Here is a 61,580-nt window from a genome sequence, read left to right as displayed (position 1 = left end):
ATTGATTGATGGAAATATTTAAAATTCAAGGGTACACTGGGAACAGCTGTACTTTTTAAATTAATTATGCTATTAAATTGCAAATATAATTTGTAACTTCAGAAGCTAATTTCTAAGATAAACTGTTCATTGAGTGACAACTGTTCAATATGGTAACAAAATTGCACCGAAGCGGTACTGGTGTTGCCTCAAAAGACCGTTTGGAAACTCTTGAAGACCATGACAAGGCAACTGATCCCTCTTCTTCTGTGCACATGTAGAGGTTAACACTGAAACCATCTACGAATCCTTACAGCCAATATGAAACTGAAAATATAAAGAAAATTACCGCATTAACACGTTCCCAACACAACAACTTATGGATAAGGAGTGGGAAGGTGGGTAAATAGCATAAATTTAAACCCAAAAACTATGATTTAAAAATTGTTTAAATAAAATCATTATTACCCTGAATCCTTAGATAGAAAGAAAGACGTATAGGGGAAGTAACTGAAGCAATACAGGGGAGTTAACTCCGACAGCCAAATGTAGGGATAAACAACTGATTTACAACCCAAAAATTCATTATAACACGATTTGTGATTAGATAAATCAGTTTAATTTCAAGCATTAAATTTTATTATACAAAAGGCGATGTCTGTGACTCATATGATGTATGTGCCGTTGCCGTAGTCAACATTGATACACGATATGATTTAATGCTTTATTGAAATCATCGTCAATAAATATGAAATCTAAATAACGGACCCTACGGTATTGTCTTATGATTGGCATTTACATCCGCTACATTAAGCTATGTTAAGTCAGACAGGTTTGATATATATGTTTATACATGCTTAGTGGCTCTGTTGTCTAATTTGATTTATTTGATTTAAACATATTTAATTTTCAAACATACAAATGGGATCAGACACAAGTTTAAAAATTATAATCCATCTTCCCCTGTAAAACATAAATTATTTAATATAAATATGACCGCAAATTAAAAAAAAATGATGAAAAATGTCAAAAGTTACTGTACACGCATGTCAGTAAAAATGTGTGTTCTTATGCACTAGTCGCCATCCTTTTTTATTTTAAGTTTCATTTGCGATTGTGATTTAACCCAGATTTCACCTAGATCTGTATGGTGGGTATCGTCGAGTTGGCCTAGATCTGTATGGTGGATATCGTCGAGTTGGCCTAGATCTGTATGGTGGATATCGTCGAGTTGGCCTAGATCTGTATGGTGGATATCGTCGAGTTGGCCTAGATCTGTATGGTGGATATCGTCGAGTTGGCTTAGATCTATATGGCGGGTTTCGTCGAGTTGGCCTATATATGTATGGCGGGTATCGTCGAGTTGGCCTAGATATGTATGGCGGGTATCGTCGTCGAGTTGGCCTAGATCTAAATGGCGAGTATCGTCCATTTGGCCTAGATCTGTATGTTGGGTACGCCCAGTTGGCCTAGATTTGTATGGTGGGTATCGTCGAGTTGGCCTAGATCTGTATGGTGGGTATCGTTTAGTTGGCCTAGATCTGTATGGTGGATATCGTCGAGTTGGCCTAGATCTGTATGGTGGGTATCGTCGAGTTGGCCTAGATCTATATGGTGGATATCGTCGAGTTGGCCTAGATCTGTATGGTGGATATCGTCGAGTTGGCCTAGATCTGTATGGTGGGTATCGTCGAGTTGACCTAGATCTGTATGGTGGATATCGTCGAGTTGGCCTAGATTTGTATGGTGGATATCGTCGAGTTGGCCTAGATCTGTATGGTGGATATCGTCGAGTTGGCCTAGATCTGTATGGTGGATATCGTCGAGTTGGCCTAGATCTATATGGCGGGTTTCGTCGAGTTGGCCTAGATCTGTATGGTGGATATCGTCGAGTTGGCCTAGATCTATATGGCGGGTTTCGTCGAGTTGGCCTAGATCTGTATGGCGGGTATCGTCGAGTTGGCCTAGATATGTATGGCGGGATTCGTCGAGTTGGCCTAGATATGTATAGTGGGTATCATCGAGTTGGCCTAGATCTGTATGGCGGGTATCGTCGTCGAGTTGGCCTAGATCTGTATGGTGGATATCGTCGATTTGGCCTAGATCTGTATGGGAGTTATCGTCGAGTTGGCCTAGATCTGTATGGCGAGTATCGTCGTCGAGTTGGCCTAGATCTGTATGGGGGTTATCGTCGAGTTGGCCTAGATCTGTATGGGAGTTATCGTCGAGTTGGCCTAGATCTGTATCATATTAGACATTTCATAAACCTATTATGTGATTTATGAATTGATCGAGTCTTCCACGTTAACAACTGTTGTAGCATAAATGGGGGTTTGTATGAAGAATCATCGTTCGGAAGGGTCAGTTCTCGGTCAAATATGTGCTCCCCAAGAAATGTTTTCAATATGTAACTAAGACTAATATAGGGGTAAGGACATTTCTTGTTAAAATTACAAACAATTCTAAGTATTGATTAAGATAAAATATCAATTTAATGTATACATCAAAAACATCATAAGTTACATCATAATGTGTCTTAAGATCACTTTGTAGCGCATTTAAATAAAAATGTCCATGTGTCCATCTAATCTCTGACATGCTATGCGATTGCTACATATTGTTGGCCTCGTGATACAAACGCTATGTGTAAGAGTGTAAAATGAACTCTTGATTTTTTTTTTACAGACATAATCTTTATTGGGATCGTGTCATTAATGTAGTCACCAACTAAAACAACTCTTTATGACTTATCTACCTTTGTCATATTCAGTCATGATATAAAAATGACATCCTCGTGTTAAAGGCCAGTATTTCTATCTCCGCATATACGGAGTATAGATTTCCCTGCGTCAATTTTACCTTTTTGTTGCGTTGAGGGTCCACGCAGTTAATGTATCAGCGGCGAGATAGCGGATGCCCTGTAAGATTTCTTTAAGTGCGCATGACTAACGTTATCTGGAAGTATTCGCAGCCCGGAAGTAGTTGAATGTAAAGTGCAGAAGAATCTTAGAAGATACAGCACTCAGCACTGTCTGCAGATATCAAAGGTATGTTTACAAGCTATGCATGTACGTACGTAATTAATAATATTATTTTTCATTGTTTTGACCAAGCAAAATAAGACACCTTAACTGATGGAAGGTCATTAGGTCAAAGTTCAAGGTGAAAATTTCTATTTATGAAGCACTTCATATTTTGTTATGACATTGAAAGTGGTTCATGTATCAGTTTGCATTAACATATGCTATCCTTTTGTATTTGTCAATTAAAAAAAAAGTTTAATTTATATCATGCAGTTTGCGTCTTTTGTAATGTACTATATGGTAGCTATATAGCTGAAAATCTACAGATGATATACAATGTACATGAACATGCGATAACTTGGCTGCGTTGATGCATGTATGTATTATGTGCTACCATAACAAGTTCCGACACTTTACACTCTTGGATGGCACAGAAGGTAAAAATCCATCTTTCGCTCTCATTCTTGCTATGCATGACCGAAGATCAACATTAAAGATTGTTACTATCAGCATTAATGGTAACATTAGCATTGATACAAAGTACATGTTATGACGACATAACTCCTTGCAGAGTTTCTTCCACAAGAAATAAAGTATTATCTGAAAGTTTGAATATGAACATTAGGCCTATACATATACTACATGCAAAACTACATTTCATTCATTTTAATCAACATTACAATATAAACCATCACAACATCCTCAATCGGAGACATATTAGACAACTAGTAGATAGTCTTTTCAAAACAACTACCATTGGTCCACGTATTGCTTACCTTTTTTTAAAGGAAAGGAAACTTGTTTCATAATTATTAGGTCAGATAGATGATCCCAGACCACGCGTACGAATCTTATTGTAGAGATGTAAGTTAATAAACTGTGGATTTTCAAATCAAACTTTATTTCATGTTGAATAATGAGAAACTGTTTGTCAATAATTAATTACCTTTAAACTACAATACTATCGTTATTTGTCTTTGCGAGTCAACTTGCTGTAACAAAGGAGCTTGTGTAATTTCCACCATGTTAACACACAATAATGTAATGACTGATGCCTATCTCAGCAGTACCCAGTACAGCGAGGATCTCTTAGACATTTAAAGATGCATACTGGTTTGACAGATGTCTTCTTATTTACCTTAAATCGTTATCAGCTGTCTTGCAGCATTATCTTTCAGAATTATTTGAAACAATGGTTTCAGATATTAAAGACGCAGAGATTTAGGTCAATGATAATAAGTGGTCCTCTCGAATCCTAATCTACAAAAACCCTTATTTTGTTTTTGGTATAGCCCTCTAATATCACTCTTCTTCGGTAGTAATTGGCTTCATACAGCTTGAATTCCATATGGACAAATCCTGATATTAAATTTAAATGTAGAGAGACTGTGTTGCATTAAAAAATATTGTTTTGATATTTGCTCAAATAGCGGTATGAAGAAATAAATGTGCTTTATTATTTGTAATGTTATGTAATGTGGACAGGCTATATAAGGTAGTCTATTACGCTACAACACGGCCTACCGGGCTGTGTATTCTCACGGGAGGCAGATTCAATCAGGGAACTTAAAAACCAGTCTATGTTGCCTAGTTGTCGGTATAATTACAGCTAACCGTGAGTAGAGAAACTCCACACATGACTGCGGGTATTAATCGGATATTACACCTGTAATATACTGCTCCCAGTGCTATTGTACAACACATAATGTTTAAATCATCTCGTAAATAATTCAATTATATTGTAAATAGACGGAATACAAACCACTTCAAACTCGATATTGATCCCCTCAATAAGATATTGTGGAGAAGTTGATTGAGGAAATCATTCAGCTTTTGTTTGTTATTTAATGAAATAAAAATATCCATCAGATGAATTAGCGACCGTCATGCTTACATGATATATCGATGTCAAAACTCGATATAGATTCACTACAGAAGATCGATTGAAAGATCTCAGAGAGTACAGAAAATTATCCATCACTTCATTGTTTTGAATCATTTTAATATACTCAACTACAGAGGTGTTACAAACATCGAGTTGGTATTCTGGTAGTATTCATCTATCATGGAGGTTTATCATTATATAATTAATTTCTCTAACCTTGTGGTTATAATGATGTAGAAGAATAGTTACATTTTAAACTAAATTAAGCTAAATAAGAAATGGAGATTCAAGCTTGTTTTATACATCTAACGATAATACAAAGGATGATGTTTCATTACAAGTAAGATGAATTCAAAATACAATAGTCACGTTTCTTATTATTTTTCAATATGACAAAACAAATAAATATTTTGTTTTCAAAAACTTTGCACTAAATGTTGCTCAAGATTTCAGGTTTTTCATATAATACCTACCAACAATACCACAATTCCTCTACACATAACTAATTGCTCTTTTTGCATTATTTCCCATATATTTTAAAACTTTAATGTTCAGCCGTATCGAAATTTGGTACATTAGCATTAAACTACTGATTGAGAAATCTACTGAACTTCAAACTAGTTCTTACTGGGACCCGGAAAAAGTCAGAAATCATTTTTTCTCCTTTCTGGTCATTTCTAAAAAAAATATATAATAATAATGATATTGAATGTTTGGAGTTTTAACATACAGACGCACATGCAAACATAAGTCCAGGTTCATCCAATGCATTTTGTAGGAATATTTATACGAGCAATCAACATTTGACCTCAGGGCTATCCATCTTCTTATGTACGTTTCGTTACATCTTTACTAGTGTAAATTAATAAAGTATTTCTACAATAATGATACATATAACTTTTGTTTATACCTAATCGGAACAGAGCTTTCTATTTACCACATAGAAATCCGCCGATTTCTCAGTTCAGATGCAAATGAAGCCAATGTAGACTAAGTGGTTATTTTGCTGCACTTCTGCAATATATGTTGCAGTTTTTGATAAAATGCTTATTTGACTTCATCAATGCAAGGCTTACCAGGTACAAACAATTATATCTGAGAAAGATTGGGAATTGCGTAGACGGGTTCCCTCTCTTAGTTATCCTCCCGACGAAGAGGATAACAAGTTTAATTTTTTTTAAATAACTTTAGGCAAACAATGTCCAGTGTGCTTAGGACAATGTCACTATTACGCATAAGTTGAAGTAGGAAGTCCTACTAAAGATGGTTACTCGCTACCTATCCTCTGTGTAGCGTACGCAAGGGAGGTCGTTGAGGTGGGTAGCAGTCTAGGGAATTGTGTTGAGGAGCCCATGACGTCGTCATGTTTTCAAACGTGAATTTTTGACTCATTATTTTCTCTCTCTCTTTTTATCCGTCGTAAAAAATGAACTCAAAAAGAGCAATGGATGGTTTCTAGTTGAATGTAACATATAGTTCACTCGCATAACAGACAATACTCGGGAAACCATTCAGCATCCTCTACGTATCGAATGAATCTTATGGTGGAGTTTATATATTCACTGAGTATCAGGGCGACAAGTAGGAAGTATGTTATGATTTTAGATCACTTACAGAACAATGGCATACCATACAGTGTATTGTACTGTATTTCTGTGTAGGCGTCGGCTTTTGTTAGTCCTGTTGTAGAATATCGATGACCTGTTACATTCAACACGTTAACTGTTGGACTATTTTAGAACAAGCACTGATACTTTCACCTCACAGATTGAAATTAATTGACCATTCACATCAATATTTGTTTCCCTAATGGTGTGTTGAAAGGGGCGCTATGTATCATCCGTCCACTCCCCACAGTACCATGATGCTGTGTAGTTTTCTATCATTATTTGATCAAAAGATTTTTTTATTTTATTTATTTTTTTGTTTGTTTTTATTTTTATTTTTTTTGTAAACGTTACGTCACAGTGTCTACTCTGATGCTGGACAAACAGAAAAACCCGGTCAATTCTTTATGCTAGATAAAGTGTTAGCAAATACCTTCAAGTTGTTTTCGTTTCGGAACAATTAAAACGTCCATTCTAGTGGCATTACGTGCCTGTAATGATTCTGCAAGTACCAGAGTCATTCAACTTACCAATCATGTTACATGGTGCATCCTACTCGTACTTATTTGTAGTGAGCATTTCCAGATAAATCAAAAGGCTGTAGTCTCGTGAAAGCATATTGGCATGAATAAATTACTGGGGATGCTTGTCAGTCAGCATTTTAATGATATAGGGGGAAATAGTTTATGCATGCACGTGCATGTTTAATCTGTATATTTCATCATAGTATTTTCGTCGTTATTCACATTTGACAAAGTAGGTCTGGTAACATTATTATGTCAAATAGATGTTACTGTACACTAATACCCCATAAACTCATTATGCATATCAATTACCTACTTAAATGTTATTGGTTAATATCGACTCTACGATTTATTTAAGCTCTATTTTAAGGCATTAGTGTTTTGCGTGTATATAACAATGTTCTAACACAGGCTTAAATTTCAATTAGATAAAGACATTGTTAGATTATTTAAATCAGCCCATAAATAAGTAATTATTTATCAGTGCTTGCGGCTTTTTTCCCGCATATTTAGGAAAGTTTATATCGGAGTTCGATAATTTTATTTGATCTGACGTCAACAGATATGTGTTGACTTGCAGACGAATACGCGTGGTGCACGTCGATTAAATATATGCTAAGTACGACATCAGATACTTGTACTGTAAAATTCTTGCAGCCATCCATTTGTTTTATGCCAACATTTCACATTATTATTCCGTGTAGATGATGAATTTTCTCCCAAAATATTCGAAAAGCTCACCAGTATTCATAGCCGATAACTTATATGAAATCAGCAATATTAATGTTTGCACAAATACTCGGATATTGATCTTGACAAAAACCTATAGCTTTGCAAGCTTGTAAACTTATTCGATTAGTATGTATTTCCTGAAAACAATTTATATCAAAAATAGTTATTTTTAAAGATAATTCCGGGACAAATATGGATCATATGCCACATTACTCTAAATAAGACATCAACTGACACGGAAATCAACCTCGTCAATCATTCACAATTCTACAATAGAAATAACCTATTGATGGCCGTGTTGCACGACACAGTGTGTCGACTAACTAAAGATATGTACGCGCATCATAGAAGTTAAAGTGACTCCCAGAAATATGTGGCAAGTGGTTTGAATGTCAAAAACAAAACATAATGCGGCTTCCTTATAGCTCTCTTAGACTGACTGAAATACCCGCCGACCGAAGGTTACGACGTCCCAACGAGATTGGCTCGTGCGGTTGAAGGACCGGTTCACAACTTCACAAAAATAATCCTAAAGTGTCCTAGACAGTAATCGACGTCTGATTGAGTCAGCAACAACATCCAAAAGTGCTTTCTATGTAATGATGGCGACCTTTACTCCTCTCCGACTTGATACACGACTGTTTAGACGGACCTCCGCGTATTTTCAGTCTTCGTGATGAACGTCATGCGGACAATTGCATTATCGAACTCGACATATTCGGTGGTGGCAATATGAGTGTGTGGTTGAGACTTGTATTGGTCGCAGAACACCATTAGTCGTACCTGAAAGCAGTTTGTTTTGGCGTTGTTCATAGCCTGTTGTCTTTTGGCAGCCAGTAAAGCGAAATATTTCAAAACGACAAGTGTCATCTGGCCAGGCGTGGGATGGGGACAAGTACGATGTCGACACGTTATCGTAGTCCCACTAGCTACAGTCCCGATCTCTCGCACAGGGAACATTTAGAAAAGTGACAAAAAAGTCATATTAAACAACCAGCATGGTTTCTTGCATCACAGAAATAGCACCAAATGACATATTCGTTATTGAAGGCAATGTCATTTCAAATGACTAGTTCCTTTTCGTTCTTTGTCCTCTTGCCGAAGAGAATATCACTTGCTCTCATTTCTTATCAAACATAAGATATTCGTACCTTCAATTAAGTATGTTAATCAAACGGAACTTCTTAATGAAATATCACTGAATATCGGGAGTTAGCATTTCTTCAGTGTGTCAGTATACAATGGGCACATAGGTAAATAACACTTCAATGCATAAATAATGCGTGAATAAAAGACACAGTAAATGGGGTATAATGAATATCTTAGACCAATCAGTGATGTTGCACACTTACAGCATGTTGAAATATAAATGGGGGTGTAACCGTACCACATTGTTGCATGTGGAACAGCAAATTGTTTTTATATGAAGTTACTATCATCCTAAGAATTTTTACGTGAGTAACATATTCATGAAAATGTAGATGGGTGTTACTTGTATTCATAGTACTCCATTTCTGTCCATGCCGGTGGTCTGCGATAATTCAATGAGTATGGAATCGACTGCTGTTCGGTTTAGATCCAACGTATATAGTCTCGTTTCATAGACCTGCTGTGCCGTTGGCCCCTAAGCAAATCATCTTGCCCACTTGCTATGGAAAGCATGTGTCGCGACTTCCGTATGATGTTGTGTAGCCATCATCTTCTGCAAGATGACCCCGCCTCAAAACGGCCCTTGCTTTCGAAAGTGTGGTACAGCCAACAAAGAAAAAACCTGGCTATAAAGATGAAATAGCTTGATGAAACGCTGACTTTTATTACCATTTGATAACACCGAAGAACAGCCAGTCCTCTCCCTACAGGTGGGGAGTAATGGTCGTAAAAGGCGAATAAATTTGGAATCTGATCTTTTCTCTGCTTTCTAAACAACTTTCTTCCTAATGCTTGACTCTTGACAATGCATCCAACTATAGTTGAGCATTCATCTGTGGTGCATGCACCGTCCTTAAATGAATAATACAAAACTAAAGCCAGACCTAGTTATTGCCCTTGTATCTTTATAGATAAATTATCTTTCTAATATAGCTATGATAGATTAATTTAGAAATAAAATGGTTGCCCCATTCTGAGTCCCTAAGTGGAGTTTCATTTTTATTATGTGTATGGTCTCAACAAACAAATAAATCAACTCACATTTGAATATTTCTTCAATACGTTTAGCTCTATAAATACCACATATGTTAGGGTTAATGTCAGAGTAACTTGGAACATACTCGAGGCTAGACTCATCATGCATAAGGAACGTTTCCAGTTACCAGGATATTCATCGACATAAATAACAGACATGTACATACTGTCATCAAATAGAAGGCCATATCTACCCATTTACTGAAGGAAAAATAACAACACAAGATTCATTTTGAGATGTTGACCTAACCCGGATTTGACCTAGATTTTTATGGCTTGGTTCGTCGTGACCTAGATTTGTATGGCGGGTGTCGTCGTGACCTATATTTGTATGGCAGGTGTCGGTGATGAAACAGAAGACGCTTTCCCTTCCGTAACCACTGGTCCTTTTCTCTCCTTGTACCTATTCAGGGGTTTCCATCTATAGTTTTCTTTGTTGTTGTTTTTTGTTCTCGTTTTATTGGTTTTGAGTAAAGAATTGTTTGTTGTTTTCCAACAATTTGAGTGTTTCTAATGGCTCCCTCTGGATAGTTTGTATGTAGGTCACTGTTTCGATACCCTATATCTTGATTCTCGGTAGGTAGGTCAATTGTTCGATACCCTATATCTCGATGCTCTGTAGGTAGGAAAATATTTAGACACTCTATATCTGTAGGTAGGTAAATATTTCGATACTCTATATCTGTAGGTAGGTAAATATTTCGACACTCTATATCTGTAGGTAAGTAAATATTTCGATACTCTATATCATCTGTAGGTAGGTAAATACTTCGACACTCTATATCTGTAGGTAGGTAAATATTTCGACACTCTATATCTGTAGGTAGGTAAATATTTCGACACTCTATATCTGTAGGTAGGTAAATATTTCGACACTCTATATCTGTAGGTAGGTAAATATTTCGACACTCTATATCTGTAGGTAGGTAAATATTTCGATACTCTATATCTGTAGGTAGGTAAATATTTCGATACTCTATATCTGTAGGAAGGTAAATATTTCGATACTTTATATCTGTAGGTAGGTAAATATTTCGACACTCTATATCTGTAGATAGGTAAATATTTCGATACTCTATATCTGTAGGTAGGTCAATATTTGGTACTGCGTATCTGGATACTATGTATGTTGGTCGTGTGTCGATACAATATATCTGGATAATGTGTTGGTAAGTCGTGACTCGATATGCTATATTTGGACACTGTGTAGGTAGGTCAATGTTTCGGAACGCCAGCGGAGTAGTATTTATGTTAACTTCTGAAAGGAAAAGTGAATTCCTCCAAACACATTGACAATGAAGAGAACAAAATGGACCTACTTCTCTTCCACTTCGACATTTGTCGCGCTGAGGGATGCTATCCTTCGTTATGTTTTCCTTTTTGTCTTGGCAGTATATCCTTTCTGTGGTGTTGATTTCTCCTGTCGGCTTTCCCCGACCACATGTTCTCTAATAGCCTGGCTGTAGCGAGGACGATAAGCACAACCAAATAAATAGAGTCCAGTTTAAATGTCTGTGTGGGGTACTTAGTTACTATACTACTCACTAATGTCTACAGTTTAAATGTCTGTGTGGAGTACTTAGCTACTATACTACTACTAACTAATGTCTCCAGTTTAACTGTCTGTGTGAAGTACTTAGTTACTATACTACTACTAACGAATGTGACCAGTTTAACTGTCTGTGTGGAGTACTTAGTTACTATACTGCTACTAACTAATGTCTCCAGTTTAACTGTCTGTGTGGAGTACTTAGTTACTATACTACTACTAACTAATGTCTCCAGTTTAACTGTCTGTGTGGAGTACTTAGTTACTATACTACTACTAACTAATGTCTCCAGTTTAACTGTCTATGTGGAGTACTTAGTTACTATACTACTACTAACTAATGTCTCCAGTTTAACTGTCTGTGTGAAGTACTTAGTTACTATACTACTACTAACTAATGTCTCCAGTTTAACTGTCTGTGTGGGGTACTTAGTTACTATACTACTACTAACTAATGTCTCCAGTTTAACTGTCTGTGTGAAGTACTTAGTTACTATACTACTACTAACTAATGTATCCAGTTTAACTGTCTGTGTGGGGTACTTAGTTACTATACTACTACTAACTAATGTCACCAGTTTAACTGTCTGTGTGGAGTACTTAGTTACTATACTACTACTAACTAATGTCTCCAGTTTAACTGTCTGTGTGGAGTACTTTGTTACTATACTACTACTAACTAATGTCTCCAGTTTAACTGTCTGTGTGGAGTACTTTGTTACTATACTACTACTAACTAATGTCTCCAGTTTAACTGTCTGTGTGGAGTACTTAGTTACTATACTACTACTAACTAATGTCTCCAGTTTAACTGTCTGTGTGGGGTACTTAGTTACTATACTACTACTAACTAATGTCTACAGTTTAACTGTCTGTGTGGGGTACTTAGTTACTATACTACTAACTAATGTCTCCAGTTTAACTGTCTGTGTGGAGTACTTAGTTACTATACTACTACTAACTAATGTCTCCAGTTTAACTGTCTGTGTGGGGTACTTAATTACTATACTACTACTAACTAATGTGACCAGTTTAACTGTCTGTGTGGGGTACTTAGTTACTATACTACTACTAACTAATGTCTCCAGTTTAACTGTCTGTGTGGGGTACTTAGTTACTATACTACTACTAACTAATGTCTCCAGTTTAACTGTCTGTGTGGGGTACTTAGTTATTATACTACTAACTAATGTGACCAGTTTAACTGTCTGTGTGGGGTACTTAGTTACTATACTACTACTAACTAATGTCTCCAGTTTAACTGTCTGTGTGTGGGGTACTTAGTTACTATACTACTACTAACTAATGTGACCAGTTTAACTGTCTGTGTGGAGTACTTTGTTACTATACTACTACTAACTAATGTCTCCAGTTTAACTGTCTGTGTGGGGTACTTAGTTATTATACTACTACTAACTAATGTCTACAGTTTAACTGTCTGTGTGGGGTACTTAGTTACTATACTACTACTAACTAATGTCTCCAGTTTAACTGTCTGTGTGGAGTACTTAGTTACTATACTACTACTAACTAATGTCTCCAGTTTAACTGTCTGTGTGGAGTACTTAGTTACTATACTACTACTAACTAATGTCTCCAGTTTAACTGTCTGTGTGGAGTACTTAGTTACTATACTACTACTAACTAATGTCTCCAGTTTAACTGTGTGTGGAGTACTTAGTTACTATACTACTACTAACTAATGTCTCCAGTTTAACTGTGTGTGGAGTACTTAGTTACTATACTACTACTAACTAATGTCTCCAGTTTAACTGTCTGTGTGGGGTACTTAGTTACTATACTACTACTAACTAATGTGACCAGTTTAACTGTCTGTGTGGAGAACTTAGTTACTATACTACTACTAACTAATGTCTCCAGTTTAACTGTCTGTGTGGGGTACTTAGTTACTATACTACTACTAACTAATGTCTCCAGTTTAACTGTCTGTGTGGAGTACTTAGTTACTATACTACTGCTAACTAATGTCTCCAGTTTAACTGTCTGTGTGGAGTACTTAGTTACTATACTACTACTAACTAATGTTTCCAGTTTAACTGTCTGTGTGGAGTACTTAGTTACTATACTACTGCTAACTAATGTCTCCAGTTTAACTGTCTGTGTGGGGTACTTAGTTACTATACTACTACTAACTAATGTCTCCAGTTTAACTGTCTGTGTGGAGTACTTAGTTACTATACTACTACTAACTAATGTCTCCAGTTTAACTGTCTGTGTGGGGTACTTAGTTACTATACTACTACTAACTAATGTCTCCAGTTTAACTGTCTGTGTGGAGTACTTAGTTACTATACTACTACTAACTAATGTCTCCAGTTTAACTGTCTGTGTGGAGTACTTAGTTACTATACTACTAACTAATGTCTCCAGTTTAACTGTCTGTGTGGGGTACTTAGTTACTATACTACTACTAACTAATGTCTCCAGTTTAACTGTCTGTGTGGGGTACTTAGTTACTATACTACTACTAACTAATGTCTCCAGTTTAACTGTCTGTGTGGAGTACTTAGTTACTATTTTACTACTAACTTATGTCTCCAGTTTAACTGTCTGTGTGGGGTACTTAGTTACTATACTACTACTAACTAATGTCTCCAGTTTAACTGTCTGTGTGGAGTACTTAGTTACTATACTACTACTAACTAATGTCTCCAGTTTAACTGTCTGTGAGGGGTACTTAGTTACTATACTACTAACTAATGTCTCCAGTTTTACTGTCTGTGTGGGGTACTTAGTTACTATAATACTACTAACTAATGTCTCCAGTTTAACTGTCTGTGTGGGGTACTTAGTTACTATAATACTACTAACTAATGTCTCCAGTTTAACTGTCTGTGTGGGGTACTTAGTTACCATACTACTACTAACTAATGTCTCCAGTTTAACTGTCTGTGTGGGGTACTTAGTTACTATACTACTACTAACTAATGTCTCCAGTTTAACTGTCTGTGTGGAGTACTTAGTTACTATACTACTACTAACTAATGTCTCCAGTTTAACTGTTGTGTGGAGTACTTAGTTACTATACTACTACTAACTAATGTCTCCAGTTTAACTGTCTGTGTGGGGTACTTAGTTACTATACTACTACTAACTAATGTCTCCAGTTTAACTGTCTGTGTGAGGTACTAAGTTACTATACTACTACTATATAATGTCACCAGTTTAACTGTCTGTGTGGAGTACTTAGTTACTATACTACTACTAACTAATGTCTCCAGTTTAACTGTCTGTGTGGGGTACTTAGTTACTATACTACTACTAACTAATGTCTCCAGTTTAACTGTCTGTGTGGGGTACTTAGTTACTATACTACTACTAACTAATGTCTCCAGTTTAACTGTCTGTGTGGAGTACTTAGTTACTATACTACTACTAACTAATGTCTCCAGTTTAACTGTCTGTGAGGGATACTTAGTTACTATACTACTACTAACTAATGTCTCCAGTTTAACTGTCTGTGTGGGGTACTTAGTTACTATAATACTACTAACTTATGTCTCCAGTTTAACTGTCTGTGTGGGGTACTTAGTTACTATACTACTACTAACTAATGTCTCCAGTTTAACTGTCTGTGTGGGGTACTTAGTTACTATACTACTACTAACTAATGTCTCCAGTTTACTGTCTGTGTGGGGTACTTAGTTACTATACTACTACTAACTAATGTCTCCAGTTTAACTGTCTGTGTGGAGTACTTAGTTACTATACTACTACTAACTAATGTCTCCAGTTTAACTGTCTGTGTGGGGTACTTAGTTACTATACTACTACTAACTAATGTCACCAGTTTAACTGTCTGTGCGGGGTACTTAGTTACTATACTACTACTAACTAATGTCTCCAGTTTAACTGTCTTGTGGGGTACTTAGTTACTATACTACTACTAACTAATGTCTCCAGTTTAACTGTCTGTGTGGGGTACTTAGTTACTATACTAATACTAACTAATGTCTCCAGTTTAACTGTCTGTGTGGGGCACTTACTATACTACTACCAACTAATGTCACCAGTTTAACTGTCTGTGTGGGGTACTTAGTTACTATACTACTACTAACTAATGTCTCCAGTTTAACTGTCTGTGTGGAGTACTTAGTTACTATACTATTACTAACTAATGTCTCCAGTTTAACTGTCTGTGTGGGGTACTTAGTTACTATACTACTACTAACTAATGTCTCCAGTTTAACTGTCTGTGTGGAGAACTTAGTTACTATACTACTACTAACTAATGTCACCAGTTTAACTGTCTGTGTGGAGTACTTAGTTACTATACTACTACTAACTAATGTCTCCAGTTTAACTGTCTGTGTGGGGTACTTAGTTACTATACTACTACTAACTAATGTCTCCAGTTTAACTGTCTGTGTGGAGTACTTAGTTACTATACTATTACGAACTAATGTCTCCGACTGCTTGACTTATGGTCGTGCCCTGTGAGTGCGTGTATGTATTATTTCGGAAGATGTTTTGTATTTATGAGATATAGGGTTGTTTCGTTAGATATGCCGAGATAATTATCTGTTAATGCTAGCGGATAATTAGTCGGGGTCGTGCAGTTCAAAATGGCGTAAAATGAGGTTTATTGTTGATGTGCGATATCTGCTTTAATAATTTATAATCGCTGATAGCGACTCATTAAAAAATCATAATGAACTTATTCGCCTGAAGTTATCACACCATAATCAAATACACTAGTATGGTTTTATTACTGGAGAAACTTGCGTTTTCGAAAACCTTAAAGGAATGATACATTGACTAAAATAGAATGACATCGATAACGGGGATGTCTGTGATCCACAAAGTCTGATATACATTATAGGGATGTCTGTGATCCACAAAGTCTGATATACATTATAGGGATGTCTGTGATCCACAAAGTCTGATATACATTATAGGGATGTCTGTGATCCACAATAGGTGATATATATTATAGGGATATCTGTGATCCACAAACTCTGATATAGATTATAGGGATGTCTGTGATCCACAAAGTTTGATATACATTATAGGGATGTCTGTGATCCACAAAGTTTGATATAGTTTATAGGGATGTCTGTGATCCACAAAGTCTGATATAAATTATATGGATGTCTGTGATCCACAAAGTTTGATATAAATTATATGGATGTCTGTGATCCACAAAGTCTGATATATATTATAGAGATTTGTGTGACCCACAAAGTCTGATAAACATTATAGGGATGTCTGTGATCCACAAAGAGTGGTACAGATTATAGGGATGTATGTGATCCACAAAGTCTGATATATATTATAGGGATGTCTGTGATCCACAAAGTCGCATATACATTATAGGGATGTCTGTGATCCACAAAGTCTGATATACATTATAGGGATGTCTGTGATCCACAAAGTCTGATATACATTATAGGGATGTCTGTGATCCACAAAGTCTGATATATATTATAGGGATGTCTGTGATCCACAAAGTCTGATATACATTATAGGGATGTCTGTGATCCACAAAGTCTGATATACATTATAGGGATGTCTGTGATCCACAAAGTGTGATATACATTATAGAGATGTCTGTGATCCACAAAGTGTGATATACATTATAGGGATGTCTGTGATCCACAAAGTCTGATATACATTATAGGGATGTATGTGATCCACAAAGTCTGATATACATTATATGGATGTCTGTGATCCACAAAGTGTGATATACATTATAGGGATGTCTGTGATCCACAAAGTGTGATATACATTATAGGGATGTCTGTGATCCACAAAGTGTGATATACATTATAGGGATGTATGTGATCCACAAAGAGTGATATAGAATATATGGATGTCTGTGATCCACAAAGTTTGATATATATTATGGGGATGTCTGTGATCCACAAAGTCTGATATACATTATAGGGATGTCTGTGATCCACAAAGTTTGATATAGATTATAGGGATGTCTGTGATCCACAAAGTGTGATATACATTATAGGGATGTATGTGATCCACAAAGAGAGATATAGATTATAGGGATGTCTGTGATCTACAAAGTCTGATACAGATTATAGGGATGTCTGTGATCCACAAAGAGTGCTATAGGTTATAGGGATGTCTGTGATCCACAAAGTCTGATATAGATTATATGGATGTCTGTGATCCACAAAGTTTGATATAAATTATATGGATGTCTGTGATCCACAAAGTCTGATATATATTATAGAGATTTGTGTGACCCACAAAGTCTGATAAACATTATAGGGATGTCTGTGATCCACAAAGTGTGATATACATTATAGGGATGTCTGTGATCCACAAAGTGTGATATACATTATAGGGATGTATGTGATCCACAAAGAGTGATATAGAATATATGGATGTCTGTGATCCACAAAGTTTGATATATATTATGGGGATGTCTGTGATCCACAAAGTGTGATATACATTATAGGGATGTATGTGATCCACAAAGTCTGATATACATTATAGGGATGTCTGTGATCCACAAAGTTTGATATAGATTATAGGGATGTCTGTGATCCACAAAGTGTGATATACATTATAGGGATGTATGTGATCCACAAAGAGAGATATAGATTATAGGGATGTCTGTGATCTACAAAGTCTGATACAGATTATAGGGATGTCTGTGATCCACAAAGAGTGCTATAGGTTATAGGGATGTCTGTGATCCACAAAGTCTGATATACATTATATGGATGTCTGTGATCCACAAAGTTTGATATAGATTATAGGGATGTCTGTGATCCACAAAGTTTGATATACATTATAGGGATGTCTGTGATCCACAATGAGTGATACAGATTATAAGGATATCTGTGATCCACAAAGTCTGATATAGATTATAGAGATGTCTGTGATCCTCAAAGAGTGGTTTACATTATATGGATGTCTGTGATCCACAAAGAGTGGTTTACATTATAGGGATGTCTGTGATCCACAAAGTCTGATATATATTATAGGGATGTCTGTGATCCACAATGAGTGATACAGATTATATGGATGTCTGTGATCCACAAAGTCTTATAAAGATAATAAAGATGTCTGTGATCCACAAAGTCTGATATATAGATGATAGAGATGTCTGTGATCTACAATGAGTGATATATATTATGGGTATAGCTGTGATCCATAAAACGATCCCATTTGAAAATATAATATTTTTTCTATATGAGGTATCACGTGTCTGATGCTCGTTAATAATCCTGACATTTCCGTTTTCACCACCCTGGTTCTCATTCTGTGAACAGGACATCACATATGTAACCTATTTACTTAATGTTGAACAATTAAATGTATTCCTTATATTTACATAATGAGTATTTCATTTGTGAAAGCACCCAATGATAAGGGTTTTTTTCATGTTTTACCTGGGATTGACGTAGGGTAGAGAACAGTCGTTTTCGCGGGAAAGTGTCAGACAGTTCTGGGTACAGCCCTAGCAACCGTCATAACAATAACACAAACGAAATGTAGTTCACTCAATTTCCGGAGTGATTTTTATGTTTTGAATATTATGAAAACCGTAACAGCATGGAATTTATTAAGAAATTACATGGACCGCGTATATTTAAAAGAATATGAGAAAAATAACAATAAAAAACCGACGGCGGAGAATACATACTAGCTGTGGTAAAGCGGCCCCGACATTACTACTCACTGTGATATGAGGCTAATGTTGTTATAAAAAATGAATACAATTTTCGCCAACGCTTTAAAGTATACTGAATGTAGATATATGACCAGTGTCACTGACCAATCAGAAAACCTTCTGGTTTAATTTCCCATATAATCTTCAATGAATGCTTTGATTTCAAAACAAATTTTGCTTAAACGTACTACATTAATTGGATATTGCATTAAACGGGGAAATAACATGTAGGATCCACACATCAGCGAGTATTCCATACAATAGTCCGACCTGACAGAAAACTATGCATAAGACTACGTATGCTTACAAATGATGTACAGAGAGACAGCACTAAAGTCGACTAACACACACCATAGGTCGCATGGTTTAATTGACAAGACACACAATGTCCATATACGTTTCTCAGAAGAAGGCAAAGTCAAAATTAGATCATTCGTTCACCGGAAACGGAAGTCTGGGGGAAATGTGGTTGGGTGTGTTTGGTCGATCAATTCCAATGGCTGACATTGTAAATATGCATACCTAATACAAACGACTACCGGCTCCACTAAATACATATAGGGTTCCCTCGGGTCAGGGCCAGATAATTTGGCATATCGCGCATCAAAATCTATGCAGGAAAATAAATATAGAATAATTGAAATCCCCCGTCCACCTCCAACCAATCGCTAATCACTCCCACATCTATATTTATCCTCACCACAAAACCGCACTCCTCGTACTTCCCCAAACTCCGGATTGCTGACACAATTCTGTAATCCTGTTGTACAAATGTTTACTATCAAAACTGGATTTGAAATATAGATACAGCAATATAGCTGCACATGACTCAGTGAGAAGTAAAATGTGCTTTCTAATTGGAGAAATAGAAAATAATAAAACTATATCTGCTCCATCCGTGGCGTTATTTGGGCGTTTTATTTTTATCCTTTCAGCAATTTGTCAATTGTTAAAGCGAGGAACGTTAAAAGTTTTAAAAATAGAACAAACTTGGCATTTGTTTGATATTTAGCCTTAAGGACTGGTTAGCCCGTTGGCAGTTTACTGGTACTGGTAAGCGGCCATACTACTGTGTCCAGGCTAGGTGTCCTGGCACTTTCAGTTATCCTGGTATAATGTCTCATTGACTGGAAATAGAGATGGGTTGTAGCGTTCACATTCTTGAATATTGGACGAAGAAAGGTTTATGCCAGGTTCTGGATCACGTGACCTCTATAGTATATAGGGTCAAAGGGATGCAATTCAATATGATGACGTGGATCTGTGGAGTGTGACAGAAGTACACCATAACCATGTTTAATATCACCGCTAGGTTAAAAACACTGCTTTAGATGTTTGATAAGGCCCCGTGACTCATATACTGTAAACAATGGCACTAAGCAAGTACATATTTAATATGGCTATATCTTGCAGATTGTTATTTTTAATTGAGGCCCACGCATACTTATGCACGTGGGTAATCATAGTCAAGCCCAAGCAAATATCTCCGTTACTATGTGTTCAATAGCAATAGTATTCCATATCAAATATTCCATACACCATCTCGATCAGTTGTATTCATGTATTCCAATATTATTTGTTTATGTAGAATTACCTAGAAGAACACTCTCGAACTGAAATCGTAAATCTCATTTCTAACTGCTACTCTTGATTCTTGGTTCGCCAAATTAAATTTGTGTTTTGTAACCGAACTACATCTCCTTAACGAACCTCGCTCAGCCAAAAATCCCTCTCTTAGCATATTTTGTTTTTTATTAATCTCAGCTGTCGATTACAGAAAATAAAATGCTTCAATAACTATACCCTATTAGTTTCCCATTGGATGAAACAGCCATTCGGATGACTGAAGCACTTTAGGCGCCATCTGTACAGCATTCCACAATGGTGGTCGATGACTTCCGGAAACACCGCACAGCACATAGAAACCTTTCTAATACAGTTGCTTTTCACCATTAGGAAAAAGTTAACATAAATACTTTATTAACATACTGTCGGGCTGAGTTAAGTGTTGTCGTAACGATTTCCTAGAAAGGATAGCGATGTGTTTATACAATACTGGTATTCGTTTAATTAAATGTATATTACTCCGTGGGAGTGACTGTGTCGTAGTTTAATCAAACATCAGTCTAACTCGGACAGCCTCGTGATAATCACTGCCATGAAATGTATGTCGTATAAAGGGTGTATTGCTACTTCATAAAACTGTTCAGATCCGACGGTATTGAAAGCGTCCACAACGATAAAATGATTCCGGTCGAATTCAATCGAGGCCAACATAAAGATCAATAACCTATAAGATGGTTCGATCGTCAAGGGCTTTAAACGTACCCTAAAACAACTGAATTGCTGATATTTGTTTCTGAGAGTGTATAATAACCGATATCAAATAAATCTATAGAACCGGAAGTTTAAACAGTCTCAAATATGATCGTTTTTGTTAAGATGTAACGCAGTCATCCTCAAATCATAAATATTCATTTTGAAGATATATTTTAAAGAAGTATTACTTCAAAACGTCATGTAGATATTTAGTGTAGGGAGGAAACTCCACCGCTATATATTTAACAATTAAACGTTTGTTAGAGTTATTTATTGGTAATATAAAATGTAATCTTGGTGACAGATTAATAGAATGGCGCCCGTTAGGGCGTCATGAATATTTATCTGTTACCCAGACTGCATTTATATTGACAATAAATGCAATCTAGCAAGTGTTTAATTCTTATATTTACATTTACTTATGTAAAACTCTAATAGTTTTTTCTTAAATGAATACGTTCTTTATTTTCATTCATTTCCCTATATGTTCATTCAAAAGAATAGCATTTTGAAATCAACTTCCTTCCTGTAATTGAATTGCAACCAATTTGACGCACGGTGCAAAGCTTTACCGTAATGATGAAAAACAAAGCACCAAAATGACGTTATAATAACGTAATTGTTCGCAATCGTTATCAATGCTGCGTTTGATTCATTCGTAGCGCATGGCGAAGCATTTCCATGACATTAATCAAAAGAACGTAACAATCACGTCATGTGATCTTGACTGCAGCCCAGATTAACATTGAGGCAATGGGAGACTGTGGTGCCAACTGTATATGTATATAAAAAAACAGAGGTTGATGTTAGATCATCATGATGACAGTAAAATTTAAAAACGTGGATTGAACGGTTTAATCATGTTTCTCCCAAAACTGAAAATCCAGGTAAAAACATTTTGGGAGTAACAGGATTTGTTTACACTGGGGTCTAAGTATTAAGTAAACACAGAAGGTCATTAGCTCTCTCATTTATTTATTGCAAAATCCAGGTTAATCCAGGAAAATACGGTAGATAGGTGATAGCAGTACAAAAATGTCAATTTAATGTTATACTTTGAGATGTAAAATTATATATTAAATTTCATTGACATAATCATATACAGTGTATATGTGATATATATTTCAAATATATTCTACACTTTAAAAAGTTAAAAATAATGTATATATATATAACACATATATGTACTTTTTACTGATAATATGATACTTGTACAATGGATAACTAATAAGCACTATTATCTCCAAAATACAATATAAGAAGCACCACATATACATTCATACATACATTACAAAAACCAATAGTTTACTTTCTCTGTATAATATTTGTACCGTATTACAAAAGATGAATTAATATTAAGGATGTTACATTGTTAACAGAACTATATGTGTAACTACATATATGTAGTATGTTTTCCCTCCATATGTCATACATGCGTTGGTCGGTCGCCATAGTTGATGTAGTCGATGTCGTCGTTGCGTAGAAGGGTTTTCAGTTGGGTTCAAACGGTTGTTTAGTTGTCGGTTTCTGCGTCTCTTGGGCATTGGCAGTCCTCCGGCAGCAAGCTGAAGTCGGGTGATGTCGTTTGTAGCCTGGATTTCTTTGAGTACATGGATGAAGATGTAAATGTTTGGGTGTGCGTGTGAGATCCCTTCTTCAGTTTGCCGTGCCATCTTCCAGGTTGTTGGTCGTTCTGGGTCCATCGTTGTCGAAGTGGTTCCACACTGGTCTGTCGCCTTCAACCCATTGAGTAGTGATATAGTCAGTGAAAGCAGTGGTGTCTACGGGTAGGTCGACGTCATCCAGGTCTTCCAACGCTTTGAACCAGTGTCTTCAACATGATGCAGGGGAAGGAGTGAAAGTATGGCAGCACGGCGGACTAGTCTGTGGACGTCTTCGTTGTCTTTGTAGGGGATCTGGAGTCCAAGTTGTTGCGTCTTTCACCAAATACACTGAGTAAAGTGAAAGAAACAACCCGGGGAAGGCGGCTTTGACTGCATTCTGGGCAGCAGATTTAAAGTCAAGACAAATAGTGGTCGGGTTAAGTTCTGGTAATTGTTGCTCTTCGATTACGGTTCTCGACTTCTCAAAAGTCCGGTGTAGATGGACTGTGTCTTCCAGGTAGGAGTGCGTAAACAAGTGGGTACATCTGGTCGTCTATGATGGCATGGATGGTGTATAGTTGCTTAACAAGCTTTTGGCAAGTGTAGAATGTCCCATCGCAGTAAAGTGTGTCGGCTGCTGTCAAGGCTATGAAGTTGCTGGTAGTGGCAAAGGCTAGCATGCGTTGGTTGCCTGTGTTGTCATCAAAGAGGAGGAATTGGTCACTATTATTGGTTCGAGTCCATTCACCTTCCAAAATGATGTCTGCCAAGGATGTCGGTAGCTTTGGTAGTAGTTTGCTTCTGCAGTGGTAAAATGATGTCTTTCAGGTTGCGTAGGTGGGAAACTGCTCAAGTATTGGTCTGTACTTGATCGTTAGCCATACTGAAAATGATGAATTTTCTGGTGATAGACTGTTATATATACTTTTTTAAGCTTGGGTGTTCTGTGCATGGCATGTAGCTTGGGTGTTCAACTCGCACATCTACCCATGAGTTCACCTCACAAGTAATTTTCTTCATTAGCTTTAATTAGTTACAACAAAATGAGGTTGAACAAATATCTTAATTAATACAGACAACATCTCTCCTGAAGATGAACATAGCCTAATTTGTGACATCTCTCCTGAAGTTGATAATTTGTAATTACTTTAAATAATTTATCATCTTATTAAATTGCACGTTTTATTTTTAAATTCAACCATCTGTGAATATATGGATAAGTCTAAAAGAAGTCAATTATAATCACTTCTATAAATTAATCATAAATCAGGCACATAATTTTTTTTTCTATTTACTTATCTTATTAAATTGCACGTTTTTCTTCTTAAATTCAAACCATCTGTGAATATATAGATAATTCTAAATGAAGTCAATTTTAATCACTTTTATTAATTTATCATAAATTATATACATAATTTCTTATTTTATTTTATTTTTTTATTTTTTTTTATTAAATTGCAAGTTATTAAGTTATTAAAGTGAATAGATGGATAAATCTATTATTTTTATTTATTTGGCAGCTGATACATTCTGTTATAGAAACCTTAATTTACCTGTACAGGTAACAGGAACGTTGATTTACCTGTACCGATAGCAGTTAACTTAACTGTTAAAACAACACTCCTCCTATATTGATTTTGGGAGATCCAGAATATATTTTTCAGTTTTTGGAGAATCAGGATGACACCGACTGAACGGGTAGGAAGCCAAAATACCATTTTTAACCTACAACGGCGAATAGTTCCTCTCATTATGTTACTACCTGTTGATCCTGTGACAATAAACCTTGACTTTATGCTGATCTTGTGTAATCAACGCCAGGACTGCGATTTTTCTTCAACAGAAATACATCTGCTCAAGTTGATCTTAAAGCTAAAGAGAATGTTTCCAAAACTTGAAATCCGGAAACTATCAGCATCATTGTACTGAAACTATGAAAATTCAATGTAAAGGGGAGTAACTCGATTAGCGCAGCATTCCCTCTGGACGTAAAACCTTATTGAAGAAAAAAACTGTATTCAGTAAACTTATACAAATAAAACAGCTTCTTAAATATTTGGCAAATTCATTCGTTGAATGGTAATCCTCATTTAAATAATACATATTAACTATTGTTTTGCTTTATTTTACATTTAGATGTTGGGTATATTAAGTGTATAGAAACAAATGTTTACAAAATCTTCAATATATGAGTATTAAAAATGTCATTATGATTCAAAAATATGACAAAAGGTTGAGTTGTTTCAGAAGTTATAAAATAATTAATTTAAACCTGAATTAACCTGATAAACTTGAATTAATAATCTACAATACATTTTATATTAAAAGCAAAGAAAACGGATGCAGAAATAAACTATCAAACTGGTATCAACATGTTTATTTGCAACAGAGATTCAATCTAGTAGTACCACTTCAATACTGATATAGGTGGTTTGAAATAGAAGAAGGAAATTGGTAATAGATGAGAAAAGTAACATGAGTTTTGTCCAATAATCTATAAAATTAAAACTTAAGTTAGAACAAATTTGATAAAAGTGCACAATTCTGCTATGTACTGCTTCAATCTAATACAAGATACCAATAGCATGTGACGACAAGAGATGATTACAAACCATCTCAATTATCTACTGTACGAGACGGTGTACGGATAATTGATATAAAGTAATGATTGAATCACCAATACATATTACCTAATAAATGCGATATATGGTAAATATATATTGCGGGGGGAAAACAACAACATTTTGGCAGTTAATGTATATGTCAAGTTTGTAGAAATTGTGGTCCTGTGCGAAAATATTTTGTGATACTTTCCACAATTTTAAATAAAGAAATACTGTAGCGCCGTCTATATAACCCAAAACTTAGCAGCTCATATTCCTCCAACTTTCCTCAAAGCGTCCTCGAGGAGGTTCATATCCCCTGTAACATACAAGGAGGTGACACGATCACACGTCATTAGAATTAGTTTTGACATATGTCTCCTATATTGTTCGAATTAACTTGAAGACAAACAATGATATCTCGTTTAGTTACATTACTTCTATAAGGACCAAGTACATGTAATACAAATACAGATGTAAATAAAATCATTTTCATCCTCTGTTCAATGACCTTACTACCTTTACTAGTTCCATTTAAAAGGTCCATATGTGACTGAAATATCGATGTAAATAAAGAAAAAATAGTTTTTAGTCACTACATTACATACATAAGTAGTCAACATGTATATTTTATCATTTTACAATGTACTGTTTACCATTGTAACATCAGAAAATCGAAAAGGCACCGAGGAAAAAAATCAGAGGCCAGGATGCTTTTTATTTTTAATTTTCATTTTTGCACCTGTGAACCAATTAAGTGGTGTCATAGTTGTGATCTATATGCTTTAATTTCATATTGTTTCTTTTTTATTATTTATTTTTGTATTAAAACAATTCTGTTAACAAAATATGAGTTTAGCTTATGTCATAAGATAGAGAGGCTCCAATGGTCTTCACCCAGCTACTGACCAGCTTTGAGCTAATTATAGTTATCTCAGTGCATGGGGTCTTCCTTGGAGGTAGAGCACTGCTAAACCAATCAAATGTGGTTTTAAAAAAAATGCCCCAATCCACTATGTTCGCTGTCCAGCTGGGATTCTGACAGCGCACCGCTATCTTGTATTCGTAAGAATGCGTCTGCACGTATTTTTTTTATCTGTGACATTCTGTTAACATTTTGTGAATGTAAAACCCTCCCTTTTTTCCACTATTTAACTTTTGGACTTGAGCCAGACTGATACTAGTCACCGATAAGCACAGTACCACTTTGTACCTATGTATGTCATGTCGTGCCATTGTGTTACTACTTGTACCACATCCTACCAGGTTGTGAGAATGATTTCCACACATGAACTGTCAGCAAGCGGTTGTTTACGACATATATGGCATACCTCACTTTACAATAAATACTACCACCGTACCTTTGATTGTCCGTGTCAAGTTCAGAAGCTGGTTCTTGTTGTCGATGACCTCCATGCTCTGGGTATAGGGGTTGTACCGGACAGTGAAGGGTCGGGGGATCGTGTCCGCGTATGCTCTGAATGTATAAACATATCACGTGATAAATCCTATGGGACAAACAATGATGGTGTCGCCAGCAGTCATTATACACTAAGAGTGTGCAGCATTAGATGCCGACTAGCATTCGCAAAACACAAGTAAGATCATTCGAATTGAATCAGATAAAAGAATGCACAATGATTGTATTCCAGATGTTAACGAAAAACAACAAACTAGAGGGAAACCCAGACAGATATTAAAATGAGGTGGGTTATATACACTTGCCTGATCTTGTCTTTGGCGTCTTCGAAACTGTCGGCGATGAAGTATACTGGCTGGAACTCAGTAATAGGGTAAGGTTGTTCTGCCGTCTTAGTTGGTTCGAACTCCTTAAGTACGGGCTTATCAGACAAACAATACTAAAAGAAGATAATAAAGTGGTTGGTAAAATCAATATTCATGTTTAAAACGGTAGCATTTTACGGACTATTAGTACAATGAAAATGAAAAACGGTTGGTTTGTGGTAGCTAAATACGTATCCAATGTGTAGAAAAATTATAACTGATAATTAAATTTGCGAAAAAGTGCAATTTGCATGGCAGATTTATATTGCCGATTCAATCGAGGGAACACTAAACCTACGCGTATGCAGAAAGGAAGTGTGACTATTTACAGCTCAAATATTCCATGGAGATATGAACAGGGGTTTGAATTAAAAATAAAAACAAAAGAAAGAAAAAATATATAAGAAATCTGGGGTTTTTTTTACGAACTGTCCTTATCCACTAACATAGCATTGTGATTGGCTTATGCCAGTTTCAAAATTTCATGAGCACATTAACTCAACGCATGCTAAACGTCCAAACCTTCTCCCAGACAGTGCCAGTGGAATAATGTTATCTAACGTTGTTATTAACACTGTATATATATATACATTTGTATTCAACACAGAATAATTACGATGGGAACTTCAAATCTTTAACCTTCGGGTCAACAACTCAAAATGCATAACTATGATAAATTGTGTTATTGATTAGGTTTATAGCAAAATGATGCAAATGATGAACGGAGACAATTTTATGCAGGGCCTCGAACACAATCTGTGGCGCCTAATCACCTGGCCAGAATGACCCGCAGCTTACACCACTCCACCACATCTAATATAGTAGTGGTGTACGCTTATGGTGCCTCTTGCTAGGCTCGATATCTCAAAAAACAAACCTGAAGTTCACCGAAAGACGACAGAAGACCAGCTCCGAACGCCCTTAACTCGCCCTCTTGTCGGCATAGTCCGAATTCCAACGTAAACCAGTAGCACTGTAACATACAGGACCTCAATTGGAAACAGGTTACGATTTAGGGCACTGACACATCATAATATACACATGTAGGACCTCTATTGGAAACAGGTTACCAGGACACTGATACGGGAGCGTTGCGATTAAATGACCAGTGAATTCACGTGAATGTGTTTTGGGAGGCTATAATGTTGTCTGCCTCTCATTGTGCTGACAACGGGCAAGCTAGTCGTACTCCTCCAGAAATGCTGAACGTTATGCATGTGTTGGCAATGGGACAGAACCCAAAGCCACCTTACATCAGGACAACGCTATACTAAACACCAAGCGTGAGGCAATGTCAACAGGGACATTTGGAAGAAGAACGATGTTTCGAAAAAGGAAATAAAATCTATCCCAAATTAAATCGCCTTCTACGATCATGCTAGGAGAACCGGTTACAATTTACGCCATACCTGCAGGGCGGTTAGCATAGAAATATTTCTTTATATAATAATACATTTGGCAAATAATTAAGAAATCTTACTGACTTTATCACTTTTGATGGCATGTAACGCATTTCGTTAATAATTTTCTTCGATCCATATCATAATATTGAAACTGGCAACAAATGGAACGGTCATTATTTTGGAAACAATTGATCGTGGCTTTGAATAAAATACAACTTAACCATATCCACTAACTAATATTTAATCTGTCATTGGGTTAGGAAAACATTGTGTCAGAAGATGAACAATGTTACACGTACCGTGCTGAGTTTCTGGATATACTCGTCCGGGGCTCCAAGACTAGCTAGGCCGATTTCCTGCGAGAATTGTGCGAAGGCCGGATCCGCAAGGATGGGCACGTGACCGATCAACTCGTGACACACATCTCTGAAACAGCAAATATAGACAAAATCAGGATATCAGATTCATTATAAAATGGGGAATGTATTGAAAACTGTCTTCTTTGCCCTGCCTTGTGTTATGACGATATATTGCACTGCGAATATGCCGTTCTAAAGGAAATTAAAGTCCTTGTATCCTTGAAATCAATATTCAGTTAAAGGGGTGTTTCATTGGTTATATGCACTTTATTTTTAAGACTTGTGCAACGAACACTGCGGAGTTATTTGAAATTATAGCGAGATATCTCGAATTGGTAAGCGAGCTGATGGTAATAATGGTAATGGATTATGAAGACCAATTAGATGCAAAGTAGCCTGTAATTCCCGTGAAGTGTGCTTTGTACTATAATGGATTGTTTAAAGACAAACTGCTGAACAGCCCATTTAAATAGCGTTGTATTTCGGATGAACTTACGGCTCAGGAGTGTACATAGGTTTCGAACTATGGCGGATGTATTGTGTTGCATGGATCACTCGGAAGGCCAGTCCTGAAAGGAAATCACGCGGAGATAATAAGCCAGCAACTGGTCGTATGATGAAACCAGAACGGTCTGAAAAAGAAAGAAAGACAAATCCTGGTAAAACAGCATTTTTATGTGATGTGTAATTTGATATTTCTAAACCCTTATTTAACCATCATATAATGGATTATAGCATTAAATCATATGATATTTTCGTTATACCATCAGTTGTAAAACAAGGTTGCCTGTGTTGACAAATGGATAATCCCGATTTTTCTCCCCAAAACCGGTTTGAACTTTCTTTTGGATACGTAACTCCTCAACATCTAAGCTAACAGGGTAATGTAGTCCACAAGGACATGCACAACATAATGCAGACTTTAATGGTAACAATGACTGCAGTCAAAAATAATTAACTCTTCAGTACTCTTTAGTAGGAGCAAGCCGTGGAGAATAGTACCCTGTTTGGCAGATGGCTACATATTTGTCTTATTAAAACATCCGTTTGAGTATATCAAATATGTTCTTCATTGAACATTTTTAAGCCGGTTTTTTAATGTGGAATGTTTAGCACTAAAAACAGCGATGTTAATGTGAGACAATACGAGGTCAATTGTTTATGTGAGACAATACAAGGCCAGTTGTTTATGTGAGACAATACGAGGTCAATTGTTTATGTGAGACAATACAAGGCCAGTTATTTGTGTGAGATAAGGATAGGCCAACTGTTCATATAACATAATGTTTGGCTTTTTATGTAGGATAATGTAGGCGCCAGTTATTAATGTGAGATGCGTGTTATCACCTTTCACGAACTTGGAGACGTCCTCGAGCTGTGGGATATTATCCCGACGGTATCCGCAGTTCTCTTCCAGGAGTGGGAATATATGGTTGAACTCCCGACAGGCATGTGTTGGGTAAAGTGCAGTCAGCTTATCGTATATAGTAGTCCTAGAATATAGACCATAGTTTATAAAAAGCTCGCCATATAACTTATCGTGTATGTGTAAATAATGAGGTTACCATAAGTGGAGTAATTTCGACCCGAGTTAAACCACCTCAGAAAAGCTATATCAGAGATATTTTATACAACTCTTCAACTTAAAGGTTATTCTATATGGTGTGTTCATACACAGCTACATTTCAGTAGTGTAAGATTTTTTTTAAAGTTTACTGCCGTAAAAATATTCAAATAATAAATAAGTAAAGTACATCTGTATATCATCATTTTATCCTCGTAATCACTCCTGAAATTTTATCATGACAGTGAATATGTTATTGTATATTATGACCCTCTAACAGATTGCCCGAGACAAAATACATATCTAAATTGATTGGATTCAGAATAATAGAGCATTTTGTTACCCGCATTAAATACTGTTCATATCCGTTACTGGGGTATATATAGACAGATCAACATGTAACATCTGGTGGAAATCTGCCCTGGCTTGCGGATTCATGATACCTATCCCCTATCAAACTCTAGTCAGAACTAAATTATATATATACTCTTTTTTAACCGATAGTTTCTTCTAGATCATATGACAATGACGTAGCAGAACAACATCTGCAGTTTCTAAATGGATATTGCTGGGATAGATATAGTCTTTTTCAGAAAATAGGACAAGAACTTGAGTAAGATGCAGGAGCCTACCATGTTTTGATTTCCTCTTGTGTATATGTTACTCGTGGTATGGTATCCCCACTGAAATACAAATGTTCCCTGTGAGTAAAATATTACATGTACGATCTGGTAGGTTTAGAATGTCTGGTATGTATCGAGTATTGAATCAACGTTTCTATATACAAATAAGAACTGAACCTGTATTGAAGATGGGAAATATATTCATATATACAAATCTCTACTTGAAATAGATGCATGATTTATAAATACACGTTTGGTAAGCGCCTTGTATGTTATTGTGTAAATTATTAGGTATACATACTGTTTGTAATGGAAGGCTATGTCAGCGAACTCTTTCCTCCTCGCTCTGTAAACACTGTCCGTAAATCCCTAAATAACAAGGACTAATGATTAATAACAGTTCTCTTCCCTGATATAATTACTAGTAACTAATCTTTACCTGTACCAATTAGATCAAATCATTACGATACATTCGAAGTAGAACCATGTCATCTCTCTGATTATGACTTTCTTGATAAAGATGTGTAACAACATATCTATGAATAGACAACAGCATAGTACCGCACTACCGATATCAGTATATCAAGTCTCTCTTACCGGGTGATCCGAGTCCAGCTCCGAACCGTAACTAAGGATCTGGGTGGGAAATCTGTCTAGTTCGCTAATTTTTCTTGGAAACCAAGGGACTGAATAAAATCAAAAGATGGTTAACAAAAATATATAATTCGGGTTTTAGTTTTGGACTTTCCATCGAGACTGGAATTAATGTTTAAGTGCGATATTGTTTAATGGGTATGCCTACTTTACCATAAGTAACTGTTGCAGAAAGACTCCAAGAGCGTTGACGAGAGTATGACTAAACATTAACTTCAGGGGCATTTTACAATAAAGCTTGTGAAAACGACTAGACACGCGACATGAAACACACCTGATCCTAGCCCCTCGACATCCTGTGTAAGGATCTTTAATGTGGTTGTATGTACGCGTAGTTCGTCAACCATTGCGTTAAATGGTGCCTGTTGATGGGAATCGCAGTTTACGAGGAAGTCATAGCTGTCTTTATCTTTCTCGGAATGACGAGACTCGATGTGGGACAGGTTCACCTTGTGTTTCTTATAAAACATAATTAATGCATAGTTAACAGTTTAAAAAGCTGATATTTGTATAAGTGAAAATAGTTATTAGGATATAGTTCAAACAGTTTCAACAATTGGAAATTAACTGTACTTTTTTTTAAGGCCAGAAATCCGCTAACCCCTCGTATACGACTGGTGACAGGAATCTGACCTGACAGCGTGCTAGGTACTTTCTCTCTTCCGAACATAACCTATTCCCTAATAAGAAAGAAATTGTTTGACATTGGCATTGACATATTGAGATATTTATGTAAAGCCTAATATTTAGCCTTGAAATCTTTAACCTTGTTATTTCCAGTGCTAATGCTTTGATTTCGAGTTTGGCTTCATTCTAGAGACATTAAGTCAAGTGAATAACAAACCGAACCACGTACCTTGAAGACAGCGAGACAACCAGCCAGAGCCCCGATCTCCTCCCCGGTCGAGAAGACGAGACTGGCGGCATTTGTATCAGTCTTCTCCTCAATACTTTCATGGCTAGTCTTCAGATTTTCTTCTTCCTGCATATTGAAATACCAATCGTCATGCAATCATCCGCATCAAGATATATATCGCCATATTTTGTATTATTCATTTAACGTTAATGTTTTAGCCTATCGTCAGAGGTCGGGGTATTCAAACTTGAAATGTATGTTCCCCTTTTCCTTTAATTGTGCCCATCTGATTTTGAGTCTGATCAGGAAAATTCAATTTAAACGCTTTTTCGTAAGTAGCACAAAAAAGATAAGTTTCAAACCTGAAATGTATGTTTCGCTAAGTCCTTGTTGTGTCCATTTACTTTTAAAGCTGGCCTGGAAACTAAAATGGTTGACAAGCAAGCATCTTAGAGTTAAACAGTTAGAGTTTGCCATTTTTATTTCTTGAGCACTGGGGGATACCTCTCAAACAGTTAGGTTACCCCTTTCTCACTATTTGCGACCATCTAATTTTGTTCCAGTCGGGGAAAAAATGGCCATCTAGGATTTTGTTATCGATCGATAGATTACTATCTAAATATTAAGATTTGAAATGTAAACAAAAAGAAATTCCAGAGGAATTATGTGCCCACATTAGTATGTTCTTTATATGTTATATATATTACTACATTTCTGTTATTTTCTCTCATCTATTGGTTTTAATTTTTGTTTCTTTCATAACTATAAAGAGAGGAAAAACACTGACATGCCATGCCATGCAATTTATGTAAAGATCCATCGTGTTTATCGATATAATAGCCATGATCAATTTCACACTCTTTTAACGTGATCATGAGAAGTTGTTGATTGAATTTTATTTCTTAATTGTAAAATAATTAACAAATCAATTAAAAAGTGAACATGCATTGTAAAAATTGTAAAATAATTAACGAATCAATTTAAAAGTGAACATGCATTGTAAATATTGTAAAATAATTAACAAATTAATTAAAAAGTGAACATGCATTGTAAAAATTGTAAAATAATTGACAAATCAATTAAAAAGTGAAAATGCACAACAAGGGACCTTCACGCAAAACTCGAAAGATCAACGATATACTGAAGAAAGTGATACCAAAGTTCAAATTATAAATCGAAGTAGGAAATAAAAGAAAAACGAACAAAGCTACGCTGACATTTAGCTGGGGATATCATTTTAATTACCATGGAATATATCGTTTAAGTTATCAAGATATGGAAGCTGGAAGTCCTCAACCACAAAACATAACTTGTTGAAGTAGTGTATTGGTTAGAGGTATTCCGGTCCTACATCATAATTAATTAAAAGTATGTTTAATTTTGTGCGAATAACGAATTTCTAGAATGACTGTTTTGTCAGATATGTAAATAAATGTTCAAAGGATATACATGTATACTGACCTTACAGCCGTTGTCGATTTTTCCTTCTTTTGTCGGAGAAACTCCCGTATCCATGTTGGCCTGTCAAGTATAAACGAGTAAATGTTTACAATAACATTCTATCATAATTTCACTGCATAGGTACAGGCAGAGAAGCGTTCTGATTCGTCAATAGAGAGACGCAATCACTTACTATTAGCTTTTTTAAAGATTGTATCACATGACATTTGACAAACAATGAAAAGTTTGGGGTTTTTTTTTTTTTTTCATTTCTCGACATCCAAGAGGTAAGAAAAGGCCGTAATCCTTTAAATGAGAAAGCTTTGCTCACTTTTGATCTCGAGCAAGTCGACACCAAGAATCGTATCGTAAATAGATGATCTATAAACATGTATAGTCGCCTATCTATTTGTGGGATTAAAAAAAAAACATAAAACATAAATTATTTTTGAATGTTTGTTGTTTTCGCTCGAGATTTTGGATCACAACCCATCTGGCACTCAGTGTAATTTCGAATTTATTAAACTCGTTAAATAATTTATATGCCACAATTATTTTAACTAGTTTAACTATATGGCCCTTTAAGGTCTTCCTTACTTAAAATCACGCCTTACATCATATTGTATCATCAGTGTATTCTGGATGGGTGCTCGTATTTGGTTGGTGAAATGTGACATACTTTGTCACATGAGACCATACTTTACCCCGATGTTCCCCACTTGTCACACCAATCTATCTCCGGAGCTTTGCCACGTGATTCTGCACTACAGCATACATACAATGTAATGCGGGCTGACAAATGATTTATCATTCAAAAAGGCTAGGCCATGACTTTTTTGTCATTTCAAACATTATTTTTTCACTATGTAGTCAATTTCACAAATGCTGAGAGGACAAAAGCATAAGCTATGCTTATGAATCACTGTAATACAGAAGATACAGATTATTTGGATGAATTTAGTTATCAATATCGCAGTTTTTACATTTTAAGGAAGAAAATTTTAACAATGATGTCAGCAAAGTAACCTTTCTGTTTGTTATGTTTTTGATGATCCAAACAATGTAGATTGGTTTCACGAACACATTTACGATATTATAGATGAACATGGTCCTATCAAAGAAAGGCGTATCAGACTAAGAAAATTGCGTTATATGATTGGTAATTTCAGGCGTGCTAGATGTAGAAAAAGGTATGTAAACCACTGAAAACTGGGAATGGTTCAGAAAACAAAGAAATTTAGTAAATGAATTGAAGAAACAATCTATTTTGGAATACTCTAGATGTAGATGTAGTGAAGGCCAAGAGAGTAAAGATCTTTGGCCAATTATCAAAATATTTTCATCAAAAACAAGTGGTCAAAAGAGACAATTACATCATAGTGTGTGATCATTACAGAGTCTTGGCTTATCAAAGCAAAGTCTGTAAAATATTTAGTACTCATTTTAGTTCTATGGCTGAAAACATAGGACGAAACCTGGAAAACATTAATCTTGATACCTATGAAAGTGTTGTGAATATTGAAAATTATGTTCATGATTCTAGGGTCTCATTTTCACCTGTCATACATAATGATGTCTCCAAAGGAAGAAAGCCACAGGGGTACAATTCTTAAATCTTGTATTAAATTCATTAGTCAAATTCTTTCGGATCTCTTTCGATTTCAAAAATGTACCATTCCAGATTGTTTAAAAAATTATCCTTTAGATAAATGATTATAAACCATTCAGCATACTTCGTAGTATTTCCAAATGTTTGGAAGAATTCTGCATGATCAGCTGTCTACATTTTTAAAGACACTTTTCATCCCTTTTTAGCTCCCTATAGGACCGGCTTTGAGTGCCAAACCTCTTTGCTACGCATGCTTGGGGACAGGCGACAGGCCTTAGATCGTCAAAACCAGGTTGGGGCAATTCATTTTTAGGTTATTTCGGTAGTAATATTCATACCTCTATAGGGACCAACCAACCAATTGTTTTTCCATAGACTTTAGTGTTTCATTTCATTCAAATTCCTGAATTCAATATGACAATTACGGTTTATAACAAAAGTTTAGGGTCTGATATAACACCTAGTAAAAAAAGGTTAGGTCCTTCAGCTCAAATTTTCTCCAGGGTAGCCATTTTGAAAATGGGTGAATTTCGCAGTAAAAATTCTCAAAAATCTTAAATGTTTACCTGTTCATTATTATTACCTGAACTTGTGGGGAAAAAATCAATCGGACTTACGAAATTTATATCAACATTTCTTATTGATAGTTACCTATCAGGCTACATATCTATTTTCTCACTTCATAACATACTGGCCGATCAGTGGCTGCCAGACATTTTATCCTTGGCTCAACTTTCTATACAAAGGGGCTGTTTCAAAAATATATTTCTTCAATTGGTTGGTTGTTCCCTGAAAGATGTTTAGAGAGAGAGGCCTGTTTTAAATGAAATGGTTTGGTATTCACGGTATGAAAGTTAATCCTAAAAATGTCAAGCTATTTGTTTTAACATTTTAGATAATAAATTGTCTGCGAAGACTGAGTAAAATTATTAGGCATTCATATTCATCATTTGTTAATATTTCAGATCTATGTAGAAAATCATCCAAGCAGAAGGATCAGACATGTTTTACCAAACACAACCAATTTTGCAATATACAGATGTTTTGTTTTCTATTTTGATTATTGTCTCCTTATTTGGCATTTCTGCCACAAAAAAAATTGAAAAGGTACTAGAAAGGGGCTTGCGATTTGTTTTAAATGATCATTTTTCTGACCTGTGAGATCTGCTTGCTAAATAAAATTGATCTTTCCTCCATATTCACAGGATGGCTTTAACATTTTTTAGACAATATTGCTCAAGACTAGATTTGGAACCTCATTGATTTCAGGGCAGATAACGAATCACACCTTCCCAGGGCTAACACCAACAGGTATGACAAAATGTCATTCAGGTACGAGGCGTCTATTATATGGAACAGAATTCAAAATACCTTGCGAAAGGTTTAAATCTACGCAGAATGTCGGAGGCTGTTCCAAATGTGGGAAATTTTGTTGTTATTTAGTCAAGTCAGGGTGGTTTTATTCTGGTGTGTCCAACTTTGGTGTTTCCATCAACGCTGTGTCAAACTTTGTCACTTAAGATTTCTCCAGCTTTGTATTTCGTATAATTCAACATAGTCGTCAGTTTTGTTGTATTTCATTTGAAAACATTTTCATGTTTGGACCGGTGGTTAACGGTTTAAATAAACTAACGCCAGTGGTTAAAGGGACTAAATGGTAAGATTTTCACTTAGATAATATGAAAAAAGGGTATAAGATTTAAAATTATGTAAAAAGTTATGCACTTTATGTTAATTATAAATCTTTAAAATGTCCATAACAATTTGTTTAAAAATAATGAAAAAAAACAAATAAATAAATGATAACGCGACAGCAACTATTTCAAATTATTATTTTTATGTGTGTGTAAACAAATACCTATGCGTATGCGCGATGGGGGAAATTGTAAACATCATTACAAAGATGGCGAACTCCCGATCTAAGTGGAGGGGTTCTGAATTAGATTTAACCGAGCGCACGAAGAAACGAAGAAGCGAGAACGTGATTTTAACTTCACAAAGACGGGCACTTATCTTAGGGACAGTGCTAGCAGATGGCATCAGTTGATAAAGACCGACGAAATTTAAACAGGCCCTCAGTTGGCCAAGTTAATACTTGACAGATCAGTTGACAGCACTGGACTTCGTAGATTAACTGTCGTGTACGCCAAGGTGATGACTTGAATGGTACATAATTAGCATAAATGGTAACAACTGATATCGAGATTAAGCTTAAGAAAGGCCACGAAGTGTTAACACGGCATGAGTCGATTGGTATTGGTCTTCACAAGTCCGAAATGGGCGTACAAATCGAAAGGGGCGCCCAAGAGCGGATCTTGACATTTGTAAATGCATTTGGTCAAATTAATCGTATCATGCCAGAATGTAAACTTGACGCCTTTATGCTTTTGTTAGACTGCCTGTATATTTCACTGTGAACTGTTATGACGTTATGATTTGTATATTGATATGGACATGTAAATAGGCTTCAAGTTTAATTACATGTTCTGGTCTATATCACATTGTAATCAGTTTGAAAATATAATCGATTATTGGTTTGTAATCAGATGCCATCAATCGATCAATTTTGACCACTGTTATTCATGTATGAGCTGCATGCATGCATGTATCCTCTACACTTAACACTTGTTGACTTGCTGAATTCTTAGTGTATTTGGTAAGATATTGTGCAATTGGGGATTGAAAAAAACTTCTAGAGTATCAATTTTGTGAATTTAGAGATTTTTTTTTATTTGCATATATATTGATACTGATTGATTTACCAAATTAATGTAATAACACCATAATTAGTAAGGTTATCTCCCCTGGTGTTTTCAGGCCTAATGGCCATCTTCAGGAGATTCATTTATTTGACGTCTTGGTAACCACATTATGATGTCACATACAAATATAATGCCAGAAGATGGTCGTTAGGCCTGAAAACTTTAGCGAAACATTGTGTTGAATTTATATTTTTCAACTCTTGACACTGGTATATATATATTATATTATATATTATATAAGACTCAGTAGAAGCCTTGAATGTGTGTTGAGAAAATGTCTATGTTGACGGGCAAATTATTTGATGACAAATAAGACAAAGGATCCTGAAGAGCCATCTTTGCATGATAATAAATGACTTCTATGATTCAATATAAGACATAAATATAATATTGCTAATGTTGCATATTTTTTTGTTTGGTTTGTATAACTGGAAATTACATTAATGTTGTGTAAGATTTTTTTTTCTTATAGATATCACAGGATTTATAACACAAAAGTTCTTGGAGGACAAAAGTGCCATACCAGGTGGAAAAGGCACCTACACATCCAGGGACTCATCAATCTGATAGTGGCCAACAGAATAACGGATAGAGCTGGAATATCTAAACCAAAGCCCTTTCATCAAATAGATCCCAGAAGATTCATATCAGAATTTGAAGTTGATAAACATTGCCAATATTTCACACAAAAGAAGAGCCATAATGTTGTAAACAACCTAATTTCAAGTATCACAAGGCTTTCCGGAAATCAAATGGATGAGGAAATTATTGAAATCTAACCATTTAGTCCCTTTAACGGTATAGATAAACTCACACCGATGTTTAACGGTTAAAATAAACTAAAACCGGTTGTTAACCGTTTATATAAACTGACATTGGTTAATAACGGTTAAGATAACTAACGCCGGTGGTTAACGGTTTAATAAACTAACATCGGTGGTTAACGGTTTAAAAAAACTTTCACCGATGGTTAAGGCTTAAATAAATCAACACTGGTTTACTTGAATTTCATGGACATACCCTATACAAACCACACTACCTAATTATCATTATCAAGCCGAAAAAAATATGAGTCCAAAATACTGTACATTTGATTTTAGAGGTTGCATGCCAGGCGCCAAATTCAACAAAGTATAATCACAGACAAAATATCGGTGAAATTAACATTAATACACCCTTTCAACACATTAAATAAAAATATCTTCCCCTCCTTTTTGGCTAGGCTTTCAACGATGCTATCCTCAGCACAAAGTTCCGGTGAAGATGTTGAAATAATATTCCAATCGGGACATTTGCGGGATGAGTTTCTATTTTCAATCCGACCCGACATAGTATTGATCATTGAACAAATCCCCGGTCCCTTTGATAAAGTATGATGACATATCAGGAGGGTTGCAACTCCAACAGTTGATGTCTTAGTCCGCCCTTCCTTATTGATACTCTTGTAAAACATGACGTGTTGAAGAATAAAGGGGGGTAACTCGTTTAATGTTGTACATTCTTCTTAACTTTGGTCGTATCACGTATAGAATCTCAATATAGATCATGTATTATCTTTTTTGTTGAGTACATGTATAAAGCATAAGGAATATGTTGAGATATAACATCACATTAATGAGAGGAAATTACTAACACGATAGGGAAAACGAGTTCCAAGTCTTGATCAAATATACAACAAAAACGTGGCATACGTAACACCCTTTATTTTAAAACAAAACTCCGCAAAAGTTTGAAATCAGTAAATATAGTAAACATCTATACAAACTCTGTTTAGATAACTGACAAACCATATGATAGAATAGATTAACACATAACATTATTCCTTAGTTAGTGGAATGATTATGATACAATCACATCTTAATACCCTACTTCTAGTAAAACTAAAGTTTATACAACCTTATAGCCTATCTATATGTATACACCACATAGATGTTGGTTTATTACACACACACGTATCAGAATGGAAACGATAATGTGTGGCGAAAGTCGGTCAATCCGTCATTTATTTGTTCTGAACATTATGCTTTCAATAATTAACTGAACTCACGACAAGCCATACACCTTTCTTTCGAAATACATTGCTGTCACTATGGCCTATTACACTAGAGATCGATATGAACAGTAAGAGAGTGGCTCATTGTGCTCTGGATACCGTAAAAAATAAACTTCCAAAACTTTTTTTTTTCGTATAAAATTGATAAAATACCGTCATAAATACCCGTTGTTTAAATGTCGCTGCCAGTCGACGTGTAGCTGCTCTGTGTCTTTATCTCTGTGTTCCTGTCATAGATGTGATTTATTGAGTAAAATGTATTTACTTTGGAAGTTAAAAGCGATTCGGAAAAGTCGGGTAACCAAACATTTTTTTAATAATCTGTATTGGCAAATAGTTTTATACAGGCAGCTGCAGTGTGCATTGCATAAAATGTAAAACGCTCAAGTGGAAGACAAACACAACCCGAATTATATACAGAAGTCAAGGCTAAATCTACAGATACTACTAGGAGTAGTAAACAACTCTAGGTAGATATTGTAGCATTATGCACATGTCAAATAGATCATTATTTGTCGTGAAAAATGGACATACTTTGATATATTTTATATATCTTAAATATAACCATCCCACACTACTTGTATACATTGTACATCATCAGACTATAACATTTGTTGTCTAAAAAACATACATTCAGAAACCTAGTCTCTTAATTTTCATTCATTTTTTTTAGATTGAGAAAATAATTGTTTTTCACCGTTCATTTTACCACAATCGTCGAGAATTCTCCTACCATTAACAATTCTTTAAGCATTTCCGTACACTGGTCAAGTCGGATCAGGAAAACAAAGAAATACTGTTCAATTCGCATTCAAAAATAAAACTTTATGCACGATTTCAATAGTGACCTTCTTCGCAAACTTATTTCGTCTACGGCTAGTAAAATAGGCGCATATTGTCAAACATATTTTGACAAAGACTACGACTAGAAAATTAAGCGCATGAGAATAATATCCTCCATCTATGACTAGAAATACCTAGAGCTGTAACGGTGTCCCAATATCACCAAACTGTGACTTGTGAAATAAGCGCTAGTTTTACCTACACAAGCAGCGAGAGGGAAATGTTGGCAGGAAAAAATTGTTTCGGTAGTTTTGAATAGAGAATCATATCCGAGGATTTAAGTTACAGTTAAAGCAATACACAAATAATAACATCAGATAGGAGGAGTCGTTCACCATATCAAAGCCTCAGAAACTAGCTACTCGTTGAGATAACATAAGAAAAAAATACCTTTCTTTTATACATAATAAATTCTGTAGTGGGATAGCAAACAAAATCTAAAGTCAGCTGAACCCGATTTCGATAATATATATCTAAGCTATATACCCTATCTAGATCCCTAACGCTTAGCAGTAATGATTACTTACAATGTCTGGTGTATATATAGAGGTTTGTACACATTCTGGATGGAATAACAATAAAACGTGATGTCATACGTTCTATAACACATTTATAATGCTGAAACGTGATGAAATGATGGTGTCAAGTCAAATAGTTTGTTCCTCGGGGACCACTCACAATGAACTGTTCATAATTTCCCAACTTTCCTCAATGCGTCCTCGAGGAGGTTCAGGTCACCTGTAATAAATAACGGGTTCACAGTCATATTTCCTACATTATACAGACATATAGTTAGGACCCGAAAGAACAATACCTCGTAAATGTGTTTACATCAATATGATTATAGCCTATTCCATGAATGAAGTAAAGTCCCATAAAATAAAAATCAAAACTACTGACCATCGTCAGCAGCCATTTGTATTGATACCAATTATCAGTAAATTTATCGCCATTTACAATGAAATAGCATTTGAATATAGCCAGCAAAAATTTACAGTTAATTGCATATTATTTAAATACCATCTATCACAATTAACCAATTAATATTACTTTTACATTTTGATCTGAATTATAATTAACAAAATGATATTATAATTAACTTGATGATTAGTTGAACTTTTCACAAGATCAATACATGTAGAGATTAAATATATCTAACAGACCCAGGTGTCCTATTTTACGGACAGTAAGTTATCAAAATTATCAAAAATATTCTTAAAATACACACATATGAATAGTAGCAATTTATATATTTATTAAACAAAAGACTCACAGACGTATTTAACACATAGAAGTATTTGTGTAATTATGATCAAGCCTCTTCTCGCTAAGGTCCAAACTTTTACAGTCAAGAATGATCTGACATTTCGTCCTTGTACTAAAAATATTAGGTTATCTTGGGTTTTATCAGTTACCGTTACAGTAGTTCAAACGGCCATTTTATCAGATCAGGAGCATGCCAAGGTGCCTGTCATGTCATATATACACAGTATGTAGGACAATATAGGGAGTATCAACAAAGTTAGCGGTCGATATAGCGTACCACATTTTTACAAAATAGAGTTTTGAACTTTTAGATATTGTGGCGCTGAATATTAACAACAATATACGATTATGTATTGTTGCTACAATATCTTTGAGTAGTATGCTAATACAATCAACAATTCTGCGGGAGCTAGCATATATTATCTTTACAGTTAAATCTATGTGCGTCTTTGGAGGGATTAAACTAAACAAAATTAAGGTGTATATGGAGTGTCTATGAATGTCCACACAATGACTCTAGTCATTCATATCAAAATACTACCACCGTACCTTTGATTGTCCTCGTCAAGTTCAGAAGCTGGTTCTTGTTGTCGATGACCTCTACGGTCTGGGTATATGGGTTGTACCGGACAGTGAAGGGTCGGGGGATCATGTCCGCGTATGCTCTGAATGTATAAACATGTCACGTGATCATATTCGTACTAAAAATGATTCCACCGGTCACTCTACATTCAGGAAAAGTTATCAAAAAGGATGTATGTCAGCCAACTATGAAATTAATAATGCATTTCCATTTTTAAGATATAAAACCTCATAAAGTGAGGTAACTATATATAATTTTATATTCAAGCGATGACGTCCTTGGCGAGCAATAACTTAATCATTACATTGTACCACCTAGGTATATTACTGCGATTAAAAATGCAAAAATTTGCAAGATGTGGAAACGAATTCTTTTTATCAACAAATAATGAAAACGAAAGTGAGTAATGAATACTAACGTCATTTTGTCTTTGGCGTCTTCGAAACTGTCGGCGATGAAGTATACGGGCTGGTATTCCGTAATAGGGTATTTCTGTTCTGCCGTCTTTGTGGGTTCGAACTCCTTCCGTTCCGGCTTATCCGACAAACAATACTACATGAGAAAAATAGAAATTTCAAAACAAGATATGCAGCAGTGGTGAGATAATGATAGTCGGACACAGTTTTTTTTTACACACTTTACAACATGAACGGCGGATGTTAGCTAGAATAGATATTCGACAAGCCTCTTTGATTGAAAAAGACTTTATTAAAGAACACATGATAACTTTGTTATCTACATGATAATGTGATAGTTCCCTGTTCATGTGTCAGCTGACCGATGTTTTTAATATCATCTTTATCAATACATTTCAAAGCCCTTTTCCTACCCATACAAAAAGGAGAACATTTTCTAGCGTCATGTGTTAAGATAAGATTATTTATGATATATGTGACAACAGCCGTCATCATGCCAATACAAACCTGAAGTTCGCCAAACGATGACAGAAGTCCAGCTCCGAAAGCCCTTACATCTCCTTCCTGTCGACACAGGCCAAACTCCACCGTGAACCAGTAGCACTGTAATTGTGGAAAGGTTATATTTGTGGGGGAAATGAACCTTTTTGTTGTTACAGAAACGAGCCACCAAATATGCATATGAAGAAAAATCATGAGGGAAACGCAGGAAACATACTATTTTAGACGTCGTGCAAAGAGTGATCAATATCGATGGTCAATGGAATGACATTCGAAATATTGTTTTACTCATCTACAATCATTGAAATGACGCCAACATAGAGATAAATAACTCTATTATTCAGAGATTATTTAATGAAGTAAGTTAAAGCCGATTATCGAACAATCCATTACTTATTACTACAATATACCATTGTACTTATCACTACAATATACCATTATAATCATCCCTACAATATACCATTATTAGTATCACTACAATATATCATTGTAATTATCACTACAATATACCATTGTACTAATCACTACAATATACCATTGTACTTATCACTACATTATCATTATAAGTATCACTACAATATATCCTAGTACCGTGGCGAGTTTCTGGATGTACTCGTCAGGGGCGCCCAGACTAGCCAGGCCGATCTCCTGTGAAAACCGGGCGAATACTGGGTCAGCAAAGAGGGGCACGTGACCAATCAGTTCGTGGCAAACATCTCTGAAACATGAAAAATGACAACTTCAGGTTACTGTTAAAGGTAAAATATACATTAAAATATGTACGTTTACAGAATATCACCGCATACCCCAAGTGAATATTGATAAAAGTCTTGTCTGATGTGTTTAAACCTATTTCGTGAATCATAGTTTCCAACTGTCACGGCTTCAATCCTTGTTTAATTATACACAAAGTTAAATAGAGTTAGGAGCACGCATTAATAAAGTCGGCATCATACAGTAAATCTGACCTAAATATCTTATTGTTTAACATTTCGATAACTAGAACAATAAATATTGAGTCATCTTTTAAATGACGAAAATGACGCATCTATTTTCGTATTTGACGTTTCTGGACTTTTTTTCAAAACAGCAGAGAGATTTAAATGCGTATTCACCATGTCACGGATTCTTTATTGTGACTCGAAGACGCCGATACATAACATTTCGATTCTGAGTATACTTAAACAGAGATGAATAGACAATCCTCATATGTGGAAAATTAGAAATATTTGCTTCGAAATGTTATAAGGAAACAGATGAAATGGGATTTGTTACCCTACCTCATTACGTACATAGTGTATCATAATGTTCCTTATTTTAATCAGATTGGACAAAAAAATCTATTTACACATAACGATTAATCTAAGTTAACATTTCTATAAAATCAATTCCATACGAAATGCAATGTAAACATCACACCACATTCCCCGAATTCCTCACTGTTTTGTATTTGTAGAGCATCAATCTCTTATAAACTTACGGTTCAGGAGTGTACATAGGTTTCGAACTATGACGGATGTATTGTGTCGCATGGAACACTCGGAATGCCAGTCCAGCAAGGAAATCGCGTGATGACAGTAGGCCAGCTACCGGTCGTAAGCTGAATCCAGAACAGTCTGAAACGGAAACAAAGTAGTCGATGATATTCACAAAACAGTGAAATAATATGCTATACAACTGTATCATCAATATTCATTCAACATCACGTCAAAGCGATTGATAGCATGTAAGTGAAATGTGTAGTTCCTTAGACGTGTCGTTGTTCAAGAACGCGTGTCATAACACAGCTATCTTCTTGCCCCTTTGACAAGTTAAACCCCTCTACAAAGGCCGGATACATGTGATACTAACAAGATAAGTTGAACACTACTAGTAACCTTTTAGGAACTTGGAGATGTCCTCGAGCTGTGGGATATTATCCCGACGATATCCACAGTTCTCTTCCAGGAGAGGGAATATATGGTTGAACTCCCGACAGGCATGTGTTGGGTAAAGTGCAGTCAGCTTATCGTATATAGTAGTCCTAGAATATAGACCATAGTTTATGAGACATGGAAGTAATATTTAGATATCACAATAGGCAATTTACAAGTACAAATGTCTGTGTAATATAACGACGCCAGTCAATTCGTGGTGGCCTGTAATATTTATGTACACGTTTCTATTAGATTTGACACATTTCTACCTCCGGTGTATTGTTATGAGTTGTAAGTTTGTAAAACATTGGTTATAATTAGTTTAACCTGTACCAGGGTCATATTATTGCTAAATAGTCCGCTCCACAATATAAACATTAAACTGCGTCAGTGTGATATAAAAACACCATAACAAAACAAATCGACCAATGTAAAATATATTTCACTAAAAGCAGCAAATTTTGAATTCCATTGCAATATTAGTTTTTCCTTAAACATTCTTTACATCCCTAGTGAAAGTATTCCAACAACGAATGAGAGAAAACCTCTCTTTATAAAACTACATCTAATTAGACGGAATGTGATGAGAAATTTATCTGACATTTTTATACATGTGGCACTTTATGGAAATATTGTTTAAGCATGTGTTTAACACGTGATACGCGAGGTCGCGCGTAATTTATACAGATCAATTTAATAAGTAAGCAACAGCTGGTCACAATCTGCGCCACTCAATATTTAATGTCACCGACTCCTCTATAGGCGTCTAGCCAGAATCAACTTGTGCCCACGAAATATATTTAATAGCATTATGGCAAAAAAATACGTATCCAGCTATTACATATATCCCTCTGTGAATATGTCAAGCTCCTTGTGTCTTAAATTAAAACATTGTTTGCACTTTAACTGTTACCGACGATATAAATCATTCTCGCGACTGCCTCAAAAAACCTATCAGAATTCGTGAACAAAGTTTGCATTGCAATGGTAATGAAATAACTATTGATTGAGTTCATATTAAAACCAATTGAAAACGGTGTCTGTAGATATTCAAGCAATACCAGTAACACAGTTACTCCACAATGTAATATTTAGATATCACACTAGGCAATGTACAGTACAAATTTCTGTGTAATCAATTCAATTCAATTCAATTGCGAGAATTGATTTAATATGCGCTAACCACGACGTAAAATAAAAAGCTTATCTGAGATCTGCTAAACCTACTAAGGTCAATGATGAGTGACCAACCACGCCCATCCTCAAGCAAACTGGTCGGTTTTATAGGTATATTAAACATGTTTGATATTAAAAAGGGGAGGTCACCCACCATGTTTGAATTTCCTCTGGTGTGTAGGTTACTTTTGGTATCTCTTCTCCACTGAAATGGAAATTGGATAATTGAATAAGTAAACATTTTACAGGTACATGAGAATGAGGATAGTTCTATGACTAATTGTTTGATATCTATCATTGATGTATTCGGTGAGATTGTTGTCGGCTTGATGTTAAGAATGTATTGTATGGATTAATTTCGTTTGTAAACATTTGTAAGGAATTCCTCTGAGTTTTTATTCTGTGGGATTATTATCTGTCTTACCTAAAGTGGGTACGATTGAGATCCTATTCCTGTGTGTATACACCAGGTGGTATATGGGATTATTGTCATCTGATCCGGAAAAAATATTTGATATACATACGTTTTGAATTAAGTATCCACATTTTAACACTAGGGCTTATAATACTGTTTTTGCAGGATCTGTATTTACTGATGTGAATGTGTACGTACTGTTTGTAATGGAAGGCTATGTCAGCGAACTCTTTCCTCCTCGCTCTGTAAACACTGTCCGTAAATCCCTGCAACACATACGAAATGGTGTGATGAATAGTACTAGTCTGATCAGTAACGGTCCAATTTCATGCATGGTCGCTGTCCAACAGGATATTGGAAGGATGAACATTTACATATACATAATCAACGGCGATCTTGTGACATAATCATAAGAGCTTTTCTGAGTGTAGTTAGTTAACCGGGGACATGTCCCTATCAAAAAGGCAGAGTACCCCAACTACGACACCATGTTGTTGTAACATGTCACCTAGTATAAAGTCAGAGTACCCACATTTCGACACCTTGTTGCTTTAACATGACCCCCCATCATAAAGTCAGTGTACCCACACTCCGACACTGTGATGTAGTACACACACCCCGACACTGTGATGTAGTACACACACCCCGACACAGTGATGTAGTACACACACCCCGACACTGTGATGTAGTACACACACCCCGACACTGTGATGTTGTAGCACGTTCTATTATCAAAATATTACATACCGGGTGGTCTGAGTCCAACTCCGAGCCGTAACTTAGGATCTGGTTTGCAAATCGGTCCAGCTCGCAGATCTTTCTTGGGAACCATGGGACTGAACAAGAAATTTCAATGAATTATCACGTACATTAGCACATGTATATCATTTGTTGTTCTTTGCATGTTCTTGACAAGAGAAAATGATGCATGGTTTTAGAGACAAAAAAATAGCAACACCCAGTAGTCCATTGTCACAGAAAAACAACATATCAATAAACATACTTATTGCATTTTTGCCAGTGAAATATAGAATTTTATCAAACTAATAAAACTTATATTTTCACTGCAGCGATGAGCAGTGAAAATATAAGATTTTGCAGTGAAAATATAACTTTTGCAGTGAAAATATAAGTTTTCCGTTTTTGACCAATCAGAGCGGACCTTTGTATTCACCTCGTTGAAACTTGCCAAATTTTCCAATCGAAGCGGAGATAGATAAATTTGTTATTTTGCTATATTTCTGAAATTTTCAGACTAGTTTTTGACAAAATACTCAATTGACGCTAGCTATTCATGCACAGATTCTCCTATAGCAGCAGAAAACGCTTAAATATTGCGTTGAACAGTCCTTTCAAAATGGCGCCGTCAAGTTGACGTGGAGTAACGTCACAAAGAGATGACGTCATTACTGATTCCAGCACTTTTTGACACTATTAATTTTCGATGTTTTTAATTTTGTTTTTAAGTTTATGAAATGCAATAAAAAGAAAATTGAATGGTTTCCCGTTAAATATAACATATATTTCACTCGTATGACAGAATATTTCGATATTTTTCACTCGTGAAAATATCGATATTCTGTCATACTCGTGAAATATATGTTATATTAAACGGGAAACCATTCAATATCCTCTATTTATATACCAGGTATGGACTGTCTTTAAAATTTGTTTAGGTCAATACAAAATGTGCAACGTGCCAAGACCAATATCCTTCTAACTAATCTACCGTACTCGTGAGTGCGCGTGTGTGCGTGCGTGCCTACGTTCGTGCGTGCGTGCGTGAGTCTAGTGGCCTCATTTTCTATGTTCTAGTGAATACAACAGACGTTAACACACAAAAGACAGTACTCACGTTAACACACCACAGATAATACTCACGCCAACACAACAGACAGTACTCACATTAACACACAATAGACAGTACTCACTTTAACACACAACAGACAGTCCTCACGTTAACACACAAAAGACAGTACTCACATTAACACACAACAGACGGTACTCACATTAACACACAACAGACAGCATTCACACAATAGACAGTACTCACGTTAACACACAACAGACAGTACTCACGTTAACACACAACAAACAGTACTCACATTAACACACAACATACAGTACTCACGTTAACACACAACAGACAGTACTCACATTAACACACAATAGACAGTACTCACGTTAACACACAACAGACAGTACTCACATTAACACACAACATACAGTACTCACGTTAACACACAACAGACAGTACTCACATTAACACACAACAGACAGTACTCACGTTAACACACAACAGACAGTACTCACGTTAACACACAACAGACAGTACTCACATTAACACACAACAGACAGTACTCACGTTAACACACAACAGACAGTACTCACATTTACACACAACAGGCAGTACTCACATTAACACACAACATACAGTACTCACATTTACACACAACAGACAGTACTCACATTAACACACAACAGACAGTACTCACATTAACACACAACAGACAGTACTCGCATTAACACACAACAGACAGTACTCACGTTAACATACAACATACACTATTCGTCTTTACACAAAATAGACACTTTGTACTTGCGATCTGTTTATACCCCTCTACGTTGTCAAGGGTTTTTACAAAACGAATACGGAAACCATGGTATAGGAGGTGTGAGTCTCTGCTGTACCTGTTCCCGGTCCTTCATCAGCGCCATCTCGAGTTAGGATTTTCAAAGTTGTTGTCCGTTTACGGAGTTCATCCACCATCGCTTTAAAGGTCGCCTGTTGATGAGAATCGCAGTTGACGAAGAAGTCATAACTGTCTTTTCCTCTCTTGGATGGGCGAGACTCGATGTGGGAGAGGTTCACCTTGTGTTTCTTTAACATAATCAGAGAAAAAAAATATGACAAAACTTGTCAATTCAACTCTAAGCAATGCGTCGTTATTAATTCAGTGATGTCATTGTGATATCGTTTATGTAATATTTGGTCCTCTTCGCCTTCTTCTAAAATACAATGAAGCGAACGTCACTGAACTGACTGAAACAAAAACAGTCATACAGGAAAGTTAACTTAATATTTTAACCTTTCTTACTTACACAAATAGTCATACAGGAATGTTTACTGAACACTTAAACTTTTCTCACTTACACAAGCTTTTTCGTCTTACTTACATATACACAAGCACTTCCACATGATAACCTTCTAAAGATCTTTATCTTACTTTGGTTACCAAGAAAGCAATAACCCATAAACTACCAAGCTTGGGCTTACATTGAATAACTGAAAAAATACAAAACTTGATTGCCTTAACGTTTCTATTCGGCCTTACCCTAGAGTCGTGTAGTAAGGAGACTTCACCTTACCTTGAAGACTTTGAGACAGCCAGCCAGTGCCCCGACCTCCTCGTCAGTGGAAAAGAGGAGACTGATGGCGTTTTTATCGTGCTCCTCCTCGATGTAACCATGATAAGTCTTCAGATCACCTTCTTTCTGCAAAATCAAAGCCTATGTCGTCAGCATCATAGTCAATTAAAACCCATCTCGTCAATATCCTCACAATCAATAACTAAAACCAATTATAATACATAAGTAGGGCTTTTAGCCTGAACAAGTACATAAGCAGGGCAATAAAAACTCTACTAGTACATATTAGGACACCAAAACCTGGAGTAGTGCATAATAATGTGATAACACATCAGCAGAGTACTAAAATAGTACTAGTACATAATTAGGGGCCTTAAAAACTGTACTATTACTTACGTACTTAATAGTGAAATAGTACATAGGAAGAACAATAGAAACTGTACTTGTTCATAAGCAGGGCATTAAAAACTTAACTAGTACATAATAAGTGCCTTTAAAACTGCGATGGTACGAAAATAGGGAATTATTATAATGTCACACACTCTACACAGACTCACTATTATAATGTCACACACTCTACACAGACTCACTATTATAATGTCACAAACTCCCTACACAGACTCACTATTATAATGTCACACACTCTCTACACAGACTCACTATTATAATGTCACACACTCTCTACACAGACTCACTATTATAATGTCACACACTCTACACAGACTCACTATTATAATGTCACACACTCTCTACTGACTCACTATTATAATGTCACACACTCTCTACACAGACTCACTATTATAATGTCACACTCTCTACACAGACTCACTATTATAATGTAACACACTCTCTACAGACTCACTATTATAATGTCACACACTCTCTACATAGACTCACTATTATAATGTCACACACTCCCTACACAGATTCACTATTATAATGTCACACACTCTACACAGACTCACTATTATAACGTCAAACACTCTACACAGACTCACTATTATAACGTCACACACACTCTACACAGACTCACTATTATAATGTCACACACTCTCTACACAGACTCACTATTATAATGTCACACACTCTCTACACAGACTCAATATTATAATGTCACACACTCTCTACACAGACTCACTATTATAATGTCACACACTCTCTACACAGACTCACTATTATAATGTCACACACTCTCTACACAGACTCACTATTATAATGTCACACACTCCCTACACAGACTCACTATTATAATGTCACACACTCTCTACACAGACTCACTATTATAATGTCACACACTCTCTACACAGACTCACTATTATAATGTCACACACTCCCTACACAGACTCACTATTATAATGTCACACACTCTACACAGACTCACTATTATAATGTCACACACTCTCTACACAGACTCACTATTATAATGTCACACACTCTCTACACAGACTCACTATTATAATGTCACACACTCTCTACATAGACTCAATATTATAATGTCACACACTCCCTACACAGACTCACTATTATAATGTCACACACTCTACACAGACTCACTAATATAATGTCACACATTCTCTACACAGACTCACTATTATAATGTCACACACTCTCTACACAGACTCACTATTATAATGTCACACACTCTCTACACAGACTCACTATTATAATGTCACACACTCCCTACACAGACTCACTAATATAATGTCACACATTCTCTACACAGACTCACTATTATAACGTCACACACTCTCTACAGACTCACTATTATAATGTCACAGACTCTCTACACAGACTCACTATTATAATGTCACACACTCCCTACACAGACTCACTATTATAATGTCACACACTCTCTACACAGACTCACTATTATAATGTCACACACTCTCTACACAGACTCACTATTATAATGTCACACACTCCCTACACAGACTCACTATTATAATGTCACACACTCTACACAGACTCACTATTATAATGTCACACACTCTCTACACAGACTCACTATTATAATGTCACACACTCTCTACACAGACTCACTATTATAATGTCACACACTCTCTACATAGACTCAATATTATAATGTCACACACTCCCTACACAGACTCACTATTATAATGTCACACACTCTACACAGACTCACTAATATAATGTCACACATTCTCTACACAGACTCACTATTATAATGTCACACACTCTCTACACAGACTCACTATTATAATGTCACACACTCTCTACACAGACTCACTATTATAATGTCACACACTCCCTACACAGACTCACTAATATAATGTCACACATTCTCTACACAGACTCACTATTATAACGTCACACACTCTCTACAGACTCACTATTATAATGTCACAGACTCTCTACACAGACTCACTATTATAATGTCACACACTCTCTACACAGACTCACTATTATAATGTCACACACTCTCTACACAGACTCACTATTATAATGTCACACACTCTACACAGACTCACTATTATAATGTCACACACACTATACACAGACTCACTATTATAATGTCACACACTCTACACAGACTCACTATTATAATGTCACACACTCTCTACACAGACTCACTATTATAATGTCACACACTCTCTACACAGACTCACTATTATAATGTCACACACTCCCTACACAGACTCACTATTATAATGTCACACACTCTCTACATAGACTCACTATTATAATGTCACACACTCTCTACACCCACTCAATATTATAATGTCACACACTCCCTACACAGACTCTCTACACAGACTCACTATTATAATGTCACAGACTCTCTACACAGACTCACCATTATAATGTCACACACTCTCTACACAGACTCACTATTATAATGTCACACGCTCTCTACACAGACTCACTATTATAACGTCACACACTCTCTACACAGACTCACTATTATAATGTCACACACTCTCTACACAGACTCACTATTATAATGTCACACTCTCTCTACACAGACTCACTATTATAATGTCACACACTCTCTACACAGACTCACTATTATAATGTCACACACTCTCTACATAGACTCACTATTATAATGTCACACTCTCTACTGACTCACTATTATAATGTCACACACTCTCTACTGACTCACTATTATAATGTCACACACTCCCTACACAGACTCACTATTATAATGTCACACACTCTCTACACAGACTCACTATTATAATGTCACACACTCTCTACACAGACTCACTATTATAATGTCACACACTCTCTACACAGACTCACTATTATAATGTCACACACTCTCTACACAGACTCACTATTATAATGTCACACACTCCCTACACAGACTCACTATTATAATGTCACACACTCTCTACATAGACTCACTATTATAATGTCACACACTCTCTACACAGACTCACTATTATAATGTCACAAACTCCCTACACAGACTCACTATTATAATGTCACACACTCTCTACACAGACTCACTATTATAATGTCACACACTCCCTACACAGACTCACTATTATAATGTCACACACTCTCTACACAGACTCACTATTATAATGTCACACACTCCCTACACAGACTCACTATTATAATGTCACACACTCTCTACTGACTCACTATTATAATGTCACACACTCCCTACACAGACTCACTATTATAATGTCACACACTCTCTACAGACTCACTATTATAATGTCACACACTCTACACATGCCCACTACTATGATATGCCAGTTGTTAATTACCTAGCCTAGCAAAGGTGTCTATGAAGACGTAAAATGTCAGAACTGTCAGAATTCCTTAATACGGTATGGAAATTAATGCATTAATGTCTAAATTACCCTTACATTCCGTTTTGTCAGTCTGATTTACATGACTTGAGGAGAATCTTTTTTTAGTAATATATATCCCACGAATTCCGCATAAAATTTATTCTCCGGCTGCATATAATGTAAATTAAGTGAGAATAAACGTGCGTACTGTTAATGGCCTTGTGCTAACTATCCTGACCATTTGTTCTGTGTTTTGTTTGACTTCCTTTCCCTTGTACTCCCGATACTTCTATAATGCGTTCTTGGAATAATGGTAATAGAACACCTGTTTTAACTTAGAGTTGATATAAGGAAAGGAATCATTCAGAATTCAAAGTACAGACGCGCAAACAATGTAACCAAATCAGTTTTGATTTCAATCCAGAATTCTCTTGAATGGTTTTAATGTTCCCATTGCTGAACTATATCATATTGTCTTAAAGTAACGGGATATATTTCACACAAGAGGATCAGAATATTCAATTGATACTCTAGAGTATGAAGACATATCAACATAACCGGAAACTGCCACTGTCTGTACGTGTCAGTGCATGCATAAAGACTTGTCTTTTTTCTGGGCGTTGATAAAACCTAAAAGTGAGTTCATGGGCAGGTCGAAATACCTGCAGAAAGATAAAAGTGTAAACGTCACATGTAGCTACACCAGGAGTGTTTACCAAACGAGTGTCGTTTTAATAGGTCCTGGGAGAGTTTAGGTCTGGTGTACACATCTTGAGAATTATGTAAGAGGTGATAAACAATGTCGTTACGACCGACAACATACTGCACGTTCTGTCACTTATAAAAAAAAAACAGAATCCTACTGTTGTCCGTATTTTAAATATAACGAGTTGATCCTTTCTCTTTATTATAATATTTGTGTTTGATATTAATGGTACTGATGAAACAATTTACCAAAGATTAGAAGTGATACGGAATGTAGCTCCAAAACCTTGCATACCTGCAGAGTAGGGTTAATAAATGAGCATACCTTCATCAGATTATGTAAGAACTTGATTCTATCCCCCATGATACCAAAGTCATTAAAATGGTATATGATGGCTCCTGCTTGACGTTCAGCCCAAAAGGGGTGTACAAGACAATATAACTGGTCCTTATTGGTCAATATCTGCCTTCGACATGACAGCGTCCTTACATGAACTTAATGTGTTGGTAGGACAATAGCTACCAACAACCAATCAAACGTTATGTGAGACTATAACAGTCGACGGAAACATTTTTATGCTCGCGTTTAAGTTTTCTTACAGAAATATATTGAATGAAATTTAGATAGCAAGAAGTGTATTGACCTCGCCCATTGGATATACACTCATGAACCTAAAATTAAAGACGCCACAGAAATCGTTTTGATATACCGTTCATTTTATCCTATACTGTATATACCTTTCTTTATATTCTATACTGTATATACTTGTCTTTATATTCTATATTGTATATACTTGTCTTTATATCCTATACTGTACATACCTTTCTTTATATCCTATACTGTACATACCTTTCTTTATATCCTATACTGTACATACCTTTCTTTATATCCTATACTGTACATACCTTTCTTTATATCCTATACTGTATATACTTGTCTTTATATTCTATACTGTATATACTTGTCTTTATATCCTATACTGTATATACTTGTCTGTATATCCTATACTGTATATACGTGTCTTTATATTCTATACTGTATATACTTGTCTTTATATCTTATACTGTATATACTTGTCTTTATATCCTATACTGTATATACTTGTCTTTATATCCTATACTGTATATACTTGTCTTTATATCCTATACTGTATATACTTGTCTTTATATCCTATACTGTATATACTTGTCTTTATATCCTATACTGTATATACTTGTCTTTATATCCTATACTGTATATACTTGTCTTTATATCCTATACTGTATATACTTGTCTTTATATCCTATACTGTATATACTTGTCTTTATATCCTATACTGTATATACTTGTCTTTATATCCTATACTGTATATACTTGTCTTTATACTCTATACTGTATATACTTGTCTTTATATTCTATACTGTATATACTTGTCTTTATATCCTATACTGTATATACTTGTCTTTATATTCTATACTGTATATACTTGTCTTTATATCCTATACTGTATATACTTGTCTTTATATTCTATACTGTATATACTTGTCTTTATATCCTATACTGTATATACTTGTCTTTATATCCTATACTGTATATACTTGTCTTTATATCCTATACTGTATATACTTGTCTTTATATTCTATACTGTATATACTTGTCTTTATATTCTATACTGTATATACTTGTCTTTATATCCTATACTGTATATACTTTCTTTATATTCTATACTGTATATACTTGTCTTTATATCCTATACTGTATATACTTGTCTTTATATCCTATACTGTATATACATGTACTTGTCGATATATCCTATACTGTATATACTTGTCTTTATATTCTATACTGTATATACTTGTCTTTATATTCTATACTGTATATACTTGTCTTTATATCCTATACTGTATATACTTGTCTTTATATTCTATACTGTATATACTTGTCTTTATATTCTATACTGTATATACTTTTCTTTATATCCTATACTGTATATACCTTGTCTTTATATTCTATACTGTGTATACTTGTCTTTACATTCTATACTGTATATACTTGTTTTTATAATACTGTATATACCTTTCTTTATATCCTATACTGTATATACCTTTCTTTATATCCTATACTGTATATACTTGTCTTTATATTCTATACTGTATATACTTGTCTTTATATCCTATACTGTATATACCTTTCTTTATATCCTATACTGTATATACTTGTCTTTATATTCTACACTGTATATACTTGTCTTTATATCCTATACTGTATATACTTGTCTTTATATTCTATACTGTACAGTATATACTTTTCTTTATAGCCTATACATGATACACCTTTCTTCATATCTTTGCGTCTTAAATATTGTAAAAATATCTCGTGTGTTTCTGGGAACTACTGTTAAATTCTCATCACAGAATCCCTGTACTTCGCCTTCTTTAAATTGCAGCTATTCAAATATTGATAGCCGTAAATATATATGCCGCTTAAGAGGAAATGATACAGTAACAAGAGTGGATTTATCTATGGAAATAAGTATATTGAACGCTGATATCCGGTGTTGATACATTGGATAGTTTTGACACCAAATGCCGTATATAGTTATACAACGTGCATGTAAATATTAAAAACCGGCGTGACACCTGTGGTCCATATGGTCAAACGGCGTGACACCTGTGGTCCATATGGTCAAACGGCGTGACACCTGTGGTCCATATGGTCAAACGGCGTGACACCTGTGGTCCACATGGTCAAACGGCGTGACACCTGTGGTCCACATGGTCAAACGGCGTGACACCTGTGGTCCACATGGTCAAACGGCGTGACACCTGTGGTCCACATGGTCAAACGGCGTGACACCTGTGGTCCACATGGTCAAACGGCGTGACACCTGTGGTCCACATGGTCAAACGGCGTGACACCTGTGGTCCACATGATACTACAGTGTCTTTCAAGTCCAACACTATAAATATGTATTGCTTATATTTTTGTGAACATTATTTATATTTAAAACTTCAAAAACATCACTCTGTATGTAGTGTTTCATTGCTGACTTTTTTTGTTAGTGCTGTCCGAGATTTATGTAAACTAATGAATGATGAAATAGGTCATATCTACGAGAGGTCAGTCTGTCACCTGACAAATGACAGACCGTAGCTTTAGGCGATAAGGCAACCTGGGAAAAGGTCGACACAATTTTACCGCATTAAAGTGGATGTATTTCATCATGAAAAATGGGATACCATCATACGGTATATAGTACAAGGTGTAGAGTGAGTGTTGTAGGTATAACTGGTAACATTATTTATTTATTTATTTATTCCCAATTCTACAGACCAGAGGGTCCACTTACAGCATAGATAACAAATACAACATAAGTATGAAATATCAGTCAGTTACATATAACACAGACTTAAAAACATGTCATACTCTAAAACAAGATCAAAATAGTTAAAATTACACTGAATCCTATTTCATTGAATTATCATCACTTACAGTAGAATTTCGGATATACTGACCTTCATATACAACGAAAACTACCACAATACGAGAATAGATGATAATGACTATGTAACTACCTGGAATAAAGGGAATTCAACAGTCGACGAAAATGGCAGTAGTATTGTTAATGGCTTTAACGTCTAATAACATGGCATTTCGGTGATCGAGTCAGTATTCATAGACCTGCTATAGAAATCAGTCTTGTTACTCTAATTACAGGCCCCAAAGATACGTTATGAGCGATGATACCAGCAGTGATTTTCTCCACTTTAATACATTAGTACGTCCTGGTCAAGTACACTCTCGGTTACTCAAACCTTCCGGATCTAGTTTGAGTTATGACTGTCTTACAGGGGATTACATAGGATTATCGCCCATACGGTTTAATTTTATTCAATAAATAGGCTAGGCGGTGTCCAAGCAGCTAGTAGCGTGTCCTATACGTAAGTAGGTAAAAATAGCTGCAGTTATGGCATAGTGCGCATAGAAATTGATGCATTTTCTATTCTTTCTAATATTTGCACTGTGTTTCACACTGAAACTAAAACAGGGGCTTTGGATTAAAGAAAATCGATAACCATGGTTATAATTTCCCCAGTCTTGTGTAAAGTCCACGAAGCGTTCAATACACACACCGTGTAATATTTAGATTGCCCTGGACAGTCATAGCATTATTCCTCCACAGTGTTTTAACACTGTACAATATTTTAACTCTGTACATTAAAATAATCGGTACTTGCTGGCGTGAATCCAAAACAGTGACGCGTATACAATTAATTAATCAGCGGTACTTTACTAATGCTATGTGATACTTTACAGAGAAGATATATACCTATATACAATAAGTATGATTTTAAGGATTTACACTTACCGTTGTGCCATTGTCCACCTTGGCCCGTTTAGCTGGAGAAATTCCCGCATCCATTTCGTCCTGTCAAATATGAACCGAATCTCTGTTTACAGTCGCCTTTCTTGAACGACCTTCACATACACACCTACACTCGGAGCATTTTGATTGGTTAATACAAACACACCTCCCAGTTCATATACACGTATTACAGGCTGTTCCAATATTGTAGCATAACAATACTCAATTACAAAAAGACTACAGGAATGTTAAAAGTAAACAAGTATTTTGAATATTTAAAAAAATTAGTTTCTGCCAACAATGAGTGTAATAAATCAACCAGATAACATAGCTATATAGCGTTAACAAACAATAATATGTATTATACCACGGGGTTGTGACCTGACAAACATGATATGGTTGTGACCAGACAAACATGTTATGGTTGTGACCAGACAAACATGTTATGGTTGTGACCTGGCAAACATGCTATGGTTGTGACCTGACAAACATGTTATGGTTGTGACTAGACAAATACGCTATGGTTGTGACCTGACAAACATGCTATGGTTGTGCCAAGACAAACACGCTATGGTTGTGACCTGACAAACATGCTATGGTTGTGACCTGACAAACACGCTATGGTTGTGACCTGACAAACATGCTATGGTTGTGACTAGACAAACATGCTATGGCTGTGACCAGACAAACATGTTATGGTTGTGATTAGACAAACATGCTATGTTTGTGATCAGACAAACACGCTATGGTTGTGACTAGACAAACATGCTATGGTTGTGACAAGACAAACATGCTATGGTTGTGACAAGACAAACATGCTATGGTTGTGACAGACAAACATGCTACGGTTGTGACCAGACAAACATGCTATGGTTGTGACCAGACAAACATGCTATGGTTGTAACAAGACAAACACGCTATGGTTGTGACCTGACAAACATGATATGGTTGTGACCAGACAAACATGCTATGGTTGTGACCAGACAAACATACTATGGTTGTGACCAGACAGACATACTAGGGTTGTGACCAGACAGACATACTAGGGTTGTGACCAGACAGACATACTAGGGTTGTGACCAGACGTTTGGTGTATGTAATATGTACAATCATCGCTATCCAAAATTCACATCGCATTTATTCCTGAATCCTTGGCTAGTGCAAAAAAAATGCTACATCTAGTAAACTCATGGCGAAGATGGTACATTTTATATACTCCTGAACCCTTGGCTAGCAAGGAGATGGCACATTTCAAATATTACTCATGAAACGGCATTGGATAGCGAAGATAGTACATTTCGTTTAGTCGGCAATATGCATGCAAATGAACATCTTTTAATTCACTCTGTAACACTAATGTGACGTCATGTGTGAATGACGTCACGCTATTGTTGGTACACATCATCAAAGTGCCAAGGCCACTCGTCACGAGGTGCTGTACATGTGGGGTCGAAGCAAAGGAGAACAGCTAGTATATAGATATAAAATGGCAGGAAATAA

The 61,580-nt window shown here is 35.7% G+C and overlaps 2 protein-coding genes across 2 annotated transcripts; both read right to left on the bottom strand.

Moving 5' to 3' along the window:
* Positions 1 to 25,409: 25,409 nt before the first annotated feature.
* On the bottom strand, positions 25,410 to 34,428 carry LOC117327868 (phenylalanine-4-hydroxylase-like). Its single transcript, XM_033885086.1, has 13 exons — positions 34,375 to 34,428; positions 32,914 to 33,039; positions 32,332 to 32,515; positions 32,001 to 32,089; positions 31,705 to 31,772; positions 31,413 to 31,463; positions 30,564 to 30,709; positions 29,713 to 29,848; positions 29,157 to 29,283; positions 28,332 to 28,427; positions 27,395 to 27,528; positions 27,031 to 27,146; positions 25,410 to 25,988 (listed from the first exon to the last, which is right to left on the bottom strand). The coding sequence occupies exons 1-13, from the start codon at positions 34,426 to 34,428 to the stop codon at positions 25,939 to 25,941; spliced, it is 1,377 nt and encodes a 458-aa protein (XP_033740977.1). The 3' UTR covers positions 25,410 to 25,938.
* Positions 34,429 to 40,411: 5,983 nt separating this feature from the next.
* On the bottom strand, positions 40,412 to 60,233 carry LOC117327867 (phenylalanine-4-hydroxylase-like). The gene is made up of 13 exons (XM_033885085.1): positions 60,084 to 60,233; positions 51,263 to 51,388; positions 50,585 to 50,774; positions 48,641 to 48,729; positions 48,092 to 48,159; positions 47,633 to 47,683; positions 46,264 to 46,409; positions 45,867 to 46,002; positions 44,978 to 45,104; positions 44,393 to 44,488; positions 43,888 to 44,021; positions 43,436 to 43,551; positions 40,412 to 42,358 (listed from the first exon to the last, which is right to left on the bottom strand). The coding sequence occupies exons 1-13, from the start codon at positions 60,135 to 60,137 to the stop codon at positions 42,309 to 42,311; spliced, it is 1,383 nt and encodes a 460-aa protein (XP_033740976.1). The 5' UTR covers positions 60,138 to 60,233; the 3' UTR covers positions 40,412 to 42,308.
* Positions 60,234 to 61,580: the final 1,347 nt, after the last annotated feature.

This window comes from Pecten maximus, chromosome 5 (genome assembly GCF_902652985.1).
Source record: "Pecten maximus chromosome 5, xPecMax1.1, whole genome shotgun sequence".
NCBI lineage: Eukaryota > Metazoa > Mollusca > Bivalvia > Pectinida > Pectinidae > Pecten > Pecten maximus.
This window is presented reverse-complemented; position numbering and strand designations above follow the sequence as displayed.

What these genes read in the sequence shown, in the direction of transcription:
- LOC117327868 (XM_033885086.1), bottom strand. Translation starts at nt 34,428, where the DNA reads ATGGATACGGGAGTTTCTCCGACAAAAGAAGGAAAAATCGACAACGGC. An exon ending in GTTGTCTCGCTGTCTTCAAG is followed by an intron (nt 32,516 to 32,913) that starts GTACGTGGTTCG and finishes ATGTTTTATAAG; the next exon opens with AAACACAAGGTGAACCTGTC. An exon ending in CGTCTCCAAGTTCGTGAAAG is followed by an intron (nt 29,849 to 30,563) that starts GTGATAACACGC and finishes TTTCTTTTTCAG; the next exon opens with ACCGTTCTGGTTTCATCATA.
- LOC117327867 (XM_033885085.1), bottom strand. Translation starts at nt 60,137, where the DNA reads ATGGATGCGGGAATTTCTCCAGCTAAACGGGCCAAGGTGGACAATGGC. An exon ending in CCTATGTACACTCCTGAACC is followed by an intron (nt 45,105 to 45,866) that starts GTAAGTTTATAA and finishes TTCATGTTTCAG; the next exon opens with AGATGTTTGCCACGAACTGA. An exon ending in CTTGACGAGGACAATCAAAG is followed by an intron (nt 42,359 to 43,435) that starts GTACGGTGGTAG and finishes TATTTATTACAG; the next exon opens with GTGACCTGAACCTCCTCGAG.